General features: G+C 40.3%; 4 protein-coding genes and 1 non-coding gene across 6 annotated transcripts; 3 read left to right on the forward strand and 2 right to left on the reverse strand.

Annotated features, from left to right (window-relative positions):
• Nucleotides 1-25,834: 25,834 nt before the first annotated feature.
• LOC138909274 (uncharacterized) lies at nt 25,835-26,966 on the reverse strand. Its single transcript, XM_070200459.1, has 3 exons — nt 26,597-26,966; nt 26,215-26,545; nt 25,835-26,093 (listed from the first exon to the last, which is right to left on the reverse strand). Exons 1-3 carry the CDS (start codon nt 26,964-26,966, stop codon nt 25,835-25,837), a joined length of 960 nt encoding a protein of 319 aa, XP_070056560.1.
• A 1,159-nt stretch (nt 26,967-28,125) lies between these two features.
• LOC117277298 (small nucleolar RNA R71) lies at nt 28,126-28,232 on the forward strand. Its single transcript, XR_004507570.1, has one exon. It is a non-coding gene; the product is annotated as a small nucleolar RNA R71 (small nucleolar RNA).
• Nucleotides 28,233-33,620: 5,388 nt separating this feature from the next.
• On the forward strand, nt 33,621-34,819 carry LOC138909275 (cytochrome P450 89A2-like). The gene is made up of 2 exons (XM_070200460.1): nt 33,621-34,373; nt 34,778-34,819. Exons 1-2 carry the CDS (start codon nt 33,621-33,623, stop codon nt 34,817-34,819), a joined length of 795 nt encoding a protein of 264 aa, XP_070056561.1.
• Nucleotides 34,820-35,814: 995 nt separating this feature from the next.
• Nucleotides 35,815-47,294, reverse strand: LOC104098495 (ABC transporter B family member 20). Of its 2 annotated transcripts, XM_009605243.4 has the most exons (11): nt 46,516-47,294; nt 42,425-42,479; nt 42,162-42,337; nt 41,879-42,079; nt 40,584-40,843; nt 40,187-40,497; nt 39,875-40,095; nt 39,443-39,783; nt 38,448-39,241; nt 38,020-38,261; nt 35,815-37,640 (listed from the first exon to the last, which is right to left on the reverse strand). In XM_009605243.4, exons 1-11 carry the CDS (start codon nt 46,888-46,890, stop codon nt 36,411-36,413), a joined length of 4,206 nt encoding a protein of 1,401 aa, XP_009603538.1. In that variant the 5' UTR covers nt 46,891-47,294; the 3' UTR covers nt 35,815-36,410. The 2 variants fall into 2 exon arrangements, with proteins under 2 accessions (XP_009603538.1, XP_009603539.1); XM_009605244.3 differs by lacking the exon at nt 46,516-47,294 and having other exon boundaries at nt 42,162-42,335.
• Nucleotides 47,295-50,042: 2,748 nt separating this feature from the next.
• On the forward strand, nt 50,043-50,375 carry LOC138909276 (uncharacterized). Its single transcript, XM_070200461.1, has one exon. It carries the CDS (start codon nt 50,043-50,045, stop codon nt 50,373-50,375), a length of 333 nt encoding a protein of 110 aa, XP_070056562.1.
• Nucleotides 50,376-72,089: the final 21,714 nt, after the last annotated feature.

Consider the following 72,089-nt stretch of genomic DNA (forward strand, 5'->3'; position numbering starts at 1 on the left):
ATAGAGTAACTCTTAGTCCATTATTGTGTGTAGTCGTAGTAAGTAGCCTTATCATTGTTGTGTGTAGTCGTAGAAAATAAAGGACTTTTCCCGACGATGGACTACCTGGACAGTTCTCTCGAGGGATTAAGGTCCTTAGAAAAATACAAAAAGATTTTCATTTGATTTTTGAAATTAGTGTTAGTATTAGGAGATTGACAGAAAACTAAAGAAAAGCACAAAAATAGAGTAGTAGCCTTGAGTAGTTAGTAAATTTTCTTTAGGTAGTAATAATCTCCTGTGGTTTTTCTTTGTGCCTCGGTTCTTTTCCATGGGATGTATTTTGAACCGGGTAGTAATTGTTTATTTTTAGAGTAGATTAGGAATTTAGGGAATAAAAGGAGCAAGAATGATGAACCTAGGCGCCCTTGACTTGTTTGATAGTAGCATATTTATGCTTTGGCATGTGTAGTATCTTCTGTATGATTTGAAATTATTGTTGATGCCTTGTTAAATTGGATAGCATATTTTGTGGCGCCTATGTCTCGTTTACATGACTTATGTTCACCTTGTGCTTAATGCTTAATATCTCGTGGCTCCGTGAATACTTGCATTATTTGAGAGTCGGAATGGGACCGTCCTTAGTGAGTCATGTGCCATATGTGGTGAGGTTTTTGTGTAGTCCATGTATTGTACTAGTGTCTAAAACTTGCCCGGTATGTGAGTTGAAACGAAATTTGAGGTGATGCTCGGTTTGAAAAATAATTTTAGGCTTTCTTTGATCTTTTTAAGCTTATTGCTTATCATAAATAAAATTTATCCCTAGTTAACCATTTCGAGCCTATTGACTTTTATTTGGTACCCACATTACAAGCCTATACCCTTTTAATTCTTAATTGACATTGTTTTGATCCTTTTACCTCTTAAAGCACTTTAATTGTTAGATGAGCGCTAAAATAAGTAAGAAGGGACTAAGTGTGGGGTGACTTTTGAGTGGAACCAATGAAAGAAAGAAAGATGCACTTGTTTTGTAAAATACTACACCACTAGCGAAAATTGAAAACGATAAAAAAAAAGATAAAAAGAAAAATAGGAATGAATAAATTATTGTATTGTTCTTGCTAGTGGGTATGAGCTAAAGTAGTGCTTAAAGAAAAAGGGACTGTTTTGGGGGTGATATTGTTTGTGAAATTGAAGTGGTGTTGAAGAAAATACGCTTAAAGTAATTTTGTGATGTACTAAAGTGCTTAGGAGGGTGAGTCACTATTCCTTAAATATATCCTACCCGTCCCTTAGCCTACATTACAACCATGAAAAAGTCCTAATTGATTTTAGATCGAGCGAGCTTACATTAGTAGAGATTTACATTAAGGGCAAGCCTATGGTACCAATTGCATGCATATGACTTCTTTGTGAGAGTGAGCGATTTTCTTTGATATATGTGAGTCATTAAAATATATTTGATCATGAGATTCGAATATGTGGATTGAACTCGCTCTCTTGTTCTTGTTGTGAGGGGACATGGTTTCACGAGGGATAGGTAACGTTATTAGACCTCTCTATGATGTTGGGTGTTCAAGCCATGAGTGCATTGTGACATTGAGTCAGTTTTTGAGGTTAGGATTGTTGTGAGCATGTTGTCTTTGTTTGAATATTTTTAAAAGAATGACATAAGTAAAGGGAAGTGTATGTGATGCATATTCTAGAGCCTAATTATAGCAAATGACCATGGTCATAGGTGTAGTGTGCTTTGAATGATAAGAGCTTAATTTTGTTTCGTCTACTATAGTGATGGTTTGTTCGAGGACGAACAAAGGTTTAAGTGTGGGGTGGTGATGTTGGGCATATTTCGATATGTATTGATGTTACTTTACCCATGTTTTAACCGCATTTTGATACTATTTGATCTTTAAAATGCCCAACATGGTTTAATTATTGGTCTTATGACTAATTGAGTTGTGTGTGATAATTTAGGGTGTTTGGAGTGCAAAAATATGAAGAAAAGGTGCTCTAGCTAGAGGAAGAGGGGTTGGATGCGTCGCATCCAATCTAGAGAAAAAATCAGATTTCGTGCACCCTTAGCAGTGAAGTCGGCCCATAGCATCCGCTTTAACATCCGCACATGGGCAAAGCTGAGATGGAGGAACAAAGGGTGGATGCGACGCATCCACCCTAGCATGCGAAGCTGAGAAGTGGAGGACGAGGTGGATGCGACGCATCCACCCCAGCATCAATCCCTGAAGCTGAGTCGGATTAGGAATAGGAGAACTTTGGCCCACGACTTTTGTACGCAATATATAAGCCAAAAATGCCTCTTTTAGGGCATCTAACATATTGGGAAGGGGGAAAAATCCACGACAAAGTTGGGGAACCACGAAATTCATCTTGAGTTCTTATTTTTCCTTCTTTTATTGATTCTTATGCACTCTTGTGAATTATTTGATGATTGCATGAACATGAGTGGCTAAGAACTCTATTATTCTAGGGTCATGGACGATACATGAATGTTGATGTTTGAAGTTTAATTTGACAAAGTTGATTTTATCATATTGGGTTGTTTATTTAATTCTGTTTTTAATTAATTTGCTGAGTAGCTAACAATGAATTACTATCTACGAATCTAGAGTTGAACTCGAAAGTGAGAATTCTAGATTGCATATAGAATTAAATAGAGCAAGTTCTTAAACTCGGACATCGGGGAACGGATTCGCAATTAGGATAGAAATATACCTAATTGTCTTGCTCGGTTGAAATACAGGAAGTGTAAATGCATTCTTGTTAATCTTAATTCCATAGACATATAGGCATTAAGTTAGCTTGAATAGGCGAGTAAGAACTTGACAGATTCTTATGAGTAATATCAATCCTGTCAATCAACAATCCAGATAAATCAATTAGTTATTTTAAGCTAAGAATGCAACATGATTGTTAGATAACCCGTGACCCTGGAATATTATCTCCTATTGATTGTTATTCGAAATCATTTAAGTGTTGTGGTTGATCTTTAGTATTTCATTACTTGATAGTTTTTAGGTAGTAAATTAGAAAATTATCTATTTTGTGAGAAATCGCTTGAATCGATAAGTTATTTAAGTTTGAGTTAGTCAAAAGTTAATCATAAGTCTTCGTGGGAACGATACTCTACTCATTACTATATTACTTGACGACCACGTATACTTGCGTGAGTGTGTTTGGTCGCAACACTCCACCAGGAATGTGGGCACAAAACAGAAGATTACATCGCCCTTAGACGAGAATTCGTAAACATGTTGCGACAGGGACACCTCAAAGAGTTGTTAAGCGACAAGGGGAGAAACAACTTCACCAGAGGATGTGAACACTAAGGCCCGCCTAAGCTACCATCAGCAACCCGCACTATCAACATGATCATTGACGGCAGCGATGATGCCTCTATCAATGGCTTAAAGTACACCATCACTCACAAGTTCAAGAGGTCTATCAGCCCCGAACGGTACGATGGACTCGAAGAAAGTATAATCTTCGATGAGTCTGATGTCAAAGTTGAGCGAACGTCCGAGGAAATTACACTCCCTGTCTTGGCCGGCGGTGTGACTCTGGAGATGACCTTCCACATCATAGACCAGGCCACTACGTAAACACCATAGTTGGGCGACCATAGATACCTGCCACGAGAGCCATCCCCTCCAGCCTATACCAAGTAATTAAATTCCCAATACCATGGGGAATATTCAGCGTAAGTGGAGAACAGTGCCCCATCCTGGGAATGCTACCGCATTTCCTTAGACAACACGACAACCCAACAGAAAAAACACAAGGAAAAAGAGGCATAGCAATCAATAGGGTCGAGGTCGACGCAAGGAGAAACCTGGGATGTCATCATGGATCCCGAAATGGTCAAGGCTGTAGATTCGACAAGACCTCGACCCTGTTCGATTGGACCTCAATGACTATAGCAAAAATGCCTATATCGGCTACAAACTCTGGGAAACAGGTAAATTCGTTCAATTCTTAATGACTAATGCAGATTTGTTTACCTTCAGCCATTCAAATATGTCAGGCATCCCAAGGGAAATCGCCACACACAAATTAAACGTCGACCCATTTCAACCCCTCCAGTAATATAGGTCAGGCATAAATTCGACCCCGCCATCAACGATACAGTCCGTGAGGAGGTGGAAAAATTGTTAGAGAATGGCTCTATCAATGAGTCGAAGTACTCTAAGTGGATCGCCAACATAGTGATAGTCAAAAAGAAAAATGAGAAATGGCGGATGTGCATGGATTTTACAGACTTGAACAAAGCATGTCCGAAGGATACATTCCCATTACCCCACATCGACCAACTCATCGACGCAACAACCGGGCACGAATTATTGAGTTTCTTGGATGCTTACTCAGTGTAACGACCCGACCGGTCGTTTTGAAAATTAGCATCCCATTCGGTATCTTAAGACCTAGAGCAGCTTCGTAATGTATTATGACTTATGTGTGTGGTCGAGTTCATGTTTTGGACAATTTGGGATCAATTTTGAAGAACAATTCTTGTTTTGGAAGGTTAAGTGAAAAGAGTTGACCGGATATTTGACTATTGTATAGACGACTCTGGAATGGTGTTTCGATGATTTCAATAGCTTCGTATGGTGATTTCGGACTTAGGCGTGCGCCCATATTTGGAATTGGAGGTCTGTAGTATAATTTGGAGCATTTTGGTAAAAATCGGAAAGTTGAAGTTTTGAAAATATTATAAGTATGATCGGGAGTTTGACTTTGATGATATCGGGCTCGAATTTTGATTCAAATATTTTAATATCTCTATTATATCAATCATGACTTGTGTGCTAAATTTGAAGTCATTCCGGATTGATTTGATATGTTTTGACGCAAATTATAGAAGTTGGAAGATTTAAAAATTCATAAGTTCGATTCGAAGTGCAATTTGTAATTTTGACGTTGTTTGATGTGATTTGAGGCCTCGAGTAGGTATGTGTTATGTTATAAGACTTGTTAGTATATTCGGACAGGGTCCCGAGCGGCTCGAGTGAGTTTCGGACGAGGTTCGAATTGATGGGATCATTTTTAGTTAAGGCTGGGCAGGCATGTTCTGGTGCGTCCGCATCTGCAGAGGGCTGGTTGCAGATGTGAGCCCGCATATGCGGCACACTAGTCGCAGAAGTGAAGGTGGACTAGAAGGAAGTAGCTCGCAGAATCGAGCAATTGTGGGCACCTACGACATCGCAGGTGCGATGAATGGAGACGCATGAGCGGAAGGTCTCGCAAAAGCGGGAAATAGCCTCGCGCCTGCGACATCGCAGAAGTGGAATATTTCCGCAGGTGCGAGGGTAGTTGAGCCAAGTTTTTTACGCAAAAGCACGATTGGTATCGCAGAAGCGGAGGTCGCAGATGTGACAAGATGACCGCATGTGCGATCAAACCTGGACAAAATCATATATTCGGGGGTTTTCCATGTTTACCCATTTATAGAGTTTTGGACCTCGGTTTTGGGCAATTCTGGAAGGATTCTTCATGAATTTGATTTTGGTATGTGTTCCTTAACCGAAAGTGATTGTATTTCATGATTTCATCCGTATTGCTGTCATAAATTTGTGAATCGGATGGAAGAAAATGGAAATTTGGAAAATCTTTCAAATATATAAAATGAAGATTTAAAGGGCGATTCAATATCAGAATTTGATAGTTTTGGTATGGTTGGACTCGTATCGGAATGTATGTTCGTATTTAATAAAATTTTATCAGGTTTCGAGATGTGGGCACCGAGTTGACTTTCGAGTTGACTTTTAATGTAAAATTTAAAGTCGACGTTTTATTACCCGAAATTTTTTGCTATGAATTTTAATTATTTTATGAAATTATTTTGGTTAGATTTGAGTCATCCGGAGGTCGTTTCATGCCAGAAGGCCATTTTAGAGTATCGGCCTAACTTCGTAAAGGTAAGTATCTTGCCTAACTTTGTGTGGCGAAAACTACCCCTTAGGCTTTGGACTGATGATATTGTTTGAATTATGTGGAAGACGTGTACATAAGGTGACTAGTGTATACACTGACTTATATGTGGCATTTGACTGGATTAGACCGTTAGGCTTCTTTCATACAATTAATGGTATTTATCATTTCATGTCATATATTTTGTCATTAGGATTGCTCTTACGTGCTTTACTTGAAGTTATTAGTACATGTTCCATCTTTCGTGGTGAAGTTCATCCTTATATGGTAATTGTTGATTTTAATTATTTGTTTAATTCGTACGTTATCTACTACAAGCCTTAACTGTTAAATGATTTTCATAAATTGTGTCTTGATTTATGGATTGTTATTCCTTGTTATTGATTTCGTGAGTTATCGTGTAATTGTTTCATCCGTTGTGACTTCTTTGTGTAGCCTTGTTATTTCTTTTGATTTTATGGTACGCCGTAGTTGGTTGTAATTGCTTAATTTATGTTGCTTGTGGTAACGGGTTCATGCCGCAACAATATTGAAAATAATTATATGTATGGGAACGGGTTGCACGCCGCAACAGTATTGAAAATAATAATACTTGTGGGAGCGTGTTGCACGCCACAACAGAAATAAAAATGATGAAATGGCGGAATAAGGATGGATTATGATATTGACATTTGATAATATGGAGGGGTCGGGTTGCGCGCCGCAACGGATTTGTTTAAAGTTTATATTTTTGGTCGGGTTACGCGCCGCAATGGATTGTGTGTGTTGTATTCACTGTTGTATTATGTTAGCTTTCATTACTTATCGTATGAGATTCTGAGGACGAATATTTTTGGATTTACTGATTTCGAGGATTGCATTGTTGGTAACATATTGGCTTTTAAGTAAAAGATTTTTTAACGTACTTTATTATTCTTAACAGTAGTCGCATTTCACTTTAATTGATTTCTGAAATTAAACTCCTCATCCTATCTAAATATTTTATCCTACTTATGGATCGTTGTTATATTTTTATTTAACAAACTCTAAATTTAATTTAGTGGCTATCCAGTGCTTTATTTTAATTGAAAATATTATTTCCTACACCCAGATGATTTCTAAAATAAACTCATCTTCTCAATTGATTTCCTACTGTATACTAGGTTGTTATTATACTTTAATGTATGAGATTAAATCTCCTGAATATTTAAAATTAGTATTTGATACGAGTACAAGATACATGGTACGTGTCGTGCGAAAGTGATTTGGAAAATATGGGCACAATGTGCCATGTGTGTAAGATTTGAAAGTTGTGACATATAATCTGAGATTACAAGATGTGATACTCGGGGATATTCTAATTGAAATTAGTGCATTTGAAATGATTTGATCGACTGTTTTGCCATCGGTTTCCTTTACTTGAATACATTCATATTTTATCTGTACCTCAACTATGTTGTTGCTTATTTACTTGGATGTTCTCGTTGCCATTCGTGCTCCCCTTATTTTCATTATTAATGGTGATTTAAAATCTTACTGTTGTTGGCTTTATATTAATATTCCTTCCTTGTTAGTCTTATGTTATATCCTGCATAGGTTTTCATGTCCGGTAGGCGTCTTGACCTGGCCCCGTCACTACTCTACCGAGGTTAGGCTTGATACTTACTGGGTACCGCTATGGTGTACTCATGCTACGCTTCTACATATTGTTATGCAGATCCAGGTACTTATGATCGAGTTAGATGGAGACATATGTCTGCGCCGCTGGAGACTTCAAGATATACATGTTCGACATTCGCAGGCCCCGAAGTCACCTTCTGTTATATTTTATTTCCATTGTCTCCTATTATTCCGGAACAATGATGTACTCCTTATATATAGTTACTCTTAGAAAGGCTTGTGACTTGTACTACCGGTTTTGGGATTTTGTAATTAAGGTTGGTTAGCTATGTTTTTTTTTTACGAAAATTATTTAATTTATTACAATTAAGTTAGTTAAATTCCATTAGTGACCAGTATGTATTAGGCTTACCTTATTTTAGATACTAGGTGCCATCACAACTTTCTCGGAGGTATTTTTGAGTCGTGACAGTTGGTATCAGAGCTTTAGGTTCATAGGTGTTACGAGTCATAAGCAGGTTTAGTAGAGTCTTGCGGATCGGTACAGAGACGTCTGTACTTATCTTCGAGAGGCTACTGAAACTATTAGAAAATTCCACTTCTTTCATTCCTAATCGTGCGACATTGATTCATCTTGAAACATATATCTCATATTCATTTGCATCCACACGTGTATGATATTGCACACTCGGTATCAGCTGTGCGACGATGGTTCGCGATGCTGCGCATGGGCTATGAGGGATCTAGGGATGCTCAAACATTATTTTAATGTGTCGTCCAGACTGAGGATGCGGAGGTATTGAGAGATCATTATGTTGTTCACATGGGGTGCATGGGGTTCTGGCATCTGGTTGATAAGTACGAGCTCGAGAAGTTTTAATTGGTTGCTTAATCGTCACGATCGTGGCAGGGTCACGAGGTGGATGTTGATGTGAGGATAGTTGATGATAATAATGACTATGTGGTTTTTACGAGATTTCTACTTAGTGGAAGGTGCATAATAGCATTCTAGGCACTGGAAGAAGCGAGTTTGACTGTCACGAGGATGAACATGCGCTTAGTAGATGACTTGAGGTGTCTTATGATTGGTGTTGTACGAGCTGTGAAAGTTAGCATTGTGGATCATCGGATGTTGTGCCTTATGGCTTCGCGCCAAGCGAGGGAGTCCACTATTAACGATCAGATTGCAGGGTCATGTGTTATATCAGTTTTGGCCTGATATGTATATATGTGGTATTCAAAGGTTCCCCAAAAATTGTATATGTTTAAGATTTGACATTTGCATGGTATAAGGCTGGGACTTGCGGTATTTTTGCCTCCTTAATAATCCTACATTTCAGTATCAGAGAGGTCAAAGAAATAACTTCAGATTCACAGGAGGTCTGCGTGGGCATCTCCGTTGCGGGATTATGGGATGCTTAAGATGAAATACAGTGGTTTGAGAGCTTCTAGGCTACGTGGTTCGTGCTAGGATTTTCTGTATTGAACTTTGGCTTCAATATTGTAGTGTATCGATAGGGAGAAGTGTTACTCCGAGGAAAAATCGAGGAGTATCTAAGGGAATGGACCAGCTCGGTAGAGTTAGGCCAGCAAGGGAATATAGTACTCTTGGGTCGAACGATTTGCGTGACTCAGTTGAGTTGGGGAAATTCAGTCCTGATGGCTTAGTTACGTGCGGGCGGGTCTCAGAAAACTCTCGGTGGTGTCGGCCACGGCTTGAGTCGACTGTTTGCTACGAGCATAAGAAATATGTTGTAAGTTATGGTTTCCTCCTGGATGGATATCAGAAGCCAATAGGATGCTGGCATTATTGGATATCACATGTAAAGAGCATGCATTTTAGGAAAGCACCTTGTGATTTGGGTTGCGGATGCTTGGCTAGTGGTACGGTGATCTTCGGGTTCTGGGGGCTTTTGAAGTTCAGGTTTGGTTACGCGATATAGAAGATCTATGTGGGTGTTTTCGTAAGGTGATGAAGTGTGAGTTATTTAATAGCCATTTGAGTAGCTTAGTTGCAGTTGAGATCGAGCATGGAGATTCTAGTGTTCATGAGGTTTCGGAGGTGGATGTCCTCATAGGCAGACTATATCTTAATTGCGAATTGTGAAGAAATGTTGAGTGTGGGATAATTAACGGCATACATTATGTATAGATTGCTATGGACTTTTGGAAGGATATTTACCTGTTTGGGAATGATCGAAATTGGTTTGGGGGCTATTTGAAAGCCCAAAGAGAATGTTTATTCCATACTGGATCAGGTTTGGGTACTCTTGTGGAGTTGATATCATGGTTATGTTACCGGGCAGATTAATTGCACCCCGGTCTATGTTATGTGCTCCTCTCTTATGTTGTGATGGATTGTGAGGTTGTATGATTATTTTCACCCGTGTTGTAATTCTGTTCAGGCCTTGTGGCGATATGGGCAAGATGACCCTCGTAATGCTGATTTGCTCATTGCACCTTAGTTGTGCTTGCTTACCTCCATGTTGTATTACTTCTAATTATTTTTCCCACAATTATAATTATGCACTCTATTGTGCTTGATATTGGCATTCATGTGATCACTGAAATCGAGCACTTTGGCTCGACGAGTATTCCTATGTGAAATGATATATTTGGGAGCCGGCTGCACGCCGCAGTGGATGTTATGTAGAATACCCTTTCTTTTGTTATTTGGTGTTTTGTTTTCCCTCTGTGGGATAAGTTAATGAAATTGTACTTTTGTTGTTGTATCTGTTATATTTGCTAGATAGTACTTGTGTCTTGATTTCCTTTTATTTTTCTGCCTATCTGAGTTATTGTTGGTTGGGTTTACGGACAATGCTGGGAGAGAATCTATGTGGTTCCGTGATGAGTTGCCATTTGGACTACTTGTACTGGCTGAGATGAGGGTTTTAGACTTGGGAGTCACATTATCGTATTGAATGAGGAGTGTTTGGAGGGATGACACTATCTACGCTTACAATTGGGCAATGGCCCTTAACGGACGAGAGAACTTCTTGGCTTGTTGATTTCATGAGGTGGTTAACTGTTGTTGGCCTTATATTGATATTCCTTCCTTGTTAGTTTTATGTCATATCTTGCACAGGTGTTCTTGTCCAGTAGGCGTCTTGACCTGGCCCCGTCACTACTCTACCGAGGTTAGGCTTGATACTTACTGGGTACCGCTGCGGTGTACTCATGCTACGCGTCTGCACATTTTTGTGCATATCCAGGTACTTATGATCGAGTTGGTTGGAGACCTATGTCTGCGCTGCTGGAGACTTCAAGGTATACCTATTCGACGTTCATAGGCCCCGAAATCACCTTCAGTTGTATTTTATTTCCATTGTCTCCTATTATTTCGGAACAATGATGTACTCCTTATATATAGTTACTCTTAGAAAGGCTTGTGACTTGTACTATTGGATTTGGGATTTTGTAATTGAGGTTGGTTAGCTATGTTTTTTTACGGAAATTATTTAATTTAATGCAATTAAGTTAGTTAAATTCCATTAGTGGCCAGTATGTGTTAGGCTTTCCTAATTTTAGTTACTAGGTGAAATCATGACTTTCTCGGAGGGATTTTTGGGTCGTGACACTCAGGCTATAACCAAATCCTTATGGAGGAAAAAGACCAAGAGAAGACCACGTTCATCACCCACCAAGGAACATATTGTTATAGGGTCATGCCGTTTGGTCTGAAGAACGCGGGGGCTACATATCAAAGATTAGTGATAAAGATGTTCAAAGACCAGCTCGGAAAGACCATGGAAGTATATATAGACGAAATGTTAGTCAAGTCCAAAAAGGCATAGGATCACATCGATAATTTGAAGGAAGCTTTCGACATACTAAGATGGTACGAAATGAAGCTAAACCCCGAGAAATACACGTTTGGCGTAGCCTCGGGAAAGTTTTTGGGTTTTCTGGTATCGCAGCGGTCAACCCAGAACAAATCAAAGGTATCGAGGGGATACCAGAGCTCTTGACTACCAAGAAGCAAGTCCAAAGGTTGACTGGACGAATCGCCGCCCTATTGAGATTCATCTCGCGGTCGTCTGATAGATGTCACAAATATTTTGGCATACTCAAAAAGGACAACGGTCTCGAATGGACTCCCGAGTGCATCCAGGCTCTACGAGAACTAAAGGAATACCTATCATCACCACCCCTACTTTCAAAGCTCGAACCTGTAGAGCAGCTCCCCATCTATCTAGTCGTCTCTGAAGTAGCGGTAAGTGAAGTCCTGATCTGCGAAAACAAAGGTACGTAATCTCCTATCTATTATATTAGCAAAACACTCGTCAACGCCGAGACAAGGTACCCACTCCTCGAAAAATTGGCTCTGGCAGTGGTTATAGCTTCACGAAAGCTTAGACCCTATTTCTAGTGCAACCCCATCTCGGTCATCAAAACCTTTCCCCTGAGGAGCATTTTGCATAAACCCGAGCTATCGGGGAGGCTGGTCAAGTAGGCCATCGAGCTGAGCAAGCATGATATCATATACTAGCCGCGAACGACGATAAAGTCACAGGTTCTTGCCGACTTTAGTGCAAAACTAATGCCTGAAGTCGAAAGGGAAGCGGTCCAAGTTTCCCTCCAAACACAAGACCTATGGGTCCTATACATTGATGGCGCATCCAACGTATCAGGGTCCGGACTAGGACTCGTACTCGAGGTCCCTAAAGGCAAAGTAATTTGCTAGTCCATAAGGTGTCTAGATATGACTAAATATGAGGCTGAGTATGAGGCCATAATTGCAGGGTTGAGGCTAGCACTCAAGTATGGGGTGAAATGGTTGAAACTCCACTGTGATTCCCAACTCATAGTCAACCAAGTCATAGGGAATTTCTAAATAAAGGAACAAAGGTTGCAAAAATACCAGATCGAGATCTGCAAGCTACTACATGAGTTCGATAAATACCAGCTCAACCAGATTCCACGGGCGCAGAATGCCGAAGCGTACCACCTTGCCAAATTGATCGCAGCTACCCAAATCATCACGATTGTGGATAAAAGCATAGTCCACCTCCTCAACTCATCACTAGACCAAATCGAGGTAAGAACCATAAACTTAACTTGGGATTGGCGGAATCTTATTATCGCCTATTTGCAGGACGACACACTCCCAAATGACAAGAAAGAATCTAAGAAACTAATAATGCAAGAGGCCAGATACAATCTCCTTCATAGCGACTTGTACAAGATGACTTACGGCGGCCCTCTGGTTAAATGTTTGTGCCCGAACCAAACCCACCACGTCCTCACAAAAGTCCATGAAGGCCACTGCAGTGCTCACTCCGGCAATCGAGCACTAGTCAGATGCCTCATACGGCGGGATACTATTGGCCTACCATGAAAAATAATGTCGTATACTTCGTGAGGAAATGCGAACAGTGCCAAAAGTACGCCCCATTGATTCACCAAGCAGGTGAGCACCTTCACTTAGTTACCTCCCCTAGTTGTTCATCAAATAGGGAATGGACATCGTGGGGCCCCTCCCAACAAGGCGAGGTAATGTACAATTCATTTTGGTTTTAGCTGACTATTTCTCTAAATGGGTGGAAGCAGGAGCATTCGCCCAAATACAGGAATAAGAGGTAATTAACTTTATATGGAGAAATATCATCTTCCGATTCGGCCCGCCTAAGGAGATCAGCTGTGACAACAGACCCAGTTCACGGGAAAGAAAACCGCCGAATTATTCGAGAAATGGCATATCAAGAGGATACTCTCAACCCCATATCACCCAGCGGGTAACGGGCAAGCAGAGTCCTCCAACAAGTCCATACTAAAAACATGAAGAAAAAGCTCGAGGACGCCAAGGGACTGTGGCCGGAAATACTACCATAAGTATCATGGTCCTATCGAACAACCCCGAAGACGAGCATAGGAAAGATGTCATACACTCTATGGGACTGAGGCAGTAATACCGGTCGAAGTCGGAGAACCTAGCCGAAGGTACTCCCACTAAAGTGGTATGAGTAACGATGAGAGCAGAAGACAGGAACTCGACAAAATTGATGAACGAAGAGATATGGTGTAAATAAGAATGGTCGTCCAAGAACAACAAGCAGAACGCTATTAAAACAAGAAAGCAAAGGTCCAGCCACTTAAATTCAGGGACCACGTGCGGAAAGCCAAAACTCAAGCGAGCAACGACCCTTAGGAAGGCAAGCTGGGAACAAACTGGGATGGTCCGTACAAAATCATAGCCAAAGCAAACAAGGATTCATTCCAACTAGAGACAATGGAAGGAAAGTAACTACCAAACAATTGGAACATCAGCCACCTCAAATATTTCAGCTTCTGAGAGAAAAAGTGTCCCCCAAGTCGTACTCTTTTTCCTTCACTTGAGTTTTGTCCCATTTGGGTTTTCTTAAGGAGGTTTTTAACGAGGCGGCGAAGGGAACACTTCGAGTCGAAGTACGTGGAGGGACCGTTGTTACTTTTTCATTGCTCGACTCCTCAATACTCTCTAAGTCAAACAATGAAGGGACCAGGTAGATTGGGACTGGGAATGGAACACCAGCCAACACCCAAAATCTGTAACTTTCTCCAAGTATATAACCAAAGCAACAATGTTGAAGTAATAAGAATCTTACGTTTATCAAGACATATTTTTCGTATTAAGGTTATGTTCGACCAAGCTCGAACAAACACCTATCGGCCCTCGGCCGCGATTTAATGAGAGGTTATGTTCGACCAAGCTCAAACAAAAACCTACCGGCCCTCGGCCGCGATTTAACGAAAGGTTATGTTTGACCAAGCTCGAACAAACACCTATCGTCCCTCGGCTGCAATTTAACGAAAGGTTATGTTTGACCAAGCTCGAACAAACACCTACCGGCCCTCTCCCATGATTTAACAAAAGATCATGTTCGACTAAGCTCGAACAAACACCTACCGGTCCTTGGCCGCGATTTAACGAAAGGTTATGTTCGACTAAGCTCGAACAAACACCTGCCAGCCCTCGGCCGCGATTTAATGAAAGGTTATGTTCGACCAACTTCGAACAAACATCTATCGGCCCTCGGCCACGAATATGAAAAGGCTATGTTCGACCTCGCTCGAACAAACACCTACCGGCCCTCGGCCAAATCTCAACGAAGAAACGCACTCGACCTATATAAACAAGGGGCTAAATGACCCATGAATATTCGGCTCCAAGGCCACGGCCAGCTAAAAGACAACAACAATAGGAAGGACAAAAAGCGAAATGAGCAAACAACAAAAGCAAAAAATATACAAGTACATGAGACAAACCACAGGAATGGAAGAAGATGCAAGGAACAAATTTGATATTTCATACTTAAATTGTTTACAAAGGCTCTTGAAGATGCCGGCAAAAATATGCAAAAAAGTCAAAAAGAAAACTACTGGTCATCGCCATTACGACCTTCAATGCCCTCGCCAGCTCGGCCTTCAACGACATCACCACCCTGACCACTGATACCCTCATTGTCTCGGCCACCAATGCCCTCTCTATCCTCGCCCGGAGGGTATATGGAATCATATCAGGCCTCGTCCTCGAGGCGATCTATAGCATCCTCATTGCCCTCATCTTTCTCACCAGGATGAGTAGTAGTCGGAGCATAACCACAAGCAATCCAAGCCTCGCGAGCATTGACACGAGCACCCTTGAAGTCTGCAGCAAAAACAAAACCTGCTACATGCAACTCGCGAAGCACATCCAGTCCGGCTTTGGTGTGAATCCACTCTTTGTACAAGTCACAAGGAATGTTGGGGAAGCCAGAAGTCGCAGATGAAGAAGGTCGTTCAAGTAGTTTGGACTTATCGGCCTCCAGAGAAGCAACCTGATCGTAAAGATCAGAGGTCTCTTTCTCCAACTCCCCAATCCTTTCATCGAGCCACTCTTCATTAAGCCTTGCCATTTTTAAATCATTTTCTCACTCGGAACGGAGAGTTCGGATCACCACCTCAAGGGAATCCGCCTTCCTCAAAGCCTCTGACCGAGCGGACTCCATCTTCTCAAGCCCCTTCGTCTTCTCGGCGACCTCCCCACTAAGAGCCTCTGCCCTGAATTGACACTCCTGAAGCTGACCTCGCAGTAAGACTACTTAAGCCTGGAGATCACTGCATTTGGCTTCTACCCCCTGCTAAGATCGATCTCTTCCTCTTTGCTCCATAACATCCCTTCCAGAACGATGCACTTACCCACTACCCGCACCAGTTCCTCGTCTCTTTCCTTCAAATCCTCCCTTAGTTGGTGCACATCGCCTCTTTCGCCGAGCCGACATTGAAGCTTCCGGTACTTCTCAAGGAATTTAAAGTATTTATCCTTCAACTTTACATAAATATATTTATGTCGCTGCTCCCTACGAGCACTCTCAATCTCCAGGATGACCGTCTGGAAAACGAAAAGTTAGAGCCTACAAAAGAACAAAACGTAAGGAAAATAACGGATAGCAAATGTACTTACCTGAAGGGAAAGACCAGCAATGTTATTTGACACAGTGTTGTCATCTATAGTCTTGAGGGTCGTACCCTCAATTTTAGAACAAAGAGGGCCAAGGGAGGGGATTATCTCCTTGGTGTTCACAAGAAGATTACGATCCATCGGGATTGCAATAGTCCTTGAACCCCCTTCCAACCTCACTTCGAGTTGAGTAAGCCCCTCATCAATCATCGTCAACTCATCTATATCCATGTCAGATTCAGATCCAACATCCTCCTTAGCAACAACCTTCCTTCCATCATCAATCGAAGAAGGCACGACTGTCGCGACCGCAGAAGATGAGGTCTCTTCGCGCCTCAAAAGGGCAGGGCCGTCATTGCTCACAACGCCCTCGATCGCGTCCCCCACAGGATGTATGGTCGTATCCTCCAAGTAAGGGGCCTCGGGACTTGCCTCTGGGCTCTCTCCAATATACACTGTGGCCATTTCACGAAGGACCAGGCCACAATCTCCCACATCAACTGTTGTCGGCCTCTCTCCACCTATATCCACGACCCTCCTCTTACGAGGCATCAAACCACCATCATCAGGAGAGATAATGTCCTTATCAACTAACGAATAAAGTTGGGGGGTAGGAGTCACAGAAGGAATGGAGACAAGATCCCGAGCTACGAAGGCAGAGGCCGAGATCGGTATGGAAGACGCAGTAGCCGCAATAGGAGCCGAAGTCGAGGAGGCAATAGCCGCCCTTTGAAAAGAAGGCACTGGTGCTCGGCTCCTAAGAGAACCCCTACCTAAGAAAATTACAATATTAAGTAGCAAAATGAATCCGTACATAATAGGAAATGGAGCGGCGACGATCAAAGAAAGGAAATTACAAGTCGAAGGGAGAGCAGGCTCAAATTTCTTGAAAAAACTTGGCCATTCACGAATCCCTACGATGTGAGGGATGAGCCGCTCGACCCAGTCGGAAATATGAGCGTCCAAAGAAGGAGGCAAGGTTTTAGCTAAAAAAGAAGAAGGCGAGAAGTCAAAATTCAGGACCGGACACAGGGGAGAAATCAAAGAACTTACGAGTATAGTTCCAAGCCTCAAGAAAGCCATTGACATTGGCAACAATGTCCTCAGTTCTAACAAAGAAGAAGTTGAACCAAAATTGACGACTGGCCTTATCATCCATCTTCACCACCAAGCATTTCCCCCCTCGATGGCGAAGTCTCAGCATCGTTCCCCTATAAACTCTAGGAGCGAATAGGTAAATTAAGTGCCACAGTGTCAGTTAGACCCCGTCCAGCTCAGTAAACTTGATGAGCATCTTTATAATTTTATAGATGTATGGTGCGAGCTGAGCAGGGCAAACACCATAGTGACGACAGAACTCCTCCACCAGTGGGAGGAGGGGAAAGGAATAGCCAACTTGGAAGGGGTAGGCGGAGAGGGCGTAATACCAAGAAGGTGGACCTGTACCGTATCCCCCTCGGCCAGGATCAACTCGATATGATTGGGAAGGCCGAATTTGGCCTTAAGCTCCGCTAATTCCTTCACCGTCATCACTGATCGAAAAGCTCCAGGTACGGCCTCTGGTGATTTGGTGAAATCAAATCTGCAATCAGGGTTGCGTGGGATTATCTCCTCCACCGACTAGAAGGTTTCATCCTCAACGGTGGCATGAACGCTCTCCCCATGGGAGGGGAACACCACTGCCAAGGGGGCAACACGACTCCCCTCACCAGCATCAGAAGACACGTTAACATGCTTTAACGTAGTGGAGGAAAGTAACAAATGAAAGGGAATGAAGAATGATAAAGGTCACTTATCACGCCCAACTATGCCTTGTAAAAAGGACTTAGCGGTCGTTGCAAATATATACCGGTTAATAAGTCCGTAGTCGAATCCCATAGGGAATTAACCTATTAAACACATCTACTAGACTCACACAAATTCAGCAATCAATCTTCAGAAATATTTAAGTAACAAATTTGAGGTTTACTAACTAAATATCACGTAATGAAAATGCAATAATTAATAACTAACTATGAACGGGTTGTAGACAAGAATTGGAATGATCTAAGGTTATGATTTCCCCTATTGTCGGAATCCTTTCCCCTATATTTTCTATAAATTTGCCTAAGTCTTCTATACCGATCATGAACGCTCTGAGTATCGTAATTCTCTCCCGAGTAATTACAACAATTTACTAGATATATTTTCCCGAATTATGCTAGCTGGCATTAAATACGGCTTACTCGGATAGCACCAAGTTTTTGTTATCCCTAATCCCACCTTTAAACCCTCCGTATTGATCCCTCATATACGTTAGGAGTGATATTGTTCAATAATTACCTAAATATACACTCTCTCCTGAGTAATACACACTAAATAGGCACAGTCGATTGAGGGCCCTTCAATCAACAACAACAATAATATAGTTGAACAAATAGAGAAAGTACTATGGCAAATCTATATTAACATAATAGGAAAATCATCCTCCAATAGGTTCCATCAAAACCCTAGATTAGGAGTTTAGCTAGTCATACTCATAGTAACAATATCTCAGATGTTTTGCATAATTAAATTACAAAGTAAAGATGAAAGGATGTAGAAATCAATGATTCTAACTCCCAACGGTTGTTTCACGAGCTATCCTTGCCTCAGGTTACAAAACGCCTTCAAAAGTGGCATTTTATGTCTATTTATATGTGTAGGAAATGACCTAAACGACATAGGCCAACTCCTAGTCAAATCAGGAGACGAAATAAGCCTTCAAAGTTCGGAGTGTGTGCGCCACAAACCTCTCCTCGCGAGGCTTCACACGAGCAGGACCTCTCTCCAGACCTGGCGTCGCCAGCATTAACGTGAGGTGGACCTCGCCTCCTGCCTCACCTAGCCTGCTCCCACGCGAGTTATTAAGCTTGCTTCGCCAGCTTTCTCATTTATCCGCTGCTCACTTCTTTCTTTCTTCTTTTCAACTGTTTTCGAGCACGCTTTAGACTTTAATTATTCCTTTTGCTCTAATTTCATCTCCAATTCACCTCCACATAAAATAGAATCCATTACGTGTAAATAAAATGTAGTTTATCCTTAAAGCATACAAAATGCAAGTCAAATAATGTACAAAAATATGGAATTATATCCACACATCAATACCCCACACTTAAACATTGCTCGTCCTCGAGCAATCAAACTACACTTATAGACACAACCTTTTTAAGAAATTCCCTTAACTCATCACACCAAGAATCTTTAAAATAGTCTAAGCACAAAGGTGTAACATCCTCACCTCAAGATTTGACTCATAAATACCATGCCTTATTCACAATTCACTTACTTACTCTAACATGGATGTCAATGACATTTCCTTTCCTTTATGAATCACGTGCCCTCACCCAACAAAGAGCTTAGTTCCACACACAATGAATTTTAAGAACGTAGGAACTCAATATACGAAATAATTTCTCGCTATTAGAAATAACATTCATATGCCACAAATGATGCACCATAGGCTTGCCCGTAGTGTAATACTCTACTAATCGAGCTCATTCAGTCTAGGATCAAGTAGGACTTTAATTGATTGTATTGTAGGCTGTGGGTCGGGTAGGATACATTTGGATATGAGTGACTACACCTCCCTTAAGCACTTTAATACATATACTTTAATACTACAACCCATACTTATGTTAAACTAGAATTCCACCTTCACTTCAATTTATATTACCCCATACTTCTTTAAGCACAAGTATATCACTAGCCACCACCATCAAGAATTATTTTTCATACAATACAGCTATTTTCTTTCTTCTTCTTGTTCTTCTTCTTCTTTGTTTTTTCTTTCAATCCAAGTGGCTTTTATTGACATATTTTCTTTCTTTCTTTCAAACGGCGCACCTTTCTCCTTATTTCATTTGTTCCACTCAAAAGCCAAACCACCACCCCACACTTTAACTTTTACATAATTCATCACAATTCAAGTGCTCATGAGAGGTGACAAGGTTCAAATATATGGTCGATTCAAACAAAGGGGTATGGCTTGTAATGTGGTTACCAAAAAAATAAGATTATAGGCTCAAAGGGGTTAACTATGTTATATGACATTTAGGCGGGTGAACTCTATATATCTGGCTCAACAAAGAAATACCTATATCACTTTCCAGACCGAACAAGACTACCATTTTGCTTTGCACACACACGGGGCAAGTTCTAGACATCAAATACAATGCATTGAATACATACAAACCTCACACAAACATGGAATATAACTCACTCAGGATTGGTTTTATCACGACACTCCAGTCAAAGCAGTCAAGAAAATTTAAGAATCTATGATTTAAGGTACTTATACTAGAGTCAAAAACTGAGCCTAAGCGTCACAACCAGAGTACTAACTATTCTCAAGGCATAACAAAGTTAAGAGATATCGCTGTAATTCAATTCATAGCCTAGTGATTTCTACTCCTAAAAATTATAACTAACTACACCCGGTTCAAATGAAACCCTTGGAAAAGAACCGCGGCCTAAAGAAAACCAAGGGGGAATTACTACACTACCTACAAGAAAAGCGTTTTGGTTTTTTTTTCTTTAGACTTAATTCCCTCAAGAAAACCGTCTAGGAGATCCATCGTCGAGAAGAGTCTAATTTTTTTCTACTTTTTTTTTAACGGCTAAGACGACACTAACTAAAAACTAATATCTAAAACAAGACTAATTTTGTTTTACAAGTCCCCACCCCACACTTATTTCATGCAATGTCCTCAGTGCATACACAATTGACAAAACAAGAAAAATAATGAGTAGGGTGTAGGAAAAACTCTCTGATCAAGTTGCGTCCCCGCCCTCATCCTCTGAGGCTACCCACTCCTCGTCTTGTTCTTCCTCCTCCTCCTCATTATCATCTTTATCATCTGACTGCTCCGGCTCGGCCTCGGACTGCTCCGGTGTGTTAACATCCTCTTCCTCAGGGAGTCTGTATCCATCACCTATCCCAACCAGCTGTTGGGCATGAGCATTGAGCGGGTACCGCTGCTCCAATATGGCCCTTTCCTCTGTAGTGGCCGGCCGTCTCCATATCCGAAGCTGCAAGTCCGTCATCTCATATAAATGGGCCATGAAGCTATCATCGCGTGCATTGTGCTAATCCCCTGAGAGTGAAGTTGTGGTGTTCTCCTCCTTAACCCGGACATTTGTGAGGTTCGTTGGTCTTATGGGTGGAACAATGATATGATCGAACTCCTTCTCCTCCTCCACTTCTTCTTGCCTCAAGTACTGAGTTAGCATGTTTGCAAAGAGCATTCGGTGAATTTTCTTGCTAGTTCGCACTTGGGTCATCTGATAACGTATCAAGTAGCCCACATTCACCCTTTGGCCCGTCATTAAGAAATTCAACACACAAGTTTTCTCACCACTAATGAGAGTATCATGGCTGCACGGTAGGAGTCGTGAATTGATCTACTTCAACCATACTTGAGCTTCTACCTTCATATTCTTCTTTGGGAACTTCCTATGGCGGTTGGTTTTCTTATCCCGCACCCAAGCCGCCACAGAGTTGACACCACAAAGAGTGTGTCTCAGATCTCGATAAGTAGGACGGACTATGAAGTGGTCCAAGTGTTCCCCAGGAACATCTGGAGCACCTAAGAAATTGCATATTGCCGAGGCTGAAAAATCTATCAACCTTCCATGAATCGACATCAGTTGTTCAGGATCCTCTGGATCAAACCCAGCATAAAATTCCCTCACAAGATTGACGTTGATCTCTCCAGAGTTTTGTAACACATAGCTCAACCCCAACTCATTGATGCCTCTCCAAATAGCATGGTACTTGGCTTTCAAGCGATGCTCATGAATAGCAGCTTCCGCGTGTATATGTTTTGGCCTACAATGCTTGTACCAATCCTTAACATGTGGGGGTATTCCTTTGATTCCAAATTCCCATTGGCCCTGAGGTTGTGAATGGGTGGCTGTAATAGCTGCAACTGCTCTCAGTCCTTCACCTTGACTGGAAGTAGCTTCCCCCCCCTTTTCTCTTCTTCTGGGGAGGTGCAGAAGTAGCTTTAGCCTTAGACGGAGCAGTGGATGTGGCTTTGCCTTTACCGGTATCTTTTCTTGGAGGCATATTTGTACCTACACAAGTGAGCATAAATCAGTTTAAGCGGTATTGCAACCTCTCAAAACATGGTCTTGCCACCTACACTTAGAGTTTAACACATGATTATCAACAATTTCAGGTTACTCAGACTTCACCTCATCATTTCTTAGTATGAGAATCAAGCAATGACACATGGGTGCTTCTTCCACATTCGAAGCATCGGGCTACCAGTGACCCATCCCACACTTAAGATTTTAAAGTGGTGCGCAACTACATAGCACTAGTCTTATAATCCCGGAGACTCGGGCTCCAATGGGGACAAAGAATGCCTTTGAGGCATTATAACAAACACTTAGCATACACTAGTGCCATGGGAGTGCTTGTATGGGTGAGGGATTGCCTCACCCTCCCAAATCGGCTTAGGAGTTCCGTACTACCACTTGTTCAGACAATAACAACACTATTCCTATGGGGTTCATGGAGTTGGGACACACAAACACATGGTTACAATGAAGAACAACCCCAAAAATTTGTGTCCAATGTCATGCATTCACCCAACTCGAAATTGCCAAAGAATGGAGATAGAAACCATACCTTAGATGTTTAAGAGAAGGGATTTGCCTTTGAATTATTGTTGCAAATGAAGGAAATAGCAGAAGATTTCTTGTCTTCAATGGAGATGTGGGTGGAGGGGGGAGGGTTGGCAGTGTTCTGCGTGAGTGTGTGAGGGTGTGTTTTGTGAGCAGTGGGGTTTGTGTGGGAGGAGAAGAGGAAAATTAGGGCGTGCAGTGTGATTTCTTTTAGGCGTGGGTGTTTTAAGTTGGGTTTTTTAAGAGGGGAATTAAAGGAAAACAAAACAAAACGAAAATAAAAGCAAAACACTAACCTGACGACGTGAGCTCTCAGGAAAGCGACATACCTAGCGAGGCAAGCTCAAAGGCAGGCGACACGAAGGATTCTGCGATATGTGTCTCGCTATAACCCATGCGAGGCGATCTCCTTAGCGAGATCAATGCCTGGCGCCGTATGGCTTAACGCCTGGTCCAGCTCGCTGGAGACCAGGTAACGCAAGATACTGCGTACGACTTGCCGAAATCACCTGCAAACATGTTAGTTCCTAAAAATGAAAAGAAAAATTCTAACTACACAAAAAATCAACTACGAATTGGGTTTCCTCCCAACGAGCGCCTTAGTTAACGTCACAGCATGATGAATACAACATTACAATGGGTTGCCTCCCATGAAGCACATAATTTAACGTCGCGGCACGACGCAGGTAATCGAACTTAAGGCACGCTCAACATTGGTGGCTCGAGCAAATGAGTCACCGACACTACTTTCGCGTCATCCATGCCCAAATAATATTTTAACATGTGCCCATTGACTCTGAACGTGCGAGAGTCATTTTCTGCAGCAATCTATACGGCTCCAGTAGGGTGAATCTCTACCACACGAAATGGTCCTGACCATCTTGACTTCAATTTGCCCGGAAACAACCTCAATCTCGAATTGAATAATAATACCCTGTCTCCCGGCTTAAAATTTCGCTCAAGAATATTTTTGCCGTGCACCAGTTTCATTCTTTCCTTGTATGAACTTGCACTCTCAAAAGCATGGTACCGAAACTCGTCAAGTTCATGCAACTCTATAATATACTAGTTCCAGCGGCTTCCACATCTAGATTTAATTATCGCAACGCCCAGAAGGCTTTATGCTCTAACTCCACCGGCAAGTGACGTGTCTTTCCAAACACCAATTTATATGGCGACATTCCAATCGGAGTTTTGAATGCAGTACAGTAAGCCCATAACGCATCATCCAACTTTCTTGCCCAATCAGCCCGAGTAGCATTTACAGTTTTGGTCAAAACACTCTTGATTTCTCTGTTTGACACCTCGACTTGCCCACTCGTTTGTGGGTGATATGGAGTGGAAACTTTGTGGCGAACGCCATATTTCTACAACATCTTTTCAAAGGCTTGGTTGCAGAAGTGGGTACCCTCATTACTGATGATAGCTCTTGGAGTGCCAAATCGGGTGAAGATGTTCTTTCTCAGGAAACCAATAACTGCCTTCACATCATTTGTAGGAAGTGCGACGGCTTCTACCCATTTTGAGACATAGTCCACCGCTACAAGTATGTACTTGTTATTGTATGAGCTAACAAATGGTCCCATAAAGTCGATTCCCCACACATCAAACACTTCTACCTCTTGGATCGGGTTCATGGGCATCTCATGTCGACGAGAAATATTCCCCGTCCATTGGCACTCATCACAATTTTTCACCCAGAAGTGTGCATCTTTAAACAGCGTCGGCCAATAAAAACCTGACTCCAACACTTTAGCCGTTGTCCTTACGCCCCCAAAATGTCCTCCATATGGTGAAGCATGACATGCCTGCAAAACAGAAGATTGATCTATCTCGGGAATGCATCTCCGGATCATGTTGTCAAGACAAATCCTAAACAGATATGGTTCATCCCAGAAATACATGCGACAATCACGAAAAAACTTTTTCTTTTGCACAGAAGACAAGTCATAAGGAACAATACCACTTGCCAGGTAATTTGCAATATTTGCATACCATGGTGTAGCATCGAGGCTCGTCGCTAAGAGTTGATCATCCAGGAAAGTCTCCACAATCTCTTCCACCTCAACCCTCTTCTCAGCTCCTTCCAGCCTAGACAAGTGATCGGCCACTTGGTTCTCCGTTCCCTTTTGGTCACGGATTTCCAAGTCAAATTTTTGCAGCAGTAGCACCCATCGAATCAGGCGCGGCTTTGACTCCTTCTTCTCAATTAGGTACCTGAGAGCAGCATGGTCAGTATAAACAATTACCTTCGAGCCTATCAGGTATGACCTAAATTGTCAAATGCGAACACCACTGCTAGCATCTCCTTCTTAGTCACTGTGTAATTTAGTTGGGCACCACTCAAAGTTCTACTTGCGTAGTATATTGGATGCATGACTTTATCTTTTCGCTGCCCAAGAACTGCTCCCACAGCTTAGTCGCTCGCATCACACATCAGCTCAAATGGTTTCCCCCAGTCAGGTGTAACTATGATAGGTGTTGTCACTAGCTTCTTCTTCAATTCCTCAAAAGCTACCCTGCAGTCATCAGAAAACACAAAAGGGTGATCTTTTTCAAGCAATTTACACAAGGGGTTAGAAACTTTGGAGAAGTCTTTTATAAACCGTCTATAGAAACTGGCGTGGCCAAGGAAACTTCTTATTACTTTGACGGAAGTGGGTGGTGGAAGCTTTTCTATCACATCAACCTTTGTACGATCTACCTCAATGCCCTTACTCAACACTAGGTGCCCCAAGACTATACCTTCATGTACCATGAACTGACACTTTTCCTAGTTGAGCACCAAATTAGTCTCCACATAACCTTTTAGTACTCTTTTCAAATTCTTTAGGCAATCATCGAATATTGAGTCTCCCACTACTGAGAAATCATCCATAAAGAGCTCCATTATGTCTTCTACTATATCTGTGAAGATGGCCATCATGCACCTTTGAAATGTGGTGGGTGCATTGCATAGGCCGAATAGTATTCTCCAGAAAGCGTAGATGCCATATGGACAGGTGAATGACGTTTTCTCTCTATCTTTCGGAGCATTGGAGATCTGATTATACCCTAAGTATCCATCCAGAAAGCAAAAGTGGGACCTCCCGGCCAGTCTATCTAGCATTTGATCAATGAACGGTAAGGGAAAGTAGTTTTTACGGGTTGCCTTGTTCAATATTCTGTAGTCCATACAAATTCGCCATCTCGTGACTGTTCTTGTTGATATCAACTCGTTGTTATCATTTTGCACTTCAGTCATCCACCTTTCTTTGGCACAACTTCCTTCATGTTGGGGTTCAACCTTCTTTGATGTTCTATGGATGGTTTGTGGCCATCTTCCAATAGAATCTTATACATACAGAAGGCCAGGCTAATACCCTTAATGTCTGCAATGGTCCAATCAATTGCAGTTTTGCACTCAATCAATACCTGCAAAAACTGTTCTTTCTGCACATCTAACAAACCAGATGAGATGATAACATGTAAAGTTGAGTTAGGTCCCAAGAAAGCATACCTGAGATGAGGTGGTAGTTGCTTCAGTTCCAACTTTGGTGGCTCTTCTATCGATGGCTTAGCTGGAGAAGTTTTCCTTTCTTCTAAGTGCAAAGGCTCAAATTCGAGCTCTTTTCCAAAACCTTTGGCCTTCAAGAGCCAGCACCCACTCCGCCATGTCCTCTCCATTTGCTTCATCTAAGTTTATGAGACAGGCTGCTAGAGGGTATTTAGCATGCAAGGTCTCATCTTCCTCCTCCAAAATTACATCCACAGCTTCTATTAGAGAACAGTTAGCAAATTCACTTGGTCGCCGCATAGATTTCTGCACATTGAATGTTATCTCTTCATCATTTAGTCTCATTTTTAGCTCTCCAGTTTCACAATCAATTAAAGCTCTCCCAGTAGTCAAGAATGGTCTTCCTAAAATTATGGGAATCTCCTCGTCAACCCGGCAATCCAGAATGACAAAATCTATTGGGAACACAAACTTCCCAACCTATACTAATACATTATCAAGGATACCCGATGTCCTCTTCGCTGTCCGATCGGCTAGTTGTAGTAGCGTGGATGTGGGTCTTGCTCTTCCAATGCCTAACCTTTTGTAGATAGCCAAGGGCATCAAGTTTATGCTTTCCCTCAAATCACACAATGCTTTAGCAAAAGCATAGCTGCCTATCGTGCATGGGATTCTGAAACTCCCTGGGTCTGATAACTTCTCAGCTATGGGTCTCGTCACGACTGCACTACAGGTCTGGGTTAATGTAACAGTGGACAGGTCTTGGAAGTCGAATTTGCAAGACATTAAATCTTTCATCATTTTGGCATACCCAGGCATCTCCCGCAAAGTGTCAATTAGTGGAATGTTCACTTGGATTTGTTTCAACATCTCCATGAATTTCTTATACTGCTCATCCTTCTGATATTTGGCCAATCTCTGTGGGAATGGTGCTGGAGGTCACTTCCGTCCTGTGATTTGAGTTTTATATTGCTCAGGCACTGCTTCTACTGTCGTTTCTTGTGCTACCTCAGTCTCCTTCGCAACCTCGTTTTCTTTGCTTGTGCTCTCTTGTGCATGTTGTACAGTAACCTCAGTTAACCCTGTTAAATCATCTATCTCAATGGATACTGGCACAAATGTTTCCGTAAGTCGGCTTTCGCGAGCAATTTCTTGCTCCAGATCTAGGTCTCTACCATTTCTTAGACTCACTGCCATAAGCTATTTCGGGCCCTGCTCTTTTGGATTGACTTGTGTGTCTGCAGGTAACGTCCCTTGGGGGCGATTATTTATAGCCATCGAAATCTATCCTAATTGAATCTCAATGCCCTTTGTCGCTGATTCATGTGAGTCCACTCTCTCTTGTATTTTTCCATTGAACCCAATTAGTTGTTGTAGCATTACTTTAGGTTCAGCAAACCCATCATCTTGTCTCACTATCTGTTGTTGTTAAGGCTGTTGATAAGCTAGCTGCTGATTTTGTTGGTTATAACCCTATTGCTTTTGGTAAGGCACAACTTGACCCTGTGGTCGCATAGCTCCAAGATTGTTGCTGTTATTATACTGCTGATGTGCTGGCCTATATTGTTGATTCTGCTGCCCTAATTCTGACCACCTTGCCTCTATCCCCCATAGTTGGCCACATAGTTCATATCTTTCTAATAGTGTTGGTTCTCACCTTTCGCACTCCACGAGCATATATATGGTTGGTTAATGCATGGTGTACATAAGCCCCCATTAGTTGCGCCAACTATGTGTACCTACTGCTTCTGGCCTGATTCATCGATCTTTTTGGTGAGGATACTCATTTGCGTCATTAGAGTGACCATATTTTTAGCTATGGAGTTATTTGGGTCCAAAGCCACTGAATGAAGTACAGGAGTGATCATAGAGTCTCTTGTCATCCATCCTGATTTTTGGGCCAATTTGTCTAGTAGGATCTTGCATTCTCTGAATGTTTTGCTCAAAAATGCTCCACCTGCTAAAGCATCAACATTGGCCTTTAAGCTGTCTGCCAGTCCCATGTAAAACCTCTGCCCCAAGATCTAAATCTGGAATGCCATGATGTGGACATTTAACCAGCATACCCTTGAACCTCTCCCACATTTCTTGTAGTGTTTATATTGGTCTTTGCCTGAAGCTCAATATATCATCAATTTGTTTGGCAGTCTTATTGGGTGGGTAGAACTTGTTCAAAAATTGCTTGACTAATTCCTCCCAAGTAGTGATGGAGTTTATGGGGAGTAATTAAGCCAAGTCTGAGCTTCTCCTGTCACCGAGAATGGAAATAATAATAGCTTTATTGCTTCCGGTGTCACATTAAGTTGCCTTTGCGTGACACATATCGACAGGAAATTCTTCAGATGCTACTGAGGATCTTCAATGTATATGACCCTGAGAACAGTCCCTTGTTCTGCAACAAATGTAGCATGTTGTTTGTGATTTGAAATGATTCCGCTTGTATCTGAGGGACTGCAATTGCGGTTGCCATATTTTCGGCGGTGGTTTGTGCCCAGTCATACAATGCTGCTTCTGGCACAAGAGGCACCACACCTTGATTGTTCGGGTCATTCTCATTGTTTCTGTTGTTTGGATTTTCAACTCCATCATCTATGTCTGGTTCGATTTGTTCTGTTGTTGTTTGCCCTTCTTGTTTACACGATTCAGTGCCTTGAAAACTTTCTCAGGATCTGATAATGCTTCGAACAATTCACTAGTTCATAAGGAGTTTCTAGGCGTGCATCTGTAGCACCCAATACTACAAACGTTAGAATTTCAATGTATTTGGTTTAAAATGAAGAAAATTGACTACACTAAGAATTCTAGCAATTCTTTTAGCTGCAATTAATAACACCGTTAATGGTGCCAAAATTTAATCATGCTCAACTATGCCTTGTAAAAAGGACTTAGCAGTCGTTGCAAATATATTCCGGTTAATAAGTATGGAGTCGAATCCCACAGGGAATTAACCTATTAAACACAGCTACTAGACTCGCACAAATTCATGCAATCAATCTTCAGAAATATTTAAGTAATAAATTTGATGTTTACTAACTAAATATCACGTAATGAAAATTCAATAATTAATAACTAACTACGAACGGGTTGTAGACAAGAATTAGAATGATTTAAGGTTATGATTTCCCATATTGTCTGAATCCTTTCCGCTACGTTTTCTATAAATTTGCCTAAATCTTCTCTACCGATCATGAATGCTCTGAGTGTTGTAATTCTCTCCCGAGTAACTACCACAATTTACTAGACATATTCTCTCGAATTACGCTAGCTGGCATTAAATACGGCTCACTCGGATCGCACCAAGGTTTCGTTATCTCTAATCATATCTTTAAACCCTCCCTATTGATCCCTCATATACGTTAGGAGTGATGTTGTTTAACAATTACATAAATATGCACTCTCTCCCGAGTAATACACACTAAATAGGCACAGTCAATTGAGGGCCCTTCAATCAACAACAATATTAATATAGTTGAACAAATAGAGAAAATACTACGGCAAATCTATATTAACGTAACAGGAAAATCATCCTCCAATAGGTTCCATCAAAACCCTAGATTAGGAGTTTAGCTACTCATACTCATAGTAACAATATCCCAGATGTTTTGCATAATTAAATTACAAAGTAAAGATGAAAGGATGTAGAAATCAATAATTCTAACTCCCAACGGTAGTTTCACGAGCTATCCTTGCCTCTGGTTGCAAAACTCCTTTAAAATGGTGTTTTATGTCTATTTATATGTGTAGGAAAAGACCTAAATGACATAGACCAAGTCCTAGTCAAACCAGGAGAAGAAATAAGCCGTCAAAGTTTGGAGTGTGCACGCCTCAGACCTCGCCTCACGAGGCTTCACGCGAGCAGGACCTCGCCCCAGACCTGGCATTGCAAGCCTTAACGCGAGGTGGACCTCGCCTCCTGCCTCGCCTAGCCTGCTCCCATGCGAGCTAAAAGGCTCGCCAAGCCAGCTCCCACGCGAGCTATTAAGCTTGCTTCGTCAGCTTTCCCATTTATCCGCTGCTCACTTCTTTCTTTCTTCTTTTCAACTGTTTTCGAGCACGCTTTTGACTTTAATTATTCCTTTTGCTATACTTTCATCTCCAATTCACATACACATAAAATAGACTCCATTACGCGTAAATAAAGTATAGTTTATCATTAAAGCATACAAAATGCAAGGTAAATATTGTACTAAAATATGAAATTATAGCCACACATCAGTCACCGAAGCAGAAAAAAGTTCGGAGAAGAAGAAGAGCAACAGAAGGGTATGGTGCTTCAAAACGTTGGAAAGTTTAAACTTCAAAATCAGGTTCAAATATCTCTATTTATAAAGGTCATGGCACCAAAACCAAAAAAATAGTTTATCATGATTGGCACCGGAACCGAAGCGGCAAGTCTAATCAAAGTTCACACGCGAAACAGAGCGACACATCGGGAATATGCGTCATTATGACGCATGACATCATGACATCATCCAAACCCATGGACAACATAACTCCAACAAATCGCCCCAGAAATTCGAGGCATTTGAAATGCGCAGCCTATAGAGGTCCACGTCACCTGCTCGCCGCAACAAACATGACCCGTGCAGTCCGTGTGGTTAGCTCGACCACTAATAACATGATCCGCTCATCGAACCCGCCCGCGAAGTCAGCCTCAATAAGCGGAGGGACTAACTGTATGAGTCAAAAATCTATCTCTAATTGAAATGGTATTAGTAAAATATTCCTAGGCCGCCACATGTCGAAGTAATCTAATTAAAAACGAAGGTCGTAGTCGAAGAGTCAGCAAAGACTGAAGTCGAGGAGTTGCCAAAGATCGAGACCGAGGTCGAGCACCCTTGAAAGAGTTATAACGGCTAGTTTCAAGATAGGACATTAAAGAGAATATTCTAGTGGATATTCTCTGCATTTGTACTATTAAAGATTTTAGGAACATGTTCCCTAGAAAGAAAAAGAGACATAGTGATCGGGGACATATGAGATTTATTTGTAAAAAGATATTTTGACTTTAAAGAGAAAATCGGGTCTTATGATAAGCCTACAAAATAACCTTTTTACAAAGATTCTTGTCCACACTTTTTCACCAGATCCGGGGATAACTCGGATATTTAAAGGCTTGTCCATCATTCATCATTGTCAGAAAGAACATCCGTTGATTTCATCATTTTTCGGGTGACTCATTCGTTCTATTTACATAAATATCATTTATTGCTATTCCTCACTATTTAGTGCTACATTATTTCTATTTGGGTTCTTAAATATTGTCCATTGTGTACCTTCATTGCTTTTGGAAGAGATCTACGTATTATTTATCACACTATCCGAAATTTCGTCTTTGGAATATTCTTATTAACTAAGATTAACCCTCATTTGTATAAATTTAATTAGTTGAACCAAGATCTATATTTTTTGGTCAAACAATAGTTCTTCTATATGCTCCTAGTACAAAATGTGGGACTGATGCACAGTGGTGGAGCTAGAAGTCTGAATGCGGGTTCACCTGAACTCATTAGCTTTTGCTTAAATAGTATTTTTGTGTTAAGAAATTCATTAAATATAAATAAATATTAAATTTAGAATCCAATTAGTAGCTCTTAAAATTATTATTCTAAAATTCATAACCTATAAAGTTAAAATCCTGGCTCCGACTCCGCTTGATGCAAGTTCGCAGTCATCGATTCATTCTAGGGGTAAAATCTAACTCCTCTATTGATCTTCTATAAAGTTCAAGAATAATTTATGCTAAATGAAAATAGTGTCGTCCAATCTCGTTAATTTGTCAAGACTTGTAAACAATTTAACAAGATAGGCAAAATAAAGATAATATCAAATCTTATCAGTTCACATGTGAACAGTTGAACAATACATACAAATCTTACAAATTCATCAAAACTTTTAAATCACTTAATAAGATGGATAAAATGAAAATAATAATAAGTTTCGCCACTCCGACGATAAGCTTTTTGAACAATTGAACAATATAAGTATATTTTGCCAATTCGGCAAGACTTGTGAACAATTTAAAGATTGTAAACCTAGCCAACCTGCTATAACCGACCAGCTCAGTTTATATGTTTAATGTCATTATGTCAATCAGGAATGTATTGATCGACCAAGATGCCAAATCTACATTCTTTTTAATTTCAAAACAGATGGTGTTGAGCAGCAGCACGTCTCTACTGCTATAGCTTTGAAGTTAGAATTTATAAAATATGTCCCAGCAAACCAGGAGCTTTGCAATTATAGTCCCTGGCTACAACCATATCCTTTTTTTGTAAAGAAATGCAGCCAAATAATACTGTTATACAACAGACGTACGTGGCAATAACTCAGCCTTTGCTTTTAGCGCAACCGATCATTAACTCCTCGCCGCTGTCGCCGTTTTAAGACCGACCGACGCCTCACCTGCACATGAACCTACGTACGTAGTCGCTTTGGGTTCAAATTTTTTGTCCAAAACTCAAACGAAAGTACAATATCGACATTATAAAATATTTTTTTACATTATCAATAAAGTTTAATTTATGATAATGAACTAGTTACTATCTTTACGTTCTATGTAGTAACCAGCAGTTAGTCAATGCAGGTTACATGCTTGTCGCTAAAGAAAGATTTTCTATCTCTATTTATTAGTTTATGTACGTTACCTTTATTTTGTTTTTATCTGTACTTGGTATTTATTCAAAATCGAACTAATTGACGTAAACACATAAATACATGTGCTATGTATTCATTATTTTGATTTAAACATCGGGTGTAGTGAAAGATTGGAAAAAATAAAACATTTAAGAAAAATCGCAGAATGTTTGGCAGTGAGGATAAGTTTTGGATCCATTTACAGAACATGGCATGCATTTTAACGAACAAGCCCATAACTTATCATTATTTCGTTATCATCATTAATTCTTTCTTTTTTACACTCAAAAGTCTCCTCCCTCCATGCACTGATGCATATATATATATATATATATATGTATAGATGTCACCAAATTAAAATATAGGACAGAATCAACATGCATATATACATTATCATTACTGTATATATGTATCTCTTTCTGCCTCATATTTCTCTTTAATATTTTCTTCTCCAATTCCAAAAACAAGAAGAAACTCCCACCAGGTCCCTTTACTTTTCCAGTAATTGGAAGCTTACCATTGCTGAGAAATAAATCCTTAGCTGATATTGAACTTATCCTTCAAAAATTAAAGTCAAAATATGGTCCTATAATTACACTCAGAATAGGTACTTCATTTTCCATATTCATTAGCAACCATTCTTTAGCCTACCAAGCTTTAGTTCAACAAGGTGCTCTTTGCTCTGACCGTCCAATTGGTTGGCTCACCAATGAAGTCTTATTTAGCCGTGACCGGTCTATAAGCACCGCGTCGTGTGGTCCCACATGGCGGCTCCTCCGTCGAAACCTCAGATCCGAAATGTTACATCCCACCTTAGTCATGTCCCGGTCTAAGTCCCGAGCTTGGGCACTAAATATCCTTATTCAACGTCTATATGATAAATCTAATTATGCAATGGAAGTTGTGTTAGTTGATCAGTTTAAGCATGTCATCTTCTGTCTTCTTGTATACATGGTCTTCGGGGTCAAGCTCGACGAGGTTCAAATTAATCAAATTAAAGGTTTACAACATCAAGCACTTTTAGCTACGATTCAATTTAAAATACTTGATGTTTTTCCAAGAGTTGGAAAAGTAATTTTCAGAAATCTTTGGAAAGAGCTTACTACATTTCGAAAGGAGACCGAGAGTATGTTTATACCTCTAATACAAGTTCGAGTAAAATACATAGAAGAAAAAACTAAGGCTGGAGTAGATAAAAAAGAAGAGGAAAATGTAGCTTATGTCGATACGTTGGTAAATTTGGAATTGCCAGAGGAAAAGAGGAAGCTCACTTATGAAGAGATGGCCAGTCTCTGCGGTGAGTTCCTTGGTGCAGCCAGCGATACAACGTTCACCTCCTTGCAATGGATTATGGCCTATTTGGTCAAGTATCCTTCCATTCAAGAAAAGCTATATAAGGAAATATGTGAAATTGTAGGAGCACCAGAATCAAAGGGAGAAAATAACAATAATAAGTTGATAAAAGAGGAGCATTTACAGAAAATGTCATACTTAAAAGCTGTGATTTTGGAAGGTCTTAGGAGGCAGACACCATCTCTCTTTTTGTTACCACATAGGGTGAGTGAGGAAATGGAATTGAACGGCTACGTTATACCAAAGAATGCTAGTATCCATTTCATGGTGAGAGAAATGGGTTTGGACGCAAAGGTATGGGAGGAACCAAAGAATTCTTGTTGTACCATGTATGTATATTTTCCTATAAATCACACTTTACCAAAGTCATATATATATATATTGACTTTAACTACATAGAAATCTTAAACAAACTATGTGACTAGCAATATAAAGAATCCCTATTAATTTTGTTCTAAAGTAGTTCAGAATTGACAATATCTGTTAATTGAGTATGCATCATGCTTATACAAGGAGAATTTTAGTTTCTATAAGTTTCATGTCATTACGGAAAAACAGAACAATTAACCAAATGAACACAAAGATAGCCATTTTCTCATTCAACCACAAGTTGCACTGTAGTTATTTCGTTGTTCAAACCAAAGATCAGCACCTATCTAGGACTAATGCGAGTTTTCAGTATCTAATTTTTCTGTTAGATGAACATTGTCTCCATCCACAGACCACAGGTTTCCATTTAAAATGCCAAATCAAATTAGCTACAAAATACTGTAAATGGAGTAGAGCGAAGCCATAGCCTGGACATATCCTCCTCCCAACACCAAATGGCATCATCTTAATCTCTCTACTCCTTATTATATCAACCTCTTCACTATCTCCATTCACCAAAAATCTCTCTGGCTTATCGTAGTTCACTTAGCTCTTTCCATAGAATCTGAATATTATTTTTCCTAAGATTGGAAAAATCTCAAGTATTTTGAATCTACGATAACCAACAAGTGTTCGATGTTGTACGTATTCAATTTCCCTAATTTGACCCTTATCAAGCTTTACCCGAAGCACATCAGGACAAGAAGACAGAAGATGGCATACTTAAAATGATCAAGTAACATAACTTCAGTGGCAGAATAAGAATGAGCTAGAAGGAGCCTTTGAATGAGGATATATGTAGAATATAATTAAGTAAAAATATATTTTCTCTAGCTAACAAATTAACCTCTAAAGATCGATATTCTCACAAGATTTAACATGGTATTATAGCATGGTTCAAATCTTAATCGCCATCCTAACAAATTAAAATTCTGCTAGCTCTATGTAATAGCTTAAACTTTTACAGCTTGTTTGGAGGTTATTACCCATCGTTTTATAATGTATTGTATTGTATTATAAAAGTTAAAACTCATTCACTTTTCCTCTCGGTGATTTTCTTAAACACCTCATGCAACAACAAAAAATCCAGAAAAATCCCACAAGTAGAGTATGAGGAGGGTATTGTATACGCAGACCTTATCCCTACCTTATGAAGGTAGAGAGGTTGTTTCGGATTGACCATCGGCTCGAGGGAAGATGCAAAAGGAAGCAATAACACAAACAATAAAATCAGCAAGGCAATATGATAAGACAATCAAAGACGAAAGAAACTCTCAAACACCTACGTGCATCAACAGTAATTAATCCAACCATATACTCCGAAGTACTTGAGAACCAAATTGGTAAGCAATATACAGGCAGAAAATGAAGCAGAAATCATAAATCATCTCTACTCTATATATACAAAATGTTACATTATATTCCTTTGCAATTCTTAACCGGCTTTCTATAGCTTCCATGTAAGAAAAATATACAGCAGAAAAGAGGGTAGTTTTGATAGGGAAAAATGAAGACTACAGCACACAGAACACAACCCCAAAAGAAAAGAATACAGAAGATTGATGTAACCTCCACCTGATCAAAGCTATGGCTACTCATTCCACTCTATAATTAACAAATCAATATACCATCATCAGGAGACGGAGCATAATCCTGATCTACCGAACCCTGCCTCCAAAAGAATATGGTTCTAGTCCTGACATCCTACCCTCCTGAGCTAAGAAAATGCTACAAACGCCCATCGTCAATACCAATTTGAATAATGCATCAGTCTAATTACCTCCGAAATTTCACTGCACAAAGGTGATAATGGCAAACAATGTTATTAGAAATTCTCGTCATTCTTTCTTGGTTTGATCTTTCCAAGTTGAAGCAGAGCATCTTACACAAGGGATTTGGAGACTGGACTCTGCTACTACTCCCAGCTTCATGGAAGATGGATAGTATCTTCAGTCGCATCATTTAAACAAGTCTATGCTGACGTAATCCCTTACCAAAGTGAGGTTGCATCAGGCGGACATACAAACCATTTTTTGCCATCAACGTATCATGGGTACCTTCCTCAACAATCTTCCCTCCATTAAGTACAACTATGTTGTCAACATGTCTCATCATGGCAGCTCGGTGGGCAATTAAAATGGTTGTCTTGTTCCCCATGATCAGAGTATCAAGTGCCTCCTGTATCACTCGGCTCGACTCAGATTCAATAGAGGAGCTGGCTTCATCCAATAATAGAATAGGTGCATTCTTCAAAACAACACGAGCTATTGCAATTCTTTGCTTCTGTCCAGGAGTCAGATCTACCCCCCTCATCCCAACATGTGTGTCATAACCATGAGGCAAACTGCTTATGAAATGATGAGCATTTGCTATTCTAGCTGCTTCTTTCATCTCAGCTTCACTAGCATTGTGCCTTGCATAGATTATGTTTTCCCTAATGGTGGTTGAGAAGATAATTGGTTCCTGCTGAACAAGACCTAAATGGTTCCTCAACCATCTCAAGTTGTATGACTTTAAATCACGGCCATCAAGTAAAACCTGACCAGCTACAGGGTCATAAAACCTCTCTATCAGAGATATAATCGTGCTCTTTCCCGAGCCAGAAACACCTACCACGGCTACAGTTTGCCCTCCGTTGACTTTGAGAGTGAAATTGCTCAATACCAAGACTTCAGGACGAGATGGATATGAGAAGTCAACGTTTTTCAACTCAATGCTTCCGTAGACATTTGGAGGTTTTAAGGCTGAATTGTCATCTGGATCAATCTTTGGTGCTCTATCGATTATCTCGAACACTGATTTCAGAGATTTTCTTCTTTTGAGAATATATGGAGCCAAGCCAAAAGGCTCAACAAGTGCGAAAGTTGCAAAGGAGAACACCATGTACTCCTTGAGTGCTGTAGTTACATTCACGTGATTATTCTTTACAGAGAGTGCAGTATACCATAAGAGAAGAGCATTGCAACCAAAAAGAAGAAACTGCGAAAAGCCAAAACCAAAACCAATTGCCACACCATGGAGGAAGCTTTTCTTAAATATTTTCTGCAGTTGAAACCTGTAGAGCTCCATTACCTTATTACCAGCACAGAATGCTACAACTGTATAGATATTTCTAACTGCATCCTCGAGGACTAACGATGCCTTCCTATGCATCTCCTGAATACCCTTAGACAACCCAGCAAGCCACAATTTCTGCATATAAAGTTAAGATCCATGTGAGAGGCCGGGTAAGCAAGGACTATGAGTATTGATTAGTGCTTAAACACTAGAACACGAAGAGATGATAAATTGAAAAATTGAATGCCATTAACTAGATTCTGCTTTTTCAACTATCTTTTTGCAGGATCGGAATTCTACAATACCATTTTTATTGTTTTTATGGAGATAGGAAAGAAGATGACAAAGGGACAATCTGGTTTCTCCAAAATAGATAAATCACATCCCTCGCGACTCGCGAGTAGTGTCAGAGGTCCAGGGAAGTCAATTAGGATGTTTTAAGATAAGATTGCTATAAAAATATGAGTAAGATGAGTAAGTGACTAAGTCGTGACACTCTACATCCTAAACAAACCTGCGCAACAGCAGACACAGTAAGAACAGGAAGAGTAGCTAATGCCACAAGTGCCAACCGCCACTGAAGTAGCATCCCAATAAGAACAGCCACAATAACAGCTGCAGTATCTTGTATGAATATGGACAGCCGATTGCTGAAAGCAGCACGGACAAATGTAGCATCATTTGCCAAGCGCATAGATAGATTATCAGCACTATTCTCCTCCTCATCAAACCACCCGACTTCATTGCGAAGCATTGCTGTTGAAGAATGAGAACAACAGAAAAAAGCATCAGCATTCATGAGATCACTAACTATCATAACATGTACTTACTTACACTTAATTTTTATCAAGTAATAAAATTTATAGAACATGTATTTACACTCTGCAAAAGAAACAAAATAGACTAGGAAAGGAACAGTTACTACTTGAAATCACTCCTTACCAGAAAACATCATTCTACGAACTCGCTCAGTCATTTTCTCTCCCATTATACCAAAATAGAAGTGCTGCAGAAAATTGGCAAAAACAGTCACTACACCCATACAGGCTATGATGAGGCACCACCTGTCAACATCTCGACGCAAGTGATGCCTTTCGTCTGTTCTGTAATACGCTGTTACAATCAGTGAAATGACGTACGCCAGAAGGGGATTAAAGGAACCAAATATTGCAGCACCCGTGCTCCCTAGTAGAGCATAAAGCCATTCTGCAAGGCTAAGCTCAACGAGTCTCCAGAAGGATGGTGGTTCTCGACTCTCTGTATCCTTTGCTTCTTTGGATGTAATAGGAAAGTCATCAAATTCACTGTTTGGACGACTAAAAGTTTGTGAGTGAGAACGCTCATTTTTGGGATCAGATGTCAACAGTGGTGAGACCGGTGATTCGGGATCAGAATTATTGGACATTTTCCTATTTGCAGATTGAACATCAATCTTAGGAAGCTCGGGCAGTCTCATTTCAAAGCTATCCTGCCTTCTTATTGATGGTTCTTTGTCAGCAGAATCCAAGGCCATACCATTCTCAACCATTTGCTCCGGTGGCGGGCTACGGTTGTGGGGAGATTCTTGAGAGCTAAATGTAACATCTGCTGCCCAAAAAGCATGGGCACCAGAAACCCTTTGAAGAGATGGTGATTTCATCATCTTGGGTGAAGAAGGTTCTTGGAAGCTATGACTAGCTGAAGAATCTTTTTCAACTTGGAACACTGCAGTCTCCTTGTGGTTTCTCATTGGCATCCTGAATGATGGTAGCAAAGGCATGTAACTAAGTATGTGCAATAATCTAAAACCAGAAAACAAACTACCAAGAAATATTTTTGAGGATAAAAAGGGGGACTTGTATATTATCAAAAGAACCTTTAATGCAATGCCCTATAGGCATAACAAACATTTATAACAAACTAATCATCTAACTGCTCAGTCGACTCATGTATTGCACCTGCGAGGGAGTTTTGCTGCTTCTTCGCATTTAAGGAGCTCCGCATAGAGGCCACCTAATGCTATCAGTTCATCATGGGTTCCCATTTCTACTAATTGGCCTTCCTCCATCACGGCAATGTAATCAGCATTCCTGATAAGACTAAGTCGTCTTGCTATTATTATAGTTGATCTTCCCAACATGAGGAGATCCAGTGCTCCCTGAACAGATCTTTCAGCTTCAAAATCAAGTCCACCAGTTACCTCATCAAGAAGAAGGATAGAAGGATTTGAAAGAACAGCCCTAGCAACAGAGAGTTTAATTTTTTGCTCTTCCGTCAAAGCTAGACCAGCCCTGCCCACCTAAAAGAATTATGAAGCAGGAAAAAAAATAAGTATCAGAAGAAGGCCAAAAAGTTGAACATTTGAAAGTACAGTGACAACTGAGAAATACCTGGGTTTCATAGCCTCTCTCCAGTGAGCTAATAAACGTATGAGCATGTGCTATTTTAGCAGCTTCTTCAATTTGATCTAAAGAAGCATCTCGTCCATAAGCAATGTTATCTCTGATGCTTAGACTTAGCAAGGCAGGTTCCTGGGTGACTAAGCCGATTCGGCTTCTGAGCCAATCCAGCTTCAGATTTTTAATATTTTCTCCATCTAACAGAACTTCGCCTGCAAGTAATTATCAATAAAGATCATCACATTTTTTGGCCTGCCTCAACGAATTGCAACTTGCAGAAAAGAACTTAAATGGTAATATTACCTAATGTAGGATCGTAAAATCGCTCCATAAGTGGTATAATACTACTTTTTCCGGAACCATTTCTGCCAACAAGGGCTACAGTCTTTTTAGCAGGTACAGTGAGATAAAATCCACTCAAGATAGGAATTTCAGGGCGAGAGAGGTAGCTGAAATATACATTTCGGAATTCAATGTTTCCTTGTACAGAAGCAAGGGTGCTTCCTTCATTATTAGCAATGGAGGACGAACGGCTTATCATCTCAAAAAGCCTATAAGCTGCAATTCTCCCTTGCTCAAAAGAGTAGAAGTTTGTCGCTGCTTGATTCAGCCCACTGTATTAATAGAAGCATTGGTGAATCGCATAACTTTAGTACGACAAATGAGGGAGGAGGGTAAGATGTGTGAAAGAGATACTCACAGGCCACTTAAAATTACAGCAAAAAGAGCTGTAATAATTTCACCGCCATGAGCTTTTCCATGTGTGACCAGGAATCTTCCAACCCATAGTTGCAAGGCACAGGAACAAATAGCAAGCCCGTATGTGAAGCCAAGTCCAAGTCCTTGCACAAGACTTATTAATATACCATACCTCAGTGTAGCTTGTAGCGAGGTTGCATATGAATACTTGGCCAAAGTTTCATTTGTGAATGCATACAGTGTCCTAATATACGAAACTGCCTGCATTGCGCGAACGGAAAGTTCAAGGAAACTCTCCATAGACATTTAAATTCACAAATGTAGTATTTTGTAGAATTCCGAAGAAGAAAGCAAATTTTGGAAGGAAGAATGTAAAATTGTATTGAAAATATCTGTACATTGTGTATCTATACAAGAAAAAATAACTTCCTAGGGATACGTGTCTTGTTCTGACTGGAATCAGCTCAACTAACTATACAAATACATAAAATACACAAACACACACACATCCATCACGTGGAGAACATCTGAGCCGTTAGATGCACAGTGGAGAACAGTTGTCTTCACCCACTCACTCCAGAAGCTTCGGTCACGTGATGGATGTGTGTAACAACAACAACAACAACCGGGTATGTTGTCTTCGGTCACTCCGAACAGTTGTCCGAGGTCACGGTGTGGGATATTACTGGGAATGTTGTTGTTGTTGTTGTTGTTGTTGTTGTTGTTGTTGTTGTTGTTACACACATCCATCACGTGACCGAAGATTCTGGAGTGAGTGGGTGAAGACAACTGTTCTCCACTGTGCATCTAACGGCTCAGATTCATCCATCCCTAAGCCAGAGAAAGGCCGAGATGCACCATGTGTGTGATGCGCGGATCGAGACGAGCCTTCAATTGAGCTCAGCAAATAGCTCATTACAGACCTTAAACTAGTAAAACTCCAACGAGCATATTTCTACATCCCGCCTTGATGATATGGTATCTCTATGCTCAATCATTAAAGCCTCATAATATTTATCTTTGAGGTAATTAAATATTAAACAAAACTAAAGAAGAATTAATAGTAAAACCAAACTTTGGAAAGACCAACAACTACATCCATTTCCAACTCAATCACCATTTTATTTTTGATTTTATTCCATTGAGGCCCTATTTAATAAAAAAGGCTCCTTTGAGAACCAAAAGGGTTAATTTACATTCTCGAAGACTGGAACAATTGGAAGAAATAACTGGGATATCAATTCATGAAGTTCCCAAAATGGGGGAATAATCAGTGAATAATGGAGAAAACGAAACCTGTTCAGCTATACTTGCTGCTTCAGCATATGCATCCTGAATGTTCTCTGCAAGTCTATGAAGAAATATGTTTGAGATTCCTCCAGCTGCAACAATGAAAGGGCCAGTAGCTAAAGTTATGAGCGCAATTTGCCAGCAGTTGACAAATCCAATAACAAGACCACTGAAAAAAGTAGCCATGTTATGAATATAGTTCCCAACCTGTCATAGCACAGTTAAGATAAGGATGAGGAGAAGTCATTGTCGAAGCAAAGCAAAAAAAGTAAAAGAAAGCTGAACGCACCTTTTCACTAAGAGCAGATTGGATGAGTAACACATCACTCAAAACTTGGCTAACAATGTCCCCATTGTTTCCATAGGTATCAAAGAAACTCATATCTTGATTCAGTAACACTTGAACATATCTTGATCTGATCACTGCAGTCTGCCGTTCTCCAGTAAGAATCCAACATGATACCTCTATCACAGAGATTAATTAGAACAAATGATGGACACAAGAGAAACTTTAAATTGGACAATATTATATCTAGAGAAATTTTAGCTTACCAATCCAACCAGCAACAAAAACACCTCCAGCAATATAAAGGATAGTCAAGGCAAGCTGTGAAAAATATGACCTTTGTTAGATAACTTGAACTGTTAAAAAAATATTTGGTTAAACATCGCAAACAAGTATAACAAAGACCAAGGAAAAAAATTGAAGTAACTATCATCGTCCAGTGTGGCTCGCAAATACGACAAATTTTCACTCTCTCTTCTACCATCCTTTTTTGGGGGCTTTTGGGTAGAAGAGTATTAGATACACTTCTTGTCTCTCCATCTTCTTACTCATTTTCCAGTTGATGGTCGGGTACCAAAAACCAAGGAACCAAGCCCTATATGACAGGTCAGCGAGAACCAACTACACCAAAGAAACATACCAGTTTTGCAACACTAGGACTAACATTTCAGGACCTTTAAAAATTATGGGCAACAAATTCTGTTAAATTACATGCAATAGAAACTAATGGCCAGAATTGGTTCAAAGAAAAATCTCGAAAAGATTGCCTTTGAACTTGTGGACGCGCATTGATTGCTAAAACATTAAAACGTAAACCATTAACGCAAAACATCATCATGTTAGTCAATCTTTAAAACTGTTGATTTTTTCCTTATATTGTTGGTCCCACTCTCCTAAATTATTTGCCACTATTATTACTACATGGATAATTGAATTGTCTTTTCTTAGAGAACAGTTTATTCACAATAATTTTACCTATTTTTAACAAAAAAAATAGTGATATCTAGCACTTTTGTAGTTTCCAAATATGTAAATTTTAAAAAAATCAAAAAAACTTGCGCAATTCATATAAAGAAACAGATCCTTTTTAGTAAGTCAAAACAAATTTGATTAATAAACACCAAGTTAAGGTCAAAGAATATGTACAAGATGTGTATGTGACTTTGCTCAAGAATTAGATGATTTGACCCTTGTACTTCGAACCATGCCGTTCTTTTGGACAGAGAGTATCTCCCTAGTCGACGTGGTTAAAATCCACGGTGTGTTATTTGGTTTTACATAGTTCAGTGAAAGCAACACTTCACAGACCACAAGGTCCAACCTCTCTCCGAAAATATCTACTTCACCAAAAACAGTACCTCTCCCTTTACCGAACTTCTTGTTATGTGCACTTATAGGACACAGATTCAGATGTCACTTTTTTGGATAAGTCAGAGATATAGATGTCACTTGCAAAGGCACCATTTATTTTCCAGAACTGATAGTACCTTCATGAACAATTTTGCATAAAGATGTACAAATACTATAGTGACTGAAGAAACATTTAATACACAAGCAGAAAGCACATAAATGAATTCTGGATAAGTGGTGATTGTAATTGGCAAATAAAGGACGGTCAACTCATTTGGCCAGTGAGTCATCCTAACTAGGGTTTCCAGACATGATTGAATCATTAAAGAAAAAGGATGTAAGACCTCTCATTTCATGTCAATCAGATGATTGTGGTCCACATTATAGATAATGAGGAGATCATTCTGTGGATAGGTGACAGGAAGCTCACAGAAGTTATACCTCTTTTCTGAGTTTTCTCAGACCTCTATCATAAATGATTCATTTCGTACCTAGTCCGACGGTATGTGTTTTCCTACACAAACGATTCCAGCTCGGCCACCACCTGATTCATTTTAAAAACTTCTTTCGCACAAACTAATACAAATGAAATCAACACAACCAAAAAAGTTTTAATGTGATTAATTCAGAACAAGCATGACAGCATCTTCATCAATGCACATCAATAAATACAGCACAGGAAAATTTAGAAGCCTAGAGACAAGAACGGCATCCACCATTCGCTGTACCAATGGCGCTTTTAAATTCACCTAACTGGCAGCTGAAGAAGACAAGTACAAGACAATCAGGGCTTTCGGCCAGCAATGATAGAAACCGTTCATCCTGTTTAATGCTTGTGGAACAGATATCAGGTTGTATGTTTCTGCTTTAGTCCTAATGCTATCCGTTGACTCCACACAGCAAAGGTGCGCATAAAATGTTCCCTCTGGACTAAAGAGATTATTCTAGTCGAGCCACAAACATTGAGTGCAAATAGTTTTTACACATGCTTGGTGTGCTATTAGTGAAATATATTTCCCAATTCCTATAAAAAGAATGGTTAAGGAATTAATTGCATTTATATCAATAGAGACCAATTTAGATTCCTCTCAAGTCAGTTAATAGCATTTTGAGAATTATTCGTACATCAGGGAAAAGTGTCATACCAAGGAAGATGCCCCAGAATAATTCTTAAATGAGATGCGTATATAAGTAACATGAGATAAATCTTTCTATACTAATATACAATACCATCTTTTCCTTCTTCTGATGGATAGCATTTAATTCTTTTATTGGGAATTCCCATTTTATGTCCCAACTGATATCCACATGATTTCTACGATTAGCGTAATTATTCTACACAACTTTGATAGGCACATCTGTTAATGAAATGACATTTAATGTTTGTTATCATGTCAAATCCGAGCAATTACTATATACCTTGGTGAAGCAGGCATAGACTGCATCTATTTTAAATTATTTTATTTTTTTGGTGATAATTGCAGTCAAATTGGGTGATAAGTGCAGTCAATAGATTGCCTTCTTGGAGGTAGGGGTAAGGTCTGCATACACACTTCCCTCCCCAGACCCCACTTGTGGGATTACATTGGGTTTGTTGTTGTTGCTGTAAGTGCAGTCAATAGACTGACTTGTTTACTGGAGACTATAAAAGTTGTCACGCACCAGATCAATCACGAACCCAATATGGTAACCTTTTCTAATATCTCTTCTGCATGGTCCTATTAGATCATGCATTACACCCAAATGATTCAATTTTAACTCGCCAAGACATCTTTCTATGTCAATGTTTGTACTTGTATTATAATCATTTACTACCACAACTTGTGATACGATCACATATAGCATGTAGCCGATTGCGTAAGATCCCGTAATTAAAGAGTTGCGTGATCTTCAATAGTTGGTTAGAAGGTGTTTTGAGATCCATTTGATGATTTATGCCAAGATTTCTATGTTTTGAGGCATGGGAATTGCTCGGAACAAGTTGAGGAGAACATTACTGAAGAATACACGTCAGTGCATTGTGCTGGATTAAGAAGTGAGATAGCACATCACACCAAAACATGGATTTCAAAGTCATCTGGATAAATCATCTCAGCGTTGTTTCCAAAAGAATGATTCCATTTCTTAATAGAATTATACTTTCCATGTTATTTTCCTTGTAGAATTTGGACTTTCCTATCCTTGTTTTTATTATCTCCTTTCCTTGTTTAGTTATTTCCTTTCTTGATTAGAATAGGGATTGTCTTTTTCCAACTTTATGTAATAGCTAGAAATACTTGGTAGACTCGTTTCCAAAGTAGATTTTGCATATTGTGATTACATCTCAATGATTAATTATTGATGGCTACTTAACGCACTGACAACAATGGGGGAAGCAAATGCAATTGCTAGTCCACGCCTAATCCTATAAAACGACATTGACGCAACAGTATTCTATTCAATTATTAACATTGATTTTGTGCCAGAAACCCTCTATAATCTGAGAAAAAAGTTTCCTGTCTTATCCAGAAAAGCAAATCTTTTATCACTTTCACTAAACAACAATCACAAATCAGTAATAGCCCACTCGATTGTCAACATACAAGCAAACTTTGCTAAAAGTACAACAGACAAAGATTTCTACAGCTGCAACTAATCAATGCCCATTTGCTTTCCTTTTGAACGCCTTTCATTTCCATACTCCGTAAATGTGAGGTTTACTAACACTAGCTGACACATAAATCTCAAAACAGAATAAAAAAGAGCTATAGTCAGTGCACAATTCAGCTCTAGGTACCTCATGAAATCTATCCAATAAAGATTTGTTGAGAAAAGGGGCTGACGAGGCTTCAATTATATAGGTTCCGCAGAACCGAGTAGCTTAACAAGATTAACTAAAATATGTACAAAAATTAAATTTAGAACCCACTGTACTAGAATCCATAACCCGTAAAGTTCAAATCCTAGATCCCCTCTGATTGCAGATAAGAAAAATAGCTATTGTGATACAAAATTCAGCAGTAGGTACCTCAGAAAACCGGTGGAATAGCTCATCAGCCGGTTCAGAACGGTGACTGAGCAACTGAATAATTTTGGCAAAGTAATGCAAATAAACCACCAAAGCAGTGCCGTGTGCAGCAGCGGCAACTGATCCAACAACCATAAGCACCCAATCGAGTCGGTCGGCACAGGCGAAGAGCATCGAAAACGGAGCGGCAGTAGGCGGCGGCTCCATTTCCTCTGTCTCCGCATCCATCTCCTCCTCCAACTCAACCTGCATAGCATCGCCGCCGGTATCCGCGTACGGAGATGGAGATTCCGGTGGTTCCGACACTTCCGACACCGGCGTTAACGGTTGTATGTGTGGTGGGGACCACCCGAATAATCCTCTCGATACCATCATGTTCAGCTACCCTGTACAACCTGTACGTCAACAAAAACCCCTAACTATAAACCCTAAATCAGCATTGAATTTAGGGTTTTCAAATCAGATCTAAAAAAAATTGAAAATTCAACTCGAAATTGGACAGTTATGGTAGAGATATTTTTGATATATCGAATCCGGTTTGACTTAGTCAAAGAAGGCGGAGAGAGAGTTGACTGGGATCAGAAAATTCGAGTTTTTGTGTGTTTCGTTGATTGGTAAAGCTGTAACGTTTTTTTTTGGGTTTATGAGGGGCGATGAAAACGACGACGTTGAAAGGAGACAACGGTCGTCGGAGTTTTCAGAGTTAACGTGGAAGAAAAAGTGGAGTCTCTATGCTATTTTCTAGTTTTAAATGTCGGAATTTGAGTAAATGAGTCATTAGACGGGGGTTGTCAATGTGTGATACACTTAGAGTCAGTTTGGTTAAGCTTATAAGCCGGTCAAACTATCTTATAAGTACTTTTCGGCTTATTTACGCATTTGTTAAAGTTAAAAGTGCTTATAAATCAAGTACTTGTACGTCAAAAATAAATCAAAAGTCGTAAGCTGGTCACCCCCGGCTTATAAATTTTTAGCTTATAAGCACTTTAAGTTTGACCAAAATTTTTACTATTTTATCCTTTAGAACAAAACTATTACATCGATACTCACTACTTCAAGTACTATTTCAACCTAACCCCCCTCTCTTCAAGTCTGCAATGTCCATTGACTATTTAAGATAAGCAAATTCTTTATTCCTTTGCATATTTATATTTATGTGATTGTGTATTAATCTTTGAACTGTATGTAATAAATGAGGACATATCAAATTTTTGATGTGTTGCTTTCTAAATGTTGTGGTGATAAAGACAGTGTTTGTTTCTCTTCAAATATTTTGTCCTATTTAGGTTTATTTTTTACTGAGAAACTTTTATCAATTTATTAATTATTATAACTTATGATTATATGCTTATCATAAAATAAATAATATTTATCATAAAAATTATCTTATCTAAGCACAGTTGTATTTAAAATAAAATGACAAATAGAATATTTTGTATTTGGATCGATTTGGAATCTAAAATTTTGAATAAATTACGCCCTTATAAGTATAAACACTTCTAAGGTTATTTAAGTCATTTTAACATAAAAAGAGTTTATCAGCACTTTTTTTTATCAAATACAGCAACAGCTTATTATCAATTTCAGCACTTGTATCCAAACACGTAACTGCTTATTTATTAAATCAGTTTCAGCACTTAAAAGTGCTTTTCAGCACCTAATGCTTATCAGCTACTTCATATCAGCTAATCCAAACGGCCTCTTAATAAAATCTTCAAAAGTGCTTTTTTATTTTTTTGTATTTTAAAAGAAGTGCTTATTTTAAAGAATTGAAGGGTTTGGCTAATAGCTCTTTTCGGCCAGTGATTTTTCTTGCTAAAAGTGTTTTTTTCGAAGTTAAGTTATTAGGCTAGCTTTAGAAGAAAAAAAATTATTTTTAAGTAGAAATGGAAAAAGTTAGCTTCTTCCCGAGTACTCTTTTGAAAAGTATTTTTGAGATAAATACATTTAAAAATACTTTTTTAACGATGGACTAAATATTAATTAATATTTAAAAGTATTTTTTAAATTAATTAGCCAAGCACTAACTGTTTCTTACAAAAAAAAAATATTTTTTTGAAAAACACTTTTCAAAATAAGCTTATTTTATAAGCTAAAAAGTAATTTTTCCCAAAAATATTTTGAAACTTTGCCCAAACACAAATTCATACCTAATATTGACAAGTATTTTTCATATTGACTAGCAAATAAGAACAACTTTTCTCACAAATGCTTCTAAAGAAAAGAGCTTTCGAGAATAAGTAAATTTTAGAATCTTATAATATTATATTTCATGCACGAGGCTTGTTCAAACATGAAAACAAAATATATATAACTCTTACAAACACTCATTCCAAAAAAAATCAATATTTTATATATATTCATTCATCTTACATATTAAAAGTTTTTTTAGATTTCTCAAACTCCGTAGCCACTTATATACCTTCACGTAGAATGAGACGAAAGAAACTAAGATAAACTATAAAACTATATATAGATAGTTAACAGTTCAAGATTAACAATGAAGTTGAATGGAAGAGATGTCAAAACCAATCAATCACACCATCTTAATTTCAAGATAGTTGCGATATAAACCTTCTAAATATTATTGATAAGTTATGTGTCTTTGTGTTTTGACGATTTAACAAACTTTATATGAGAATCAAATAGAGAACCTCGTACAAAGCCTTTATGTGCTCGGAACAACAAGTCATATGTCTGGCAAAAGTTTCAATGATATCAGTCAAGGGAACAGCAGAGGGAACAAATGGATATCAGTTCCTCCGGTCACAGTACAAGTCAACTCTTTACAGCTATTAAAGTTGATGCACTGCAGACGCAACAGTGCAGCAATCACTGTTGAAGCATGTTGTGTACCGAATACTTGCTTGCATTATCCTAGTGACCTCACTTATATATTACCAACATGAGGCAAGGGATTTGATACACTTGCAAACCCTAAAACATTATTTTCTCTCAAATGTATTGTCGCCTTCATTTACTCCAAGGCTTGAAGAACAAAGTAGCAACAGAACAAAGGTCCAGATCCCAGCACCGACTTCATCGTGTGTTTTTAGTATTGTTGTATCTTTGTTAATGTTATTCACTTGTAATTCCTACTCAGCTTAGTTAGAAGTATCTCGTAGGATATCTTTATAAACCATAAACCTTGTATTTGTGTTTGTGCTTGACTATAGTTAGTCAAAGTGACGAGCTTTGTAATAAAGTTATTACAAAGAGGCTTGCAATTTAGTTATTGCAAGTAGGTGAGGGATTAAGAGATTAATTCCTAGGTTATAATAGGTTGTAATCTAAAGGTTCTCGGTTAGTGAAGTTGAAATCCTACGAGTGCAGGTCGTAGTTTTTAATCCCATGAGCTGGGAGTTTTCCACGTAAAATGAGGTTGTGCTATTTACTTACCGTTGTGTGTGTTCTGTGGAAACTGATAGAGAACCAGTTTCTCTATACAGTTTGGTGGACTCTTAGTTTACATCAATTAGTATCAGAACAAGTTCATTCTATAAGGCTAACACCTAGAAAGGATCTACATGGCTGCTCCACCAAACTTTGAAGAAGGTCAATTAATCTACAGATCACCAAAATTCAATGGACAATACTATGGCTGGTGGAATACAAGAATGTATAATTTTATCATGGCTAAAGATTCGGAGCTTTGGGATGTCATTTGTGATGGACTCGTCATCCCTATGAAGACCATTGGCGAGATAACAGTGGTAGTCCCAGAGACAAGGAAGGAGTGCAATGATGTCGATCACAAAGCTGTCGAGAAAAACTTCCGAGCAAAAAAGATTCCCGTATGTGGTATTGGACTAGACGAGTACAGCAGAATCTCAGCTTGTCAATATGCTAAGGAGATCTAGGAGGCTCTCCAAATCGCACATGAAGGAACAACCCAAGTCAAGCAGTCAAATATCAACATGCTCACTACTGAGTATGAACTCTTCAAGATGAAGGATGATAAGTCCATTCAGGACATGCATACTCACTTCACTTCCATCATCAATGAGCTCCATTCTCTAGAAGAGATCATTCCAAAGAACAAACTGATTAGAAAAATACTCAGTGTATTACCTAGTTCTTGGGAGAGCAAAGTCAATGCCATCATGGAGGCAAAAGATCTGCAAAAGCTAATGATTGATGAATTCATTGGAAATCTGAAGACCTATGAAGTGAAGAAGAAGAAAAAGAAGAAGAAGAAGAAGAAGAAGGACCATGAAAAAAGAGAACCCAAAAAGGAGAAAAACTGGTTATCAAAGCAAACAACAGTGACTCAAGTGGTGATGATGCTGACATGACCTATTTGACACGAAAGTTTTAGAAAATGGTTCGCAGAAATAGAGGTATTCCGAAAAAGGACAGCTCTAGCAGAACAAAAGGTTATGATTGCTATCACAAATACGGGAAGCCAGAATATTTCATCAAAGATTGTCCTCTCCACAAGCAGGATCATTACAAGTACAACACAGATAAGACAACCAAGAGGAACCGACAGGAAATTCAAGAGAAAAGATATCGCTGACAATGTTGTGAAACAAGCTCTTGCTGCATGGGGAGATTCCTCTAGTGAATCTGGGGGCGATGATGAACAAGACTACATCTCCATGATGGTTGTTGAAAGCGAAGCAGCAGAATATGACTCCATCTTTGCCCTGATGGTAAAATCTTATGAGGATGAAGATGGTGATGACGATGAGGTAAACTTTCTAGACGTTCAAAGAAATATAAAGTCTTACTCTCAAAAGAAGCTTGTATCTTTAGCTAATGTCCTGATTGATGCTTACTATAATCTTATCAATTATAAAAATATTTTAACTGGGGAATTAGGAGAGGTAGAGCATGAGAGAGATAATTTACTGGTCATAGTTGTTGACTTAAAGGAAACCATTGAGGTTTTAAAGAATGAAAAGAATGTTCTAACTGAGAAAATTGAAAAGGTAGAACATGAGAGAGATGACTTATTGGTAGTAGTTGTGGATCTGAAAGAAATAGTAGAGGAACTAAAAAGGGACAATATTTCTGTAAAAACTTCAATAGAAAATTGCATGAACTCTTCAAAAGGAAAGGAAGTGGCGAGTGAGGCACATCTTAAGCTTGAAAATTAACTCAAAAAGGGTAAAACTGAGTCTATGTGATGAACTTGAAAGAAATAGACAACTTCAAGAAGATCTAAGCAGGGTTAAAAATGACCTAGATAAATCTTTGAAGTGGACCTGGTCCTCTGATACAATCACCTCTATGTATAAAAGTAACGGGAGGAACAGGTAAGGAATTGGGTTCCAAAAGAAAAAGGCTCCTTACAACCCACATAGCAAGTATGTTATTGTACCTGATAATTGGCTTTGCACTCATTGTGGTAACACTGGTCATTTCAAAGATTCTTGTAAAGCTAGATTTCAGTCCCAACAGAAAAATAAAGTTTTTGTTGAAAAAGTATCTACTGCTAGGGAACCTGGTCCCTTGAATAAAAAAATGTATGATGTCTGCTTGGATAAGAAGAAGTTTAATTCGCATTTTTCCTTACTACAAGGGACCCAAACTTGTTTGGGTTCCTAAGTTTAATCTCTGATTTCTTTGTGCAGTGAGCAATGAAAGGAAGCAGCCAAAGATGATACATGGATAGCGGCTGCTCTATACACATGACTGGAAGTACTGATGATTTCCTTTCACTCAAAGCCCTACAAGGTGGTAGTGTGTCATTTGGCAATGGAAAAAAGGGATACATTCTGGGAGTTGAAAAAATTAGGAAGACACTCACTCACTCAATTGGGAATGTGTATTATGTGAATGGCCTAAAATACAGCCTGTTGAGTGTCTCTCAAATCTGCGACAAAGGAAACAAAGTGGAGTTCTTATCAAAGTTTTGCACAGTTACCAATCTTGTAACTGGTGAAGTGGTTCTGGTGGCGAAAATATTCAAAAACATCTATGTTGCTGACTTTGAGTCTCTAAACAGTGGGGATCTTACATGTTTGAGTGTTGTTAATGATGATGTTGAACTGTGGCACAGAAGATTGGGACATGCAAGCTTCTCCTTGTTGAACAAACTGGTCAAGAAGGACCTGGTTCGTGGTCTGCCAAAGTCAAAGTTCAAGGATCACAAGGTATGTGATGTATTTGTGAAAGGGAAGCAAGTCAGGTCCTCCTTCAAGCCAAAGAAGGAAGTAATCTCTTCAAGGCCATTGGATCTTCTCCATATGGATCTGTGTAGACCTATAAGGATGCCCAGCAAAGGAGGAAAGACGTACATCTTTGTCATTGTAGATGACTACTCCAGATTCACATGGACCTTGTTTCTTAGAACCAAGGATGAAACTTTTCTAGTGTTTGTTGCCTTTGTGAAGCAGATTCAAGTGAAAATGAGCCAAAATGTTGTAAACATAAGATCTGATCATGGTACCGGGTTCGATAATGCAAAATTTGATGAATTTTGTGCTGAAAATGGTATAAGTCATAATTTTTTAGCTCCCAGAACACCCCAACAAAATGGTATTGTGGAGAGGAAAAATAGGACTTTTGAAGATATGGCAAGGACGATGCTAATTGATAGTGGTGTACTAAAAAGCTTTTGGGCTGAGGCAGTGTACACTACCTACTATATGATAAACAGGTGCATGATCAGGTCCCTCCTAAACAAGACCTCGTATGAATTGCTAAACGGGAGAAAACCCAAGCCGACTTACCTGAGAACACTTGGTTGCAAATGTTTTGTTCTCAATAATGGTAAGGAATCGCGGGAAAACTTTGATGCCAAAAGTGATGAAGGTATTTTTCTTGGATATTCTTCACAAAGCAAAGCATACTGGGTCTACAACAAAAGAACTCAATATGTAGAAGAAAGCATACATGTAATCTTTGATGAATCATACCACTCAAGTGGGAAAGATTCACATGATAAGAGTGATCAAGACGGAGAGCACTCAAAGGTTCCTGGAGAAGTCATTGATATGGCAAACAGGAAGGCAGATCTGATGAGTCAAGTCAAGAAGACTAATGAAGAAGATGCAACAGAACCTCCAGCTGATTCAGAGGAACCTGGTCCCTCCATTACTACAACCGAAGCATAAAATAGATCAAAGACAAGAAGCATGTTTGCTTTCTCAGCCTTCATGTCTTAAATTGAGCCCAAAAATATCAAGGAAGCATTGAAAGATGCTGATTGGATTGCTGCTATGCAAGATGAACTCAATCGATTTGAGAGAAACAACGTGTAGCACCTGGTTCCTCGACCTTCAGATAGTACAGTTATTGGAACTAGGTGGGTGTTCATAAACAAGCTTGATGAGTTTGGAAATATAACAAGAAACAAGTCCAGGTTGGTGGTTCAAGGCTATAATCAAGAGGAAGGAATTGATTATGATGAAACTTTTGCTTCAGTTACAAGGATGGAAGCCATCAAAATTCTCATTCTTTTGCATCTCATATGGAATTCAAATTGTTCCAAATGGATGTCAAGAGTGCATTTCTGAATGGATATTTATAGGAAAAAAACTTTGTCAAACAACCACCTGGTTTTGAATGCCATGAACATCCTAAGCATGTATTCAAGCTCGACAAAGCACTATATGGATTAAAGCAGGACCCTCGTGCATGGTATGAAAGTTTGTCCAAGTTCCTTCTGGAAAATGGTTTTACTAGAGAGAAAATTAACAACACTCTTTTTTTGAAGAAAAGAGGGAGGAACCTGCTAATTGTGCAGGTTTATGTTGGTGACATCATCTTTGGTGCAACAAATGATTCCTTGTGTGAGGAGTTTGCCAAACTTATGGGAAATGAGTTTGAAATGAGTATGATGGGGGAACTGAACTTCTTCCTAGGTCTGCAAGTTAAGCAAACCTATAAGGGAACGATAATAAGTCAGCATAAATAAATTAAAGAGCCTCTGAAGAGGTTTGAGATGGAAAGTTCAAAGATCATTGATACTCCTATTACCACAGCCACTCGTCAAGACATGGACGAACCCGGTTCTCCTGTGAATGAAACTATGTATCGGGGCATCATTGGTTCACTCTTGTATCTTACAGCCAGCAGACATGACATTGTATTTAGTGTGGGGTTATGTGGTAGATTCCAATAAAGTCCAAAATAATCTAATCTGAAAGCTTCTAAGAGAATTCTGAGGTATCTCGAAGGAACACAGGACATGGTCCTCTATTATCCCTCAGGAGATAACTTTGACTTAATTGGGTATGCTGATGCTGATTATGCTGGTTATTTGGTGGATAAAAAGAGTACATCTCAGATGACACATTTTCTGGGGTCATGCTTGATTTCATGGGGTACAAAGAAATAAAACTCTATAGCCCTCTCTACTGCAGAAGTTGAATATGTGGCAGTTGCTTCCTGTTGTTCCCAATTGCTATGGATCAAGCAACAACTAGACTTTTTGGTGTGTTTTCTAACTGTGTACCACTACTGTGTGACAACACAAGTGCTCTCAATATGGCAAAAAACCTGGTTCAACATAAGAGGACAAAGCACATTGATGTGCGACACCATTTCCTCAAAGACAACATTGAAAAAGATCTCATCTGCATGAAGTTTTACAAAATAGAGGATCGGGTAGCTAATATCTTCACCAAATCATTGAGCAGAGATCATTTTGAAAAGAATTCAACTAGATTTGGGACTAATCAAATTGAACTGAGAATATGGTCCCTCAATGACTAGCTATGAAGGAATGGTAAGGTAAAGTGCTAAAAAATATGTTCTGGCAACGTTTAAGTCAATTCTATACCGTTACTGGTAAACACGCATGGTAATTACAGGGAAAATAATCAGCTAATGACGTTGCAATTTGGTAGGAGGATGAGGCTCATATTTGCAAATCAGTCAAGGAACCCGGTTTCCTTGACCCGGGTTAGCAGTTCCTCCTACACTCATACGCATTTTAAATTGCTAAAAGTGCCACGTCATTAAAATGTGTCTGCCTTTTTTCCCACACATTTTAAGCCCAAACGTCACACCCGTTACAAACCGACCCGACTACCCAGTCCATTGCATCAAATTGTAATCGGTCCCTCTGTTTGACCAAAATATATATATCTTGGTTCAACTAATTAAACTTATACAAATGAGGGCTAGTCTTAGTCAATAACAATATCCCAAAGATGAAATTCCCGATAGTGTGATAAATAATACATAGATCTCTACAAAAAGCAATGAAGGTACATAATGGACAATATTTAAGAACCCAAATAGAAATGATGTAGCATTAAATAGCGAGGAATAGCAATAAATGGTATTTATGTAAATAGAATGAATGAGTCACCCGAAAAAGTATAAAATCAATAGATGTTCTTTCGGATAATAATGAACGATGGACAAGCCTTTGAATATCCAAGTTATCTTCGGATCTGGTGAAAAAGTATGGACAAGAATCTTAGTGAAAAGGTTATTTTTGTAGGCTTATAATAAGATTAGATTCTCTCTTTAAAGTCAAAATATATTTCACAAATGAATATCACATGTCCCCTATCATTGTGTCTCTTTTTGTTTATAGGAAACATGTTCCTAAAATCTCTAATAGTACAAATGCAGAGAATATCTACTAGAATATTCTCTTTAATGGCCTATCTTGAAACTAACCATTATAACTCTGTCAAGGATACTCGACCTCGGCCTCGATCTTTAGCAACTCCTCGACTTCAGTCTTTGCTGACTCTTCAACCACGACTTTTGTTGTTAATTAGATTACTTCGACACGTGGCGGCCTAGGAATGTTTTACTAATACCATTTCGACTAGAGATAGATTTTGACTCATACAGTTAGTCCCTCTGCTTATTGAGGCTGGCTTCGCGGGCGGGTTGGATGAGCGGATCCTGTTATTGGTGGTCTAGCTAATACCTCGAATTTTTCGGGTGATTTGTTGGAGTTATGTTGTCTAGGTTTTGGGATGACTTCATGATGATGCGTTATTATGATGCATATTCCCGATGCATCGCTCCGTTTCACGTGTGGCCTTTGATTAGACCTATTGTTTCGGTTCTGGTGCCAATCATGATGAACCGTTTTTTGGTTTTGGAGCCATGACCTTTATAAATAGAGATCTTTGAACCTGATTTTGAAGTTTAAACCTTTCAACGTTTTGAAGCACCATACCCTTCTATTGCTCTTCTTCTTCTCTAAATTTCTTTTCTGCTTCGCTGACCTATATCATTCTTCATTCCTTTTCGTTTGTTACTTTTCTCCACTACGTTAAATCATGTCTAACGTGTCTGCTGATGCTGGTGAGGGGAGTCGTGTTGTTCTCTTTGCAGTGGTGTTCCCCTCGCATGGGGAGAGCTTTCCTGCCACCATTGAGGATGAAACCTTCCCGTCAGTGGAGAAGATATCTCACGCAAATATGATTCCGAATATTATTTCACTAAATCACCAAAGGTCACACCTGAAGTTTTTCGATCAGTGATGATGGTGAAGGAATTAGGAGAGCTTAAGGCCAAGTTTGGCTTTCCCAATCATGTCGAGTTGATCCCGGCCGAGGGGATATGGTACATGTCCACGTCATGGGTATTGCACCCTCTATGCCTACCCCTTTCAAGTCGGTTATTATTTTCCCCTCCTTCCACTAGTGGAGTTGTGTCGTCACTACGACATATGTCCTGCTCAGCTCGCACCGTACATCTATAAAATTATAAAGATGTTCACTAAGTTTGTTGAGCTGGCCGGGGTCGAATTGATACTGCAGCACTTAATTCATCTATTCGCTCCTAGCTTTTATAGGGGAACGATGCTGAACCTTCACCACCGAGGGGGAAAATGCTTGGTGGTGAAGATAGACAACAAGGGCAGTTGTCAATCATGGTTTAACTTCTTTTTTTTCAGAATCGAGGACATTATGGCCAATGCCAATGGCTTTCCTGAGGCTTGGAACTATATTCATAAGTACTTTGGTTTCCTTGTGTTTGATCCTGAATTTTGACTTCTCGCCTTCTTTTTTGCACCCAAGACCTCGCCTCCTCCTTTGGACGCTCATATTTCTGATTGGGTCGAGCGGCTCCTCCCTCACATCGTAGGGATTTGTGAATGGCCAAGTTTTTTCAATAAATTCGGGCATGCTCTCCCTTCGACTGGTAATTTCCTTTCTTCGATTGTGGCCTTAATGCTGTCCTTTTCTCATGCAGGGGTTCTCGGAGGAGCCGGGCACTAGTGACTTCTTTTCAAAAGGTGGTTGTTGCCTCATCGACTTCGGCTCATGTTGTGGCTACTACGTCTCCAGTACCGATCTCGACCTCAGTTGTCGTACCTCGGGAGACTCTCTCTGTTCCTTCTGTGACTCCTGGCCCCCAACTTTATTCGCTAGTTGATGAGGATGACGTCTCTCCTGATGACGGTGGTTTGATACCTAGTAAGAGGAGGGCTGTGGATACCGGGGGAGAGAGGCTGGCAATTGTTGATATGGGAAATTGTGGCCTTGTCCTTCGGGAAACGACCACAATGCATATTGGAGAGAGCCCAGATGCAAGTCCCGAGGCCCCTCACTTGGAGGATACGAGCATGCATCCTGTGGGGGATGCGGCCAAGGGTGCGATGAGTAATGACGGCCCTGCCCTTCCAAGGCGCAAGGAGGCTTCATCTTCCGGGGTCGATGCGGACATGCCTTCTTCGACTGATGAGAAGGAAGGATGTTGCTAAGGAGGATATTGGATCTGACTTTGACATAGATATAGACGATTTGAGTATGATCGATGAGGGGCTTACTCAACTCGAAGTAAGATTGGAAGGGGGTTCAAGGACTATGGCGATCCCGATGGATCGTAATCTTTTTGTTAACACCAAAGAGATAATCCCCTCCCTTGTCCCTCTTTGTTATGAAATCTAGGGTACGATTCTCTAGACTATAGATGATAGCACCTTGTCAAATAACATTGTTGGTCTCGCCCTTCGGGTAAGTACATTTGTTGTCCGTTATTTTCCTTACGTTTTGTTCTTTCATGGGATCTAACTTCCTTCATTCGTTTTGCAGACGGTCGTCCTGGAGATTGAAAGTGATCGTAGGGAGCAGAGACGTAAATATATTTATATGAAGTTAAAGGATAAGTACTTCAAAATCCTTGAGAACTACCGGGAGCTTCAGTGCCGGCTCCGCGAAAGCGGCAATATACGCTAACTAAGGAAGGACTTGAAGGAAAGAGATGAGAAGCTGGTGGGGGTAGTGGGGAAGTGCAGCGTCCTGGAAGGGACGTTCAGGATCAAAGAGGAAGAGCTTGAGCTTAGTAGGGGGTAGAAGCCCAGTGCAGTGATCTCCAAGCTCAGGTAGTCTTGCTGCGAGGCCAGCTTGAGGAGTGTCAATTCAGAGCGGAGGCTCTTAGTGGCGAGGTCACCGAGAAGAGGGATGAGCTAGAGAAGGCAGAGTTCGCTCGGTCGGAGGCTTTGAGGAAGGTGGAGTCCCTTGAGGTGGTGATCCAAACTCTTTATTCTGAGCGAGAAAATGATTTGACAATGGCAAGGCTTAAAGAAGAGCGGCTCGATGAAAGGATTAGGGAGTTGGAGAAAGAGACCTCTGATCTTTACGATCGGGTTGCTGCTTTGGAGGCCGAGAAGGCCAAACTACTTGAACGGCCTTCTTCATCTGCGACTTCTGACTTCCCCAACATTCATTGTGACTTGTAAGAAGAGTGGATTCACTCCGAAGCCCGACTGGATGTGCTTCGCGAGTTGCATGTAGCGGGCTCCATTTTCTGCTGCAAACTTTGAGGGTGCTCATGTCAAAGCTCGCGAGGCTCGAATTGCTTGTGGTTATTATGCGACTACTCCTTGTCCTAGTGGGGAAGATGAGGGCGATGAGGATGCTATAGATTGCCTCGAGGACAATGCCTGATATGATCCCATATACCCTCCGGGGGAGGATGGAGAGGGTGTTGAGGGCCGAGACGATTAGGGTATCAGTGGTCAGGGTGGTGATGTCATTGAAGACCGAGCTGGCGAGGGCACTAAAGGCCGTAATGGAAATGACCAGTAGTTTGCTTTTTGACTTTATGTGTATTTTTGTCGGCTTCTTCAAGAGTCTTTGTAAATAATTTAAGTATGAAATATCAAAGTTGTTCCTTGCATCTTCTTCCATTCCTATGGTTTATTTTCTGTACTTGTATATTTTTTGCTTTTGTTGTTTGCTCGTTTCACCTTTTGTCCTTCTTATCGTTGTTGTCTTTTAGCTGGTCGTGGCCATGGAGCAATATTCATGGGATATGTCAACCCCTTGTTTATATAGGTCGAGTGCATTTCTTCATTGAGATTTGGCTGAGGGCCGATAGGTGTTTGTTCGAGCGAGGTCGAACATAACCTTTTCGTATTTGTGGCCGAGGGCCGATAAATGTTTGTTCGAACTTGGTTGAACATAACCTTTTGTTAAATCGCGGTCGAGGGCCGGTAGGTATTTGTTCGAGCTTAGTCGAACATAACCTCTCGTTAAATAGCGGCTGATGGCCGATAGGTGTTTGTTCAAGCTTAATCGAACATAACTTTTCATTAAATCGTGGCCGAGGGCCGGTAGGTATTTGTTCGAGCTTAGTCGAATATAACCTTTCATTAAATCGCGGTTGAGGGCTGGTAGGTGTTTGCTCGAGCTTAGTCGAACATATCCTTTCGTTAAATCATGGCTGAGGGCCGATAGGTGTTTGTTTGAGCTTAGTCAAACATAACCTTTCATTAAATTGCGGCTGAGGACCGGTAGGTGTTTGTTCGAGAGGGGTCGAACATAACCTTAATATGAAAAAGTGTCCTGATAAACGTAAGTTTCTTATTACTTCGACATTGTTGCTTTAGTTACATACTTGGAGAAAGTTACAGATTTTGGGTGTTGGCTGGTGTTCCAGTCCCAGTCCCGGTCTACCTAGTCCCTTCATTGTTTGGCTTGGAGATTATTGAGGAGTCGAGCAATGAATGAGTAACAACAGTCCCTCCCTCGTGTACTTTGACTCGATGTGTTCCCTTTGTCGCATCGTTAAAAACCTTATTGAGAAAACCCAAATGGGACAAAACTCAAGTGAGGGAAAAAGAGTACGACTTGGGGGACACTTCTTCTCTTAGGAGTTAAAGTATTTGAGGTGGCTGATGTTCCAATTGTTTGGTAGTTACTTTCCTTCCATTGTCTCTAGTTGGAATGAACCCTTGTTCGCTTTGCCTGTGTTTTTGTACGGACCATTCCAGTTTGTTCCCAGCTTGCCTTCCCGGGGGTCTTTGCTCGCTTGTGTTTTGTCTTTCAGCATGTAGTCCCCGACTTTAAGCGGCCGAACCTTTCCTTTCTTATTATAATAATGTTCTGCTTTTTTTTTGGGCGACCATTCTTATGTACGCCATATCTCTTCGTTCGTCGAGTTCCTGCCTTCTGCTCTCATCGTTACTCATACTGCTTTCATAGGAGTACCTTAGGCTGGGCGTATCTCCTGTGCTCGTCTTCGGGGTTGCTCGGCAGGCCTATAATACTTCTAGTAGTATTTCCGGCCACAATCCCTTGGCATCCTCGAGATTTTTCTTCATGATATTTAGTATGGACTTGTTGAAGGACTCTGCTTGCCCGTTACCCGCTGGGTGATATAGGGTTGAGAGTATCCTCTTGATATGTCATTTCTCGAAGAATTCAGGGGTTTTCTTTCCCATGAACTAGGGTCCGTTGTCACAGCTGATCTCCTTGGGTAGGCCGAATTGGCAGATGATGTTTCTCCATATAAAGGCGATTACCTATTGTTCCCATATTTGGGTGAATGCTCTTGCTTTCACCCATTTAGAGAAATAGTCAGTTAAAACCAAAAAGAATCATACATTACCTCGCCCTGCTGGGAGGGGGCCCACGATGTCCATTCCCCATTTGATGAACGACCAGGGAAAAGTGACTAGGTGGAGATGTTCTCCTGCTTGGTGAATCATTGGGGCGTACTTTTGGCATTGTTTGCATTTCCTCACGAAGTCTACGACGTCCTTTTTCATGGTAGGCCAATAATATCCCGCCCGTATGAGGTATCTGACTAGTGCTCGATTGCCGGAGTGAGCACCGCAACGGCCTTCATGGACTTCTTCTAGGATGCACTGGGTTTAGTTCAGGCCCAAATATTTCCCCAGAGGGCCGCTGTAAGTCCTCTTGTACATGTCACTATGAAGGAGACTGTATTTGGCCGCTTGCGTTCTTAGTTTCTTGGCCTCTTTCTTGTTGTCTGGGAGTGTGCTGTCCTACAAATAGGCGATAATACGATTGCGCCAATCCCAAGTTAATTATGGTTCATACCTCGATTTGGTCTAGTGATGAGTTGAGGAGGTGGACTACGATTTTATCCTGATCGTGATATTTTTGGTAGTTGCGGCCAATTTGTCGAGGCCGTCCGCTTTGGCATTCTGCGCCCGTGGGATCTGGTCGAGGTGGTGTTCGTCGAACTCGGGTAGTAGCTTGCAGATCTCAGTCTAGTATTTTTGCAACCTTTGTTCCTTGATTTGGAAAGTCCCTATGACTTAGTTGACCACGAGCTGGGAATTGCAACGGAGTTTCAACCATTTTGCCCCATAATTGAGTGCTAGCCTCAACCCTGCAATTAGGCCTCAGACTCGGTCTCATTGTTAGTCATATCTGGGCACCTTATGGACTGGCGAATTACTTCACTTGTAGGGACCTCGAGTACGAGTCCCGGTTCAAACCCTGATGCGTTGTATGCACCATCGGTGTATAGGACCCATAGGTCTTGTGTTTGGAGGGAAGCTTGGACGGCTTCCCTTTGGACTCCAGGCATTATTTTTGCACTAAAGTCGGCGACGAAGTCGTCGAGAACCTATGACTTTATCGTCGTTCATGGCTGGTATGTGATATCATGCTCACTTAGCTCGATGGCCCACTTGGACAGCCTCCCCGATAGTTCGGGTTTATGCAAAATGTTCCTCAGGGGAAATGTTGTGGCGACCAAGATGGGGTGGCACTGGAAATAGGGTCTAAGCTTTCGTGAAGCTATGACCAATGCCAGAGTCAATTTTTCGAGGTGCGGGTACCTCATCTCGGCGTCGATGAGTGTTTTGCTAATGTAATAGATGGGAGATTATGTATCTTTGTTTTCGTTGATCATGACTGCACTTACCACTACTTCGGAGACAGCTAGATAGACGAGGAGCTACTCCCCAAGTTCTGGTTTTGAAAGCAGGGTTAGTGATGATAGGTATGCCTTCAGTTCTCGCATAGCCTGGACGCACCCGGGAGTCTATTCGAGGCAGTTGTCCTTTTTGAGTATGCCAAATAATTTGTGACATATATTAGACGACCGCGAGATGAATCTCGATAGGGCAGCGATTCGTCCAGTCAACCTTTGGAATTGCTTCTTGGTAGTCAAGAGCTCTGGTATCCCCTCGATAGCTTTGATTTGGTCTGGGTTGACCTCGATCCCCCGCTGCAACACCAAAAAACCCAAGAACTTTCCCGAGGCTACGCTAAATGTGCATTTCTTCGTATTTAGTTTCATTCCATACCATCTTAATATATCGAAAGCTTCCCTCAAATGATCGATGTGATCATCTGCCTTTTAGGACTTGACCAACATGTCATCTATATATACTTTCATGGTCTGGCCGAGCTGGTCTTTGAACATCTTTGTCACTAATCTTTGATATGCAGCTCCTGTATTCTTCAGCCCAAACGACATGACCCTATAACAATACGTTCCTCGGTGGGTGATGAACGTGGTCTTCTTCCTCCATAAAACATTGGTTATAGCTTGAGTAAGCGTCCAAGAAACTCAATAGTCCGTGCCCGGCTATTGTGTCGATATAGGGTAATAAGAACGAATCATTCGGACATGCTTTGTTCAAGTTTGTGAAATCCACGTACATCTGCCATTTCCCATTTTTCTTTTTTACCATCACTACGTTGGCGATCCACTTAGGGTACTTCGATTCCCTGATAGGGCCATTTTTTAACAATTTTTCCACATCATCACGAACTGCATCATTGATGGTGGGGTTGAATTTATGCCTGACATGTCTTACTGAGGGGTGGAACGGGTCGACGTTTAATTTATGTGTGGCGATTTCCCTTGGGATGCCCGGCATATCTGCATGGCTGAAGGTAAACAAATCTGCATTAGTTATTAAAAATTGACTGAATTTACTTGGTTCCCGGAGTTTGCAGCCCCCTTTTGCTGCCGTCATTAAGGTCCAATTGAATGGGGTCGAGGTTGTCTATGGTCGAATCTGCAATCTCAACCATTTCGGGATCTATGATGACGTCCCCAGTCTCTCCATGCATCGACCTCGGCCCTGTTGATTGCTATGCCTATTTTTCCTTGTCTTTTTTCTGTTAGGTTGTCATGTTGTCTAAGGCAATGCGGTAGCATTCCCGAGACGTGTGTTGTTTTCCATGTATGCTGAATATTCCCCATGGTGTTGGGAATTTAATTACTCGGTATAGGCTGAAGGGGGTGGCTCTCATGGGATGTATCCATGGTCGTCCCACTATGGCGTTGTACGCGGTGGCCTGGTCCATGATGTGGAATGTCATTTCCAGAGTCACACCTCTGGCCAAGACGGGGAGTGTAATTTCCCCGGACGTCCGCTCAACTGCATTATTAAAACCGGTTAGCGTATGCAGCGCGATACTATCTTATCCTCGAGTATCTTTTGGTGAGGACTCAGGGATATATAATGCATGCCCCACTTCCATCGTCCACCATGATACGTTTGACATCGGTATCTAAAATGCGTAAAGTAATAATGAAAGCATCATTATAGGAAAAGTCAAACCGTCGGCATCCGACTCATCGAAGATGATACTTTCTTCGAGTCCGGCGTACCATTCGCGGGTGACAGATCGCTTGAGCTTGTGAGTGGTGGTGAAAATCACACCTTTGATAGAGAGGTTGTCGTCGCCACCGATGATCATGTTGATAGTACGAGCTGGTGATGGCGGCTTCGGCGGGCCTTGGTGTTCACGTCCTCTAGCGAAGTTGTTTCTCCCATTGTCGCTTAAAAGCTCTTTGAGGTGTCCCTGCCGCAACGTGTTTACGACTTCTTGTCTGAGGGTGATGCAATCTTCTATTTTGTGCCCACGTTCCTGGTAGAACTCACAGATGGCGTCAGATTTTTTGGTGTTCGGGTCTGATCCTATCTTCGGCGACCACTTCACCTTTGTTTCAAGTTTCTAAGAGCGTAGACTATTTATGTAGGTGACATACAAAAATTGTGAGAAGATAATAAATGGGGCATACCTCTTTCGTTCCGGTGAGTCCCTGTCCCTGGCCTGGATGGGCCTTCTTCATAGCGGGGGAAGGTGCGGCGGCCGCCCTGACATATGGCTGGTGTCATTCCCTGTTGGGTCACGAAATGGGGTGATCCCTCTTGATATTGTCTCTTCGTTCTTTTCTGAAATCGGTTTGTATCGAGGTTAGCCGGTGAGTTGGTCTGTTGAGGTCGTCTTTGTCTGCTCGGACTTCGGCAAAATAAGCATTATGGATTTCGTCCCAAGTGGTTGGAGGATATTTCATCAATCGACTCAATAATTTTCTAGTCGCTCTTGAACCATCTCTACTCAACCCGTTCTGGAAATCCGCGACCACCATCCCTTCGGATACGTTCGGCAGAGTCATCCTTACTCTGTTGAATCGAGCGAGGAAGTCCCTTAGTCCCTCCCCCAAGGGCTGCTTGATAGCAAATATGTCGTTTACTGTTGCTTCGGCCTTCTTGGCTCCGGCATGGACAGTTACTAATTTATCGGCCATTTCCTCGAAAATTTCTATGGAGCAGGCAAGTAGCTGTGAATACTATGTTAATGCCCCTTCCGTAAGGGTTTCGCCAAACTTCTTCAGCAAAATAGAGGACACTTGTTCCTTGGTAAGGTCGTTGCCTTTCACGACGGTGACGTAATGGGTTACATGATCTTCAGGATCAGTCGTTCTGTCGTATATCCTGAGGTAGGGTGGCATTTTGAAGGTCTTTGGTATGGCATGTAGGGCTGTGTTATTGTTGTACGACTGCTCTACGAACCTGCCGGTATTTTTTGGCAACAGCTTAGGAGCGCCCGGTATCTTGTCGACTCGTTCTTGGTATTCTTTCATCTGGTCTCGGAGTGCTTTGTTTTCGTTCTCCATTTGTTCCATCCTCTTTAGAATGGCAGCGAATGCGCTGTCACCTGCACTGTTAGTAATATTGTGAGTTACACCTGTCGTCAGAGGGCTTGGTCGGTTGCACTGCTCGACTGTTTGTTATATCATGCAAGCTCTTGCGGTTTCTGTAGTCATGCCTGGAGTGGGTTTGTTGAGGACGCTCACTAGCGTGTCGGTCAGCCATGCTTCGAGGAGTTTTTTCATAGCTGGGGGCGTCCCTTCTTTTGCGGATGTGGAGGCCTCTTTTCCACTGGGTTTTGTTATGTTGCAGTGCAGTGGGAGGGGGAGGCGACCTCTCGCGCCTAGGGGAAGCGTTGGGCGTCACATCCTCGCCTACTATTTCGTAGCTCTCGTTGATAGCGTTCATGAGGTTGCTAGGGAAATCACTTGTTATTTTTTTTCTTTCTCCTTGGTTACCTGCCATGTAGGTTTTTGTGCATACAAAGAAAGAAGATCTCGGGGTTTGTGAGGTTAGTGAATTGCGTTAGCTGTAGATCTAGAGGAAACTAAAAATTTAACTAAGAAATCCCCACATACGGCGCCAAATTATTTCACCAAAAAATATAGATCTTGATTCAACTAATTAACTTTATACAAATGAGGGCTAATCTTAGTTAATAATAATATCTCAAAGATGAACTTCCCGGTAATGTGATAAATAATACGTAGATCTCTTCCAAAAGCAATAATGGTACACAATGGACAATATTTAAGAACCCAAACAGAAATAATGTAGCATTAAATAGTTAGGAATAGCAATAAATGGAACTTATGTAAATAGAATGAATGAGTCACCCGAAAAAGAATGAAATCAACGGATGTTCTATCTAACAATGATGAACGATGAACAAGCCTTTGAATATCCGAGTTATCCTCGGATCTGATGGAAAAGTGTGGACAAGAATCTTTGTGAAAAAGGTTATTTTTGTAGGCTTATAATAAGACCAGATTCTCTCTTTAAAGTCAAAGTATATTTTATAAATGATTATCATATGTCCCCTATCATTGTGTCTCTTTCTATTTATAGAGAACATATTCCTAAAAACCCTAATAGTACAAATGCAGAGAATATCCACTAGAATATTTTCTTTAATGTCCTATATTGAAACTTGCCGTTATAACTCTATCAAGGGTACTCGACCTCGGCCTCGATCTTTGGTAACTCCTAGATTTCAGTCTTTGCTGACTCTTCAACCACGACCTTTGTTGTTAATTAGATTACTTCGACATGTGGCGGCCTAGGAATGTTTTACTAATACCATTTCGACTAGAGATAGATTTTGACCCATACATCCTTCTTCCATCTAAATAACCCCAAAAGACATGTCTCTCTCATAACTGTCTACATCAAAGCCATCAAACCTTCTTTTCTCTGGAAACCTTTTTTCTTGTCTCTTAACTCTAAAAAAACTCACCATGTCTTCTCAGAAATCAGAGTCTCCTAAAGCCACCATTGACATTCTTACTGTGTCTTCGTCTCACGAAGTGCAACAGCCTAAATTTGAGCCTCAACCTTCACCTAGTGAAACCCCCATCTCTGACCATCCACCACCCATTGTCTCTTCCCTGACTCCATCATGTTCTGGTTCCCATCGTAGTCAAAAAAATCAAACACCCAAGAAGTTTTTCGCGTCAACTTCTCCCTCTACTATGCCGAAACAAATGAGATGATGGACTGGTAGAAGGAGAAGAGGGAACAAAGGTTTTGAGTCAGTGGGTTGAGGAAACAACTGTAGCCCAAGAGGCTATTGCTAGTCTTGGTTAAGCATCTGGTGTATTTACTGCCCCCTTTGCTCAAACTTTTGATCTAAATAGTGTATCACCGTTAGGTAACGCCTCTCTCGCCTCTACTAATTCTACATTGTTGGATGTGAGTAAAAAGGAAGCCATAGAAAACATGTTGCGTATTGCTATTGAAGGGAGTTTAGTTGGGGAGTATGTGTTTGATGATGTGAGTGCTGAGACTCAGGGGGAGAAAAAGGGAATGGGGATACAAGTGGGGAATTAGTGCCTCAAGGTGACTTGGTACCAATTAGTACTATAGGGGAGCCAGCAGAGGGACCTGCTCCCTCTGCCCAAGAGGAGCACTCTGCTCCTACTTGGGATGAAAACCCACGCTCCACTAAAGAGCCTATGGACAGTACTGACCCTCTTCTTTCCCCTCATCTAGATGCAGTTCCATTAGATTTTGTGATTCCTAAGATAAAGCCTCTGTCTGAAAAAGAAGATGATGAAAGTGAGGAGGATTTTGATGATATGCCTGTAGCACAGTTTATCGCTGCTAGAATTGATAGGGCAGTCTCCAAAGAGCCCGTTCTCAAAAGACCCACTACTAGGCAGCAGAAGAAAGAAGCACTTGAAAATACTTTGAAGAGTAATTAGGAGAAAAAGAAGAGAAGAAGATTGGTGAAAGGGGAAAAATTAGTGAATGAGGAGGATCTGCCTCCGGCCAATATTGTGGATGTTGAGGACGAAGAGGTGAATGAGGAACCTGCTTCCCTTGTTCGTAAATCCTCTAAGAAGTTTGTGATTGAGAAGTCCAAGAAAGGGTCATCTGTGAAAGGTGTTGAAATTGATCAAGAGAAGAGTGTCGAGAAGAAGGAATCTGGTGAGAAAGCTAAGTCTGGTAGGAAGAATAAAGGTGTTGAGAAGAAGAAATCTCACAATAGAAAGGCAAGTGACAGTGAGGAACCTGGTTCCTCCAAGAAGACCGGAGTGGAAGTGTCTGAAGTTGTCAGAAGAGAAAAGCTGAAGCAACAAATGGTGTTGTGGGGCAGAGTGTTTGATGCTGACATTCTTGACATGTTATGCATGAGACAACTAGTTGAAATTTGTGAGTTTCAGAAGTGGACTCATCTTTTTACTACTCAGAGTCCAAAAGTATATGAAGAGGAAGTTCACAGCTTTTACGTTGATCTGTTCACTGTGGAGGATAACAATATTTTCCTGAAGATCAATGGAGTGGATTTTATGATGGACGAAGCCGTACTGGGGAGTATCTTGGATGTGCTTACTGAGGGGCTCTCGTCTGTTGAAGGGACCCGTTCCGCCGATTTTAGGAAGGTTATTCTAAAGCCTCGGGTTGTTCAGAGAGGGGGAACAGGTGCACAAGACGGCCCTGCTTCCAGAATACCAGCTCATGTTTGAGATGGTGAACAAGGTCCTGCTCCCTCACATGGAAAGATATTCCATTGCATCAATAGCGGACTTGTTCCTCCTGGAGGCATTGGATGGATACACTACTATCAACCTACCAGGAATCATGATTGAACATATGAAAAATGTAGCAGACTTCAAGGATGGGAACCATGGTTTGCCTTATGGGTTCCTGCTCACCAAAGTGTTTGAATATTTCAAAGTTCCCTTGGGGAGAGCAGCTGTGGAAACTCGAAAGCAAACGTTCTCAATAACTACCTTGGGGGAGTACGAGTGTATTGACAAGAAAGGGGAGTTGTCAGCAATTCTACGATTTCTCAGTTGATTGATGCTCGGACTGCTAACGAGGAGATAATGAGGCTGAAGGCTAGGAATGCCATTCTTGAGGGACAACTCAGTCAAGCCAAGGAGGAACCTGGTTCGAGCAGTGCTCAAGGTGTAGAGGTTATCCGCTTGACGGCTGAAAATGCAGACCTGAGGAAACAGGTTGAGAACCTGAAAGAGTAATTGATCAATGAGCAGCGGTCCGCAAATGCTCGAGTGGATGTTCTTCTCAAAGCCCTTGCCCCTTAATCCTTCCCTCCCTCTTCGAGTGCCCCTTAAACAGTCCCCTTGTCAGTGTCCAGTTTATCAGTGCATGTCTTAGTCCCAGTGTCATGCTTTGGTATTTTGTTTTTATGAATGTGGTACTTTAGTTTATTTATTTTGTAGATGTTTTGCAACAATGGTACTACTACTGCCTATGTGTTTTCTTCTCTATTTAATTAATGAGCATCTACGTCCTTTGCTATGCATGTTATACTCTAGTATTCTATTTTTAGCTATGTTATGTGTACACAAGTGGTATGAGTTAACTTTGCTGGACTTCTTTTGCGTTTACTTGAAAAAAATCTTTTTGTGATACCAAAAGGGAGAAGAAAAATTGAAGGGGGAGAAACAGGTTCTCAGGGGGAATATGCCTAATCTGCGGGGGGGATCATATGGAGATTTGGTTCTTAGGAGAACTTCAATTCTAAGTTTGTCATCATCAAAAAGGGAAAAATTGATAAGTTATATGCCTTTGTGTTTTGATGATTTAACAAACTTCATATGAGAACCAGATAGAGAATCTGATCCAAAGCCTCTGTGTACTCAGAACAACAAGTCACATATCTGGCACAAGTTCCAATGATATCAGTCAAGGGAACAGTACAGGGAACAGATGGATATCAGTTCCTCCAGTCACAATACAAGTCAACTCTTTATAGCTGTTAAAGCTGCTGCACTACAGACGCAATAGTGCAGCCGTCACTGTTGAAGATGTTGTGTACCAGATACTTGCTTGCATCATCCTAGTGACCTCACTTATATATTACCAACATGAGGCAAGGGATTTAATACACTTGCAAAACCTAAAATGTTATTTTCTCTCAAGTGTGCAGTCGCCTTCATTTACTCCAAGGCTTGAAGAACAAAGTAGCAATAGAACAAAGGACCAGATCCCAGCACCGATTTTATCGTGTGTCCTTAGTATTGTTGTATCTTTGTTAATGTTATTCACTTGTAATTCCTACTCAGCTTAGTTAGAAGCATCTCGTAGGATATCTTTATAAACGATAAACGTTGTGTTTGTGTTTGTGTTTGACTAGAGTTAGTCAAAGTTGTGAGCTTTGTAATAGAGTTACTACAAAGAGGCTCACAATAAAGTTATTGCAAGTAGGTGAGGGATTAAGAGTTTAATTCCTAGGTTCCAATATGTTGTAATCTAAAGTTGCTCGGTTAGTGAAGTTGAAATATTATGAGTGTAGATCATTGTTTTTTATCCCGCGAGTTGGGAGTTTTCCACGTAAAATACTGTTGTGTTATTTACTTACTGCTATGTTTGTGTTCTGTGGGAACTGATAGAGAAGAAAAATTCTAGCATAGGTGATGCCTTCCCAAGGTCTGGTCTCTTCGGTACAGGTACGGACTTTGAGAAGACGGATTCTTAGAACTCTTAGTTTACATTAATTTTACTCTATTTAGACTCATTTTATACCAAAATACTAGTAATCGATTTGTTCTTTTTTTTTTTAATAGCAAATTATGGTTCCTCTAAATTTTAAGGTTCTCTGAATTTCACTTATTCATATTTGAATTAGATATACTGCAACGACAATTAAGCATTTACTCTTCAATTAGGTGTATCGTCTATCTCGTATGCTGGTTTATATACTTAGAGAAGATCGTTTTATATAATCATTGAACATTCTTTAAGATCTTTATTTTAGGGAATAACTTGATATTTCCAATATTACAGTTCAAGCTTTTCAAGTAGGGACAGACATCATCGAACAAAACAGAGGTTTTGTTTATTAAAAAACCTTGGTAACTCTTTCTTGGAGAGACAATTGATGCTTAACAAATTACACTTGAATCACGACGCAAAATGGATTAAAAAAAAATAATCTGTTCATATTATCCAATAAAAACAGATTGAATAATGAACTTTTTAAAAATGTGTCATATATGGATAAGATCCATATTATTTACTTAAAAATGAATAATGAATGAGTTTAACTTTTACATTTGCAAATACTCAAATTGCGAGTTATTCAAATTTGAAAGACTAGAAATTCTCTCAAAAATAATTATATTCAAGAAGCGTTCTGCCGGTTAACCCACTTTCTATCAATATTAAATATGAATCGTATCAAATATTTTATCCGTTTTCAATCCGTCTATAGCCAAAGCGACCCCGTTTGCCTCCCCTAATCGTGATTTTGAATCTTAATCACCTTGTAGTCATTGTTGTTCTATTAAATCCCTTTTCACTTAGTAGCTATGTGGAAAAGAAAGTTTGATAAGTCCCTTTTCTTTGTGGTGATGGGGGATGGGGGCAACTGAACGTGCAAAGTGGAATCCATATACATGATTGCTTTTGGTTTTGGGGTTGGGGTTGGGGGTTGGGGGTTGGGGGTGGGGTGAGGTTTGGGGGGGGGGGGGGGGTTGTGCTTTGTTGTGTCCAGCGCAAATGCAAAATTGATGTCCATGGCTCTCCCGTCAAAGTAATGAATGCCCTATCTCTTTATTTATTATTATATTATAGTGGACAAAATTTTATGACTTTATTATTATAACAGGTAAAGCTTAATTAATTAAATACGGTAAAAATTATTTTGTCGCTTGATTGTTAAATTAGATAAAGTTTAGTTACTTACAAAAAATATTTTTATTACTTTGATGTTCAATAATATTCAATGATCGGAACACAAAATTAATTCAGGGATCCAATTTTATGAGCTCTTGTCATTTAATGTTGTCTAGCTAAATGCCCAAATTTCCTTTCAATGGATGAAAGTATCCAGATAGAAAGGTTTGTCTTTCTTTTTAAT

Source organism: Nicotiana tomentosiformis, chromosome 4 (genome assembly GCF_000390325.3).
Source record: "Nicotiana tomentosiformis chromosome 4, ASM39032v3, whole genome shotgun sequence".
NCBI lineage: Eukaryota > Viridiplantae > Streptophyta > Magnoliopsida > Solanales > Solanaceae > Nicotiana > Nicotiana tomentosiformis.

What these genes read in the sequence shown, in the direction of transcription:
- LOC138909274 (XM_070200459.1), bottom strand. Translation starts at nt 26,966, where the DNA reads ATGGAGATGTTGAAACAAATCCAAGTGAACATTCCACTAATTGACACT. An exon ending in GACAGCGAAGAGGACATCGG is followed by an intron (nt 26,546 to 26,596) that starts GTATCCTTGATA and finishes TGTTCCCAATAG; the next exon opens with ATTTTGTCATTCTGGATTGC. An exon ending in CTGGCTCTTGAAGGCCAAAG is followed by an intron (nt 26,094 to 26,214) that starts GTTTTGGAAAAG and finishes ACCTCATCTCAG; the next exon opens with GTATGCTTTCTTGGGACCTA.
- LOC138909275 (XM_070200460.1), top strand. Translation starts at nt 33,621, where the DNA reads ATGGAAGTTGTGTTAGTTGATCAGTTTAAGCATGTCATCTTCTGTCTT. An exon ending in AAATGGGTTTGGACGCAAAG is followed by an intron (nt 34,374 to 34,777) that starts GTATGGGAGGAA and finishes TTTTTCTGTTAG; the next exon opens with ATGAACATTGTCTCCATCCA.
- LOC104098495 (XM_009605243.4), bottom strand. Translation starts at nt 46,890, where the DNA reads ATGATGGTATCGAGAGGATTATTCGGGTGGTCCCCACCACACATACAA. An exon ending in GCTGTAATTTTAAGTGGCCT is followed by an intron (nt 40,498 to 40,583) that starts GTGAGTATCTCT and finishes CTATTAATACAG; the next exon opens with TGGGCTGAATCAAGCAGCGA. An exon ending in AGAGAGGCTATGAAACCCAG is followed by an intron (nt 39,784 to 39,874) that starts GTATTTCTCAGT and finishes TAATTCTTTTAG; the next exon opens with GTGGGCAGGGCTGGTCTAGC.
- LOC138909276 (XM_070200461.1), top strand. Translation starts at nt 50,043, where the DNA reads ATGGCTGCTCCACCAAACTTTGAAGAAGGTCAATTAATCTACAGATCA.